We start from the raw sequence: 53,242 nt of genomic DNA, 5'->3' as shown, positions 1-53,242 counted from the left end.
TTCACTCACTCACTCACTGTCGTTTGATCCAATAGGGCTTGGCAGGACTTATCTTTTTCCCGGTGCTTACGCACATGACTTGCCAGGTGCGTACCTGTGCCACTTCCTAAAGCCCGGCGATGTTCTGCGAGGCGCGTGTTAATGCATCGACCAGTTTGGCCGATATACACAGCCCCACAGCTCTTTGTTTTTCGTCGTAGAATGCTTTGATCAGGAAGCATGTTGAACGTTAACGTTGATTGGCGCGATGCACACCGATCTCAGCTTAAGATTCTGATGCAATCACCACTTCGCGACGCACCGGCATCGACTTCGCGTTCGAGAACATATGCCATGCACAGTGCACGAAGTAAGGCACGTCGACATGCTACTACGATCACAAGGCCATGCTACTGTCGATCAACTTCAGGGATCTGCCGTCGCCGGAGCCCATGTTGGCCCATGGACGACGACGGCGACGAACAAGATGCCACGTGCTTCAGGTAGCCGTCGGACGACGACTACGCCATATCCCCAGACTATGAGGTGGAGTTCGCGCCTACGAATCCGATGGTGCCGCTCGGAAAAGTAATTGCTGGCAGCGAGAACACTCAACGCAATATGGGTGAAAACACTACTAATATGAGAACTGCGCAAATAAAACTCGGCTGTGAGATCGCAAGATGGCCGGTTCGTCGGCTTGCGTTGTCGCGACGCCATCAGCATGCAACATTACACTCCGAAACACAGAAGCACTAAACTCCAAAACATTTCTTCGTAGCGACAGGTAATGTACTTATACGCATTGCATACAGTGCCCCCGTAAGTATACACTCGCATCCCCATAACTGCTGTTCACACGGGGGTTCAGCTACACGGCCCCAGAAATTACTTCGCCAATTCGTATACATCGATGTTGTAGCAACATATAGATCACTGTTCCCTTTGATAGTAGGTAAAAGGTAATACGTGCTACGGTACAGAGCAGTTCCATAAAAATGACGGTCCTCAAACTATACTACATGTTTAGAAAGAAAATCATGTTTAGAAAGAAAATGGCACCACATTATAGTGACGAGGTCTACCACACGGAGCGAGTGTACACAGTTCTGTTTTTGGATTGAGCAAACATTTGGTGGGCAATTGAGCCCACATCTTCACATAATGCACATATTGTAACCGCCAAACGTGACAGTAACAAATGAGGCAAACATAATACACAGAGAGATCGTATCAAAACAGCTGCACCCAGACACCTGGCAGCAGCACACAGACAGCACTCCACCCACGACGACCACACTGAAGTAGCCAGTGCCGTTGAAATACGATTTCGTTTTTTTTTTTCGTATTGCATTCGGAGGATCACCAAAATTGCTAAGGCTTTTTTTGTGCCTTATAACACGTCGGATATTTATTTCACTTTGATAGCAGAGGCAATTGCAGCGGACAGCAGCGTTTGCGATGTCCACAGATTAACCGTTACCTGCAGCCACGTAGCCATGGAGGAAAGTTTCTCATATTACCTAGAGGGAGAGCAGGCGGCGCTGCGCTTTATTACTGACTCCATCCGCCGTGTCTCTATCCATTTGTCTATTCACCATAAAGAGTCGCGCAGGAACGCCGGGAAGAGGAGGTTGGCTCAAAGCCGGTCGTAGCTTGGCTAAGTATACATGCTGCTGGTCCGTCCTTGTCTGAATATTTTGGACAATCAACCTTGAAGCAACTTCCATCATTCCGTACGAAACTGGATTTCCACGTTCCATCCTACCGCATTCTTTATAGCTCTTCCTCTCAAGCGTTTCAATTTCGCGCTTTGAGCAACCAGGGAAGCCTAGGGAAATGGGAAAAGCAACGCTTTTGCAAAACTGGCTGCCAAACATAAGCTGCCAAACTAGCCAAACGGAGCGCCGGTCGTGGTTGGCTTTTCTTCGCTGCGTTAGCTGCGTGTTGACGCCAACGTTTTGTTGACACGGTAGTGACGCCTACATTGCCTGGCGGGTTGCTCCCATAGAGCTAATATACCAACTGTTGCTCCTTCTGGCCGTAAACAGTTCTCATAAGTTATCCCACGAAGCAGTAAGAACTATTTAATTCATTGCCAATTCAACGCCGCACAATGCCTGTTACTGTCGGGCAACAAACGACGACCGTTTCTTCATCCGGCGGGAATGACAGACTGGCATTATGCGCTTTCAAGTTCGGCTACCTGAAAACACCGGATGGCTGGGTCAAACTAGCTCAAGTGGTAAGTGAAAGTTGGTTAATAAAAACTTCTAGGGTGTTCATAAAAATATTGACAGCTGTAGTTACTGTGAAGTATGCGCTGTAGTGTTTGCGTGAGGCGCGGACAAACGTGTCCGTGCTTTGATAAGGACACAGCGAACTTGCCTGTAACTCGTGTAAAGAACCTCTTCCGAAGCCGCATATCTCTGCGCTGAAGTCGTTTTCTGCGTGTGTGTGTGTGTGTGTGTGTGCGCGCGCGTGTGTGTGCGTGCGTGTTTGCGTGCGTGTTTGCGTGCGTGAAGCTGCCTCTCACTGTTGCGTTGCTTACGTATGTAGTACGACACCTGTGGAGTTTTTTGCTCACAACTGCTTAGAATTGTTTATCCACGCGACACCTGAATTAAAAGGTACGCAGCCGTATGGCTGGTAAGTCAGATATGTAATGTGCGGTTTAGGTTGTACGGGAACAGATAAAGATCAGCCTTTTGGAGTAATAAAAACATTTCGCCTGCATCTGCAAAGATGGGCGGAGCTTTCCCACCGCCTCCGCTTGTGCACTGTAGGGTTCGGCACGCTGCCGCCTCTTTTTGTACATGTGTTACGAACATTCCGCGAGAGGAGAGTGGACTAGGCTGCGCGCCCCGTTTTGTTTCGTTTTGTTTGTTTTGTTTTAGTGCGTGCCGTTGGAAGGCGAGGAGCGGCTCGAACGCCCATGCACTTCGGTTGGTCTCCCCGTTCGTTCTTGCGTTTTCCCTTGCCACTCCAGATGGCGGGGCTCTCTGCCGACATCGACCTTGGGCTCCTGTCCCCCATCTTCCCGGAATCCTGCCTCCCGGGGGGGAGAAGCCGCCGGCCATAAACAAGCGAGAACGGTCTCGGTTTCGTCGCGTTACGCGACGGGCGGTATACTAGGCCAGCACGGTTAGGAGCTGAAAGTGTCCGTTGGCCCCACACATCTGGCGCGCCTCCGCTCCACTTGGCGGAGGATTGCGCAGCCACGTAGGGAGGAATTTCGGGGTGAGGGAAAAGGCGCTGACATCAGTTCTGAGCTTTCTTATTCGTTAAAACTGATGTCAGGCGGGAAGCTGTAGCACTGTTTCTTTTTGCGTGTGGAAAGGGGCGCGGGAAAATCGGAGTGGACTCTCGAGGAGACCCGCGCCCGAGGGCTTGGGGCTCTAGCTACTCGTAGCTGTCAGGCGCTCGGTCGGGCCGAGCGCGGAGTAGCGGCCGTTGAGAGCTGGTGCAAGGCGCGCCAGTTCGACTGTTGGGACGTGGTGTCCCTCGCCTCTGTGAAGGCGGTCGGTTAGGCCGGCCGCGGATAGTTCGACCGTACTGAATCTTGTACCCATCTGTAAATAGCCTGTATAAAAGTTCTTCGTTTCTCCGTGAATCGCTTCGCCTGGAAGTCACTTCATCGAGAAGCCCTTCAAGCGGTGCATCCAGTTGCTGGAAACCACCGGACCAACACCACCGGCAACAACTTTACTGGCGCAGTCGACAGTACTGGTGCACTGCAGCGGCCCCCAGGAGAGGACGAAGTTCGGTATCCAAGGCGAGATACCGAGTGGACGACAGGCTAAGGGTACGAAGGTGCGAGGAGCATCGGGCGTGAAACGCCGAAGACAAGGCCTTCTGCGGACAGAGGGTGGCATCCCTGAGCAACGGCGGCAATTGGGAAATTGAAGCGGACACGACCTTCAGCGGACGCCAAGTGGCATCCCCGAGCAACGGCAGCCGCTAGCGGCTTCAATCGGCACCTCAAGAGGTCGACTCCATTCTTGCCCGAAAAGAGGACACTGCGAGCAGCTCCGAGTGAGTTCCCTGGTTCCTTTTTCTTGGCGGTCACTGTTTGACTACGGCGGGCGTAGTTAATGATAACCCGATTTGGGCATCTTAACCCTGACAAGGCATCGACAATGAACAGCGATAGTGACAGTGGTGACAGTAGGGACGGTGGTGACAAGGGCATCAATGAGGTGTCGAGGCCACGGCGTAGCCAAAACATTGATAAAGAGCTGGAATTGTACGAAAAAAAGATAAAAGCCTTAGAGCTTGAAATGCAAATCATTCGTGCTCGAAGCCAGAATGCTGCGCCTTCCGAAGACGAACGGTTGAGACAGTACGCTAAGCTGCTCGCCGGCGCGTTTCCCAAATTGCCTGCAGACGGTGAAGTGCCCGTCTGGTTTGAATCAGTGGAATGCTCGCTCAGGGCTTACAACGTTCCGAAGGAACACTGGGCGCAGCTTGTGTTCCCAGTGCTGGCCGAGCGGGTGACTTACTTATCGACTTGGTTCACCGCAGAACAGCACAGAGACTACGATAAGTTGAAGACGGTGGTCCTAGACGAGTTAAAACTTTCAGCCGCAGAGTACCAAAGGCGGTTTTCAGGGGCCACCAAGAGGCGCGAAGAGACTTGGAAGGGTTTTGTCACACGCGTCCAGAGTTATTTAAATTTTTATTTAAAGTCTCGGGGCGTGTCGACTTTTGACGGACTTCTGAAGCTTCTGGTCGCCGACCAGCTCAAAGAGGGGCTATCAGAAGAAGCACGGAAATATGTCAAGCTGCGCGAGGGTGAGAAATGGCTGAACGCGGATGATATAGCCGCATTGCTGCAGACGTACGAGGAAGCCGCCGGGAAGGGAAGCGCACAGAGGAAAGCCGACAGCTTTAAGGGTTTTGATAACCGGCCAAAACCGAGGTCTGAGGCCCCACCTGCTCAGAAGCCTGGGGCAGAACGAGGAGACGTAAGGGCTGCAGTCAGGCCAGGAGGAGAAAAGAGAAAGGAATCGCGATCGGGTGGCTGTTTCCGATGCGGAAGCTGGCGGCACGTTGTTGCGAACTGCCCATTTGATCGTGAGAACCCAGCTGACAAACGAGAGCGCCCGCCGCGCGAGGATAGGTTAACGGCACGCGTGTCCACCCATGCCTCGGAGACCACGCGTTCAACTCTCAGGGACGTTAAAATCAGCTGTCGGGAGGCAATTTTCAGCGCCATTGTGGACACCGGCGCAGATATCACCGTAGTGCGCGAAAGCCTTGTACCTGAAGAGTTTGTATCCCCACATGGGACAATCGATCTCATCTCCGCCTTCGGAGAAAAAGTAGAGGCGAAACTGGCAGTTGTTCCTTTGAAGCTGTATCGTGGTGCTTCCTTAATTGAAAATGTGGATGATGCGACACCGGTGACGTGTGCGCTCACCGACAAGCTCACGCACGCCGATTGCCTGATCTCGGCAGACGCATGGGAACAGCTGCACGACACGCGCAAATCGGACAGCGAGGGTCTCGTGCAGGCGGTTGGAACTCTGTCGCCGCCGGGTGAAGACAGACCGGATGAATCAGGGCCAGACGCGGGTGCCGAGTCAGTTTTGACGTTCGAGGACGAAATCCTGCCCGAGCAGACCCTTGACAGAAATGAAGGAGAGCAATCACAGACGGGTAGCACGGCTGAGCTTGGCGGAGCACAGAAGTTTCGGGTTGAGCAGCGTGAGGACGAGACACTGCGTGAGGCCTGGCAGAACGCTAAGCAGGGAAAGGCGGGCATGTCAGTCGTAGACGGAGTTTTGTATCATAAAGACCAGGTGCTAGGCCAGGGGGTACAGCAGCTAGTGCTGCCAAGATTACGGCGCGAGGCCGCACTAAGCCTAGCACATGAGTCCTATTGGGGGGGACACCTGGGCTTTCGCAAGACTAAAGCTCGCCTCAAGTACAGTTTCTACTGGCCGGGCATGGAGTCAGATATTCGCAATCACTGTGACAGCTGCCATGGCTGTCAAGTGCGTTCAGACCGCCGGCGAACTGACAGGGTACCGATAACGCCTCTCACTCGCCCGAAGTTTCCTTTCCAGAAAGTGAACATAGATGTCATAGGTCCGATCGAGCCATCGTCTGGCCGAGGACATAGATACGCGCTTTGCATAATAGATCTGTGCACGCGTTGGCCAGAAGTAGTCTGCCTTAGGTCTTTGTCCGCCAGGGCAACCTGCGATGCACTGCTTTCGGTGTTTAGCCGGACGGGTGTTCCCGAGGTAGTGTGCTCAGACTGCGGCACCAATTTTACAGCCGCACTTACGAAGGAATTTCTTGGAAGGCTCGGCTGTACCCCACGCTTTTCCGCCCCAAATCATCCGGAAAGCAATGGGTCGGTGGAGAGGTGGAACAGAGTCTTTAAGACCATGCTCTCACACGTAATTGAAAAGGAACCGAAAAACTGGGACAAGTTCATCCCTTTTCTTCTTTGGGCCTATCGAGAGGTGCCGCACGACACCACTGGCGTGTCGCCCTTCCGAATGCTTTACGGCCGAGACCCAGTAGGACCACTAGGTATCCTAAAGCAAAGCTGGGCGGGAGATATTGAAGTACCCGGGGAACTGGCGAGCGCCCCGGCGGAGTACCTGAAGAAGCTGAAAGCACAGCTCGAGATCGCGGCCGACACCGCAGAGCTAACGACTAGAAAACAGCAGGAGGCGTACTCGTCACACTACAACAAGCATGCAATGGTGAAAATCTTTCGCGAAGGCGAGGCGGTCCTCGTCTTCGACGAAAAGAGGCCAGGGAAAATGTACCCGAAGTGGCTGGGGCCGGGGGTGGTGACAAAAAGGTACCGCGAGCACTCGTACTACGTACAGATGAGTGACGGTCGCCGCATGCTAGTACATGCAAATAAGCTACGCCCCTACGTCGGCAAGGTGGGTTCGGTGAGCGTCATATTTCATGACGATTGCGACTTCGGAGAAGTCGAATACACCCCGCGCGCACAGAACCTCCTGGAGGACTGTGTAGTTCTTAAGCCTGATAGAACAAGCCACTTAAACAGGGATGCCGCGGCGCTGGTGCACGCCACGTTCGAGCAGCACCAGGCATTGTTTCGCAATGAACCCTCTATCGCACGCGTGGGCGAGCACAGCATAAAACTCGCGGAGGGGGCAAATCCAAAGCGAGGGCACCCTTATAGGATCCCAGAGGCTTTAAAAGACGAAGTAACGAGGCAGATTGATGAACTCCTCGAACAAGGCCTCATCTACCCATGCAAAAGCCCTTTTGCACACCCGATCGTGTGTGTTCCAAAAAAGGGCGGGTCGGTACGTCTTTGCATAGACTATCGAGCGCTGAATGCGGTGACCGAGACGGACGCATTTCCTATGGGTTGCCCCCAGGAGCTGATCATGCGAGTCGGAGCCGCGAGGTTCATAACCCTTCTTGACCTCAGGCGCGGCTATTGGCAGGTGCCGCTCGCTGAGGATTCTCAGCTTCCGACCGCCTTCATCTCGCACCTAGGTCAATTTGCCTGGCGGGTGATGCCTTTCGGTCTTAAGAACGCGGCGGCTACCTTCCAAAGGAACATGAACCAGTTACTAGCCGGGCAGGAAGAATACGCTTGCGCCTATCTAGACGATATCGCCGTGTTCAGCCCATCGCTCGAATCGCACATCCGTCATCTGCACCGTGTGTTTTCCACTTTGGAGGAGGTGGGCCTGCATGCTAGTTGGGAAAAGTGCCAAATAGCGCTGCCCTCAATCCGCTACCTGGGGCATGTTGTCGGTTCAGGCCAGCATGGCCCAGCCAAGGAGAAAATTGAGGCTATTGAAGGCATTCAAGTCCCTAAGACCAAGAAAGAATTGAGGAGCTGCCTAGGGCTATGTGGCTACTACCGTAGCTATGTTCCGAATTTTGCAGAAATCGCTCTGCCACTAACACGCCTAACGGGCAAGGGCGTGCCGAATAAAATACCATGGCCAGATGACGCCGACAGAGCCTTCAAAGCCCTGAAAAAAGCTCTATGCGAGGCGGTTGCACTGACCACTCCGGACCCACGGAAGCCGTATCTGCTTTTCACAGACGCGTCGGCAGTAGCAGCTGGTGCCTGTTTGGCGCAGCTTTCTGACAACGGCACTGAGACGCCGATAGCCTTCGCCAGTCACAAATTTGCACCCTCGCAAATGCGATGGGCTGCAATCGAAAGGGAGGCATTCGGGGTAATCTGGGCACTAAAAAAGTTTGAGACGTGGGTATTTGCCGCCGCCGTGACTGTCATCACTGACCACAATCCGCTCTCGTTTCTTACGAGCAGCGTGCCCCAAAGTGCAAAGCTTACGCGCTGGGCTCTGGCGCTCCAACGTTACAATGTTAACATTGAGCATCGCAGGGGAGTCGACCACGGTAACGCGGATGCCTTGTCTAGGATCCCCAACGCTTGTTGGAATAGTACACTGGCTGACGTCCCGCAGTGACCGCTGGGAAACTGGACGAGGGAACAGTGCACACAGACTCGTTGGACTTAAGAGACACACCCTGATCCAACCCAGCGAAAGTGGTAGTGTTCTGTGTGTGTTTGTTTGGTGGACTCTCTAGCATGTATCTGTGAAGTGTGTGACGAAAGGCCGCGGCATGCTGGCCCACAGGCTCCTGCAGCTTACTCGTGCCGATGTACTGAACTGCTATACTTGCCGAACCCTTTTTGTTGTTTGTTGCCTCGGCTTATCTCTTAATAGATTAGCCGAGTCTTGGGGGGAAGGTGTAGGGTTCGGCACGCTGCCGCCTCTTTTTGTACATGTGTTACGAACATTCCGCGAGAGGAGAGTGGACTAGGCTGCGCGCCCCGTTTTGTTTCGTTTTGTTTGTTTTGTTTTAGTGCGTGCCGTTGGAAGGCGAGGAGCGGCTCGAACGCCCATGCACTTCGGTTGGTCTCCCCGTTCGTTCTTGCGTTTTCCCTTGCCACTCCAGATGGCGGGGCTCTCTGCCGACATCGACCTTGGGCTCCTGTCCCCCATCTTCCCGGAATCCTGCCTCCCGGGGGGGAGAAGCCGCCGGCCATAAACAAGCGAGAACGGTCTCGGTTTCGTCGCGTTACGCGACGGGCGGTATACTAGGCCAGCACGGTTAGGAGCTGAAAGTGTCCGTTGGCCCCACACATCTGGCGCGCCTCCGCTCCACTTGGCGGAGGATTGCGCAGCCACGTAGGGAGGAATTTCGGGGTGAGGGAAAAGGCGCTGACATCAGTTCTGAGCTTTCTTATTCGTTAAAACTGATGTCAGGCGGGAAGCTGTAGCACTGTTTCTTTTTGCGTGTGGAAAGGGGCGCGGGAAAATCGGAGTGGACTCTCGAGGAGACCCGCGCCCGAGGGCTTGGGGCTCTAGCTACTCGTAGCTGTCAGGCGCTCGGTCGGGCCGAGCGCGGAGTAGCGGCCGTTGAGAGCTGGTGCAAGGCGCGCCAGTTCGACTGTTGGGACGTGGTGTCCCTCGCCTCTGTGAAGGCGGTCGGTTAGGCCGGCCGCGGATAGTTCGACCGTACTGAATCTTGTACCCATCTGTAAATAGCCTGTATAAAAGTTCTTCGTTTCTCCGTGAATCGCTTCGCCTGGAAGTCACTTCATCGAGAAGCCCTTCAAGCGGTGCATCCAGTTGCTGGAAACCACCGGACCAACACCACCGGCAACAACTTTACTTGCACGTTCCGTCGTCACCAGGCTAACTTCTTTTCTTGTCTCAGTTCCGCTACCTGGCAGTGCTCTTAGATTATTTTAAAATATATTTATATAATTGTTCCCGCCTTTTAACTTACCTGGCGCGCGAAACACCTTCATTCAGTTGTTACGATATCTGCTACGATTGATAAGATATGTGTCCGATTATATAGCGATACCAATGACTAATGCTCAGCTGCCACGCAGAACGTACTACACTACAAAGGGGGAACAACGTATACGTACTTTGTCTTGTTTCATATTCACTTATATCCTGCATCATATTGAAATCTTACAACGTGGATGTTGCTTTAGGACGGCTTGGGTGTTTCCAGAACCTTTTATTTGCAAGGCATGGGTCGGCCTGAGCCAGTGATTTACCATTTACCTTGCATGCGGAAGAAAATTTTCTGGGGAAGAACCGGGGTGTCAAAAGTTGCACAGAAAGTTGATTGGTTAGGTGCAAGGTGGTGTGCATGTCTGGTGGAAGAATTAAAAAATAAGACCTAAAATTGAGTGCTGCTGTGAAAAGTGGTTCCGCTATGCCTGCGGCTGCAGAATTTATCCAAAATAAGGGGCAGTGGTGTCTTATGCTGTAAAGTGTGTGGCAAGAGAATCCTAGGCAGCAGCACATTGTTTAGAGTGTGGGTACTGTTTTCAGTTGTTGAGAATGTTGAATCGCGACAAGATGGGGTTTGAACTATGAATTGATCTCCATAAGACCTAGTGCGGACGTGGTAAAATGAGGCATAGACGTCGTCCCCATCAAACAACTGTGGGTCATGCAACAGAATACTTAAGCACAGCCTAAGCAGTACGAAATAGGGTTACATAATACATTAAATATGCAAGATGACCGTCTTGCAGTGGGCGTAGTCAGGCTGATGATGATGATGAATACATTAGAACATCAGTTTTGACAAAAATGACAGTGTAAGTAGGATGCATTAATACGAAGTAAAAAAAGGAGTATTCTAGTCATGTATACGTATAAATGGCAGCTCCGAAAAAATGGCACAAAAAGGAACTTATATGAAGGTAATGGCAATTTAAATTAGTGTTGGGGGAAAAAAAATCTAACAGTCACTGAGGGTAGTCGGATTATCAAAAAAATAAAGAATATATACCTTGACATACGTGCTCGCTATAGTCAGTCCTGTGTGAAAACTGAATTGATTGGAATAGCAAGATTTTTCAGAACTGTAGTGTGGTTTAAAAAGCCTTCCTTATAAAGGGGCACCAGGGTGTTTTCCTCAGTGCCAGATAATCTGATTAAATGGATTCCTTATGCGTTCCAGAGACCAGTGCAAAAAAAGAATTAATGAAATCACAGCATGCAAACGAAAGTTACTCCAATTAGAATAACTCTAAAAGATCAGATGAAAACGCGTTTCACTTACCCATTTCACTCACCCAGTGCTGGAATTGGCTGGTACCAATCAGAACCACGCTTAGCACAGAGGCAGCAGAGGCTTGCTTGCCTGCAACTGTTGCTTTCACAGCATTGTCTCCCCGTCCCCACCCCCTGTGTATACACTGTAGACAGGGCAAAGGTGACTAACACTACTAAGGAAGCTCCCTGATCTTTGTTCGCAGCCCCAACCTTCCCTCCTGTCTCCTGTCTGGCTTCTCTACATTTTTGGGCAAGGTGTTTCCACTGGCTTTTCTTTTCTTCCTCTCTCTCTCCCCCTACCTTTTTTTTTTTTACTGCCTACTTGCCGTGGTGTGAACAGTACTCGCCTCTACGAAAGTTTGAAGCGAAATTGAAAGTGTCGTTTCTAGCGTTATTCTTATTAGCTTTCGATTAGCTTTCCCTGCTTTATTTTTTTTAGTTTTTGTAGCATGCGAAAAGCTTACAGCACTCAGAGACATATTTTAGTTTCATTTTGGGAGTATAAAAAAACTAGGTTCAAACTGGACGCCCAACCAATCAGAAAGGCAGCGCCCTCTCATTCCTGCTGCCGAAAATGGCCGCAGTGTAGCGGCACCATTGGCTCGAAACAAGCATTTTTAGAGAAGATTACAATAGAATGAAAATGAAACTTGGTTTCTGAGGAAAGGAAATGGTGCAGTAATTGTCTGGCATCTTGGCGTACACTTGAACCGCACCGTAAGGGAAGGGAGGAAGGTGGGAGTGAAAGAAGAAAGCGAGAAAGAGGTGCCGTAGTGGAGGGCTCCGACCACCTGGGAATCCTTAAAATATTAAATATTACCATTCCGGCAATCTCTTTGGCCGTCCAGGCATCACAACGTTTCCTACTTTGCATACAAAGAATAAAGACCTCATGCTTGGTTTGCATCACAGGGCACCTTTAAGCCGTTTTAGACTCAGCCTGAAGCATCAGTGTTATTATTTAGGTTGGTGTTTAATAACTGAAGAATGTTGGAACGTAGAGTTTGCATCGCATAATTTGTGCGGTGAGGAAAAGTCTTCCAGTGTTCTGGATTTCATGTGTCATGACTTGAGTATTGTTCAGTGGGAAGTTCTGCTAGGCTCGTTAGCATAGTATTGTTTTCTTTTCATTCTGTTATCAGTGCTGAATACAAATATTAGGTGTAGATGTCTCCTGCCTATATTAATACTAACATTTGGAAATGTTAATCTCTGTTGCTATTATATGGCAAGTATGTTACAACTCAATAATTTTGCGTTGTAACGTGGCAAGGTTTTGTATGTTGTTTGTTGTAGTCGTTCCCCTAGACCATAGCACAGTAACTTGAGTGGGATAAGAACAGAGAATTGTGCAGCAGCAACAGTTTTTTTTGGAGAAAATCTCTGTTTGTATAGAGCGCCCATCACTGAGGCAAGTTTGGATGCTATATAATCTATGCACTTGTCCAAGTACATATTTTCAGTAAATACAGCTCCCAAAGTTCTAAGTTCAGGCACGGTTTCTATGTTATTGTTGTTCAAGATAAGTTTGAGAGCCGATGCAATATGCTTTTCTTTAGCACAAAAGATAATCTGTTTTGTTTTAGAGTAATTGGCTGGCCCACACACCTAGTTTTGACAACATTGAATTGGCTGTACTAAACTGTTTTTCACAGGTATCATAAACACAAAAAATACTTGTGTCGTTGGCATAGACCGTCATCTTCGCCCCAGTACCAATGGTAACAATAGCTTTCAAGTACATTCAAGTGCATTCAAGTACAATCAAGTACAGCTTTCAAGGTGTGTTTAACATGGGTCCACTAATTTAGTTTTTTATGTGGTGGTTATTCAGAGTAACTAAATGTTTCTATACTATAAGCTACCTGAAAAAGTTGATGTGATTTTGCTTGGTAGTTGTTCTAGAGTTCACTTGTAATCTCTGGTGGATAAGGGTACGTCTTGAAACTCGACGAATTTTTGGGGCAGTCTTCACTTTGAGCACTGGAATCGATTCAGGCAACTAAATGCTGATTTGTATAATATATCGCCTTTGATCCATCAACTGAATTATTGCTGCCGACCAGCGAGTAAGCACCGCATGCTATCGTCAGCCCTGATGTCGTCGGTTTAGATTGGCAAGCCCACTCTTGGTTGAACTTGTGGTATATATATGGCGGACTGATTTCACGCTTAACTAGCTGTGTGTTGCAAAAGAGGTATGATTTGACCTTTGAAAGCACCAGCAGCCAGCTGTAGTGAATGGCACTCTCACCTGCCACGAATTGTGCGAATTGAGGCGAACCAGTGAGCAGCGTTTGGCAGACCCTATTGTAAGCTGTTGTTGTAGGTCTGAAAACTTCTCAGAAAGTGATTGAATACTCAATTCGTATTCTCAGATTTCTTTCCTGAAGGCTCCGAAAGCACAAAAGTCTGAAGGAAAAAAAAAAAGATATTAAACCTCGTTTCTTGTAAGCATCCTTGTGAGAGTGAACCTTATTCTTTGAAAGAAGAGCCTGGCAGCTTATTTTGAAATTGCCAGTACCTTGTTATCAGTTCTAGGAGCCTAGGCGGCCTAGGAGTTCTAGGCAGCCATTTGTAACAGTCTTCAACCACTCGTAAAAACGTGTCTTGCAGTAGTGACCTTGTTTTAATGTGTATTTTTTTAGGCCCACCCTATGCACTAGCACAAAAGGAGGATGATGTTATAGCGCCCGGCGACGCTATAAAGCACAGGCGCAGAGATCGGCGTTCCCGCGATAGAGGAAAATAAAGATGGACGGCGCGTGCTCGGAGCGCACGCCCGGCACGGGCTGTTCGGAACTGGAAGGCTGCCACGCTGGTCGTCTTGCTCTGGTGCTCCGCTGCGACCCCGCAAATCCTCAAAAATGTTGTTGAAGATGCTGCACCAAGTGGCTCTGAGCAGCAAGAAGCAGCAGAGAGTGAACAGGTTAGTGGCACTGACTTTGTTTTGAGCTTGCCCTTTAATTAACCATATGTAGCAGTGCTCATATACCGCTTGTTAACTGTAATGGTGCCTGGAGTGCCATTGTGTGGTCTTTTATGTTTTTTTCACGCAGAATTCATCAGCTAACGCGTGTTCAAGCCTTGTGCAACTTCTCCCTCACAGTATTAGTGTCCAAGAACTGCTTACGGCATTTGCACATTTGTATAGTCGCTGTTTTTCTGTAAAAACGTTTAAAATATGGTAGCAATGACCGTACTGTCCTTTTGTGCTCTCATCTTTCAAATCAAATTTGTCTGTTTTTTTGTTTGGAACAAGGCCACTTGATATGGCAGCTTTTTGTAGCCAAGGCATTTTTTTGCTGACCATCATAAGGCTGCCACAGTTTCAGTGCATGTTAAACGAATGCGTCTTCACAAAAACTTTTCTGCAGCCGTTCATTGCAGTGTCCCTTATAGTGCAACTTTGGGACATAATTTCCTATTTTGTGTGCTCATAAAGTTTTGCGAGTGCTCGCATTGTGCTGCTGTCATCAGGTGGTTTGCATGAGGCCTCACATGCTCAACCAGTTGATGAAAATGCAACCTTTGCTGCTGCGTGTGCAAGTTCCCTGGACCTTTTCAAGCTGCACCGCCAGGAAACATACCAGTGTATTCTGGAATATAAACATAGATTACTTTTACAGCGTTGAAATAGTGCTTATGTTCACCATATGCCTTGAAGAGTTGATGCTGTAATGTACGAGTGATATTTTTCTACTGCAGGTTATGCAGAGGTGGCAGGAAAATATTTTAATGTAGTAGAGACTATTTAGTTCATACTTCAGTCATTCAGTGTACCTTCTACCCTTTTTCACCGTACTGTCAGCCACAAAAGTTTGTGGGATCTGCGATGCGTGGCGGTGCAAGACAAAACTGTATTGCTGCGCCATCTGCCGTCACAGAGCGTGGTGTCGAGGCCCACGGCGCTGTGGCCAACAGTACATCATTTGCAATTGCCTGCTTTAAACTGGCATCCACTCTTGCGCATGCATGTGCGGTGGTGGTAGGCTGACACTGTGGTCTACCTGTCATATGCAATTTAACTTAACACTGTTGAATATGGCAAACTGTAATTCTGAGGAGTACAGGGCCAGCCTCTAGCTCTTTTCTGATGGGTGTCCAGTGTAGAGGTTGTTGATTGGAGGCTCCTACAAGGCAACCCTGCCAGGTTAGAGGGTCGTCCCAGCTGCTTCCCAGAAGACGGGAACTAGAGGGTGCCAGCATAAACTTTCACCCTTCCCGGCATTGCTTGGAGTATTCCGGGCCACCAGATTAGCCCACTCATGTAGCCACGACGGATGTGACCACCTACGTATTCAACAGCAAAATCCACATCACATGAATAAGCTCTGTAGCCCCAGAGACGTGGGTATGAGTCGTGGGGCATGTTTCATGTATCCTTTCTTATAGTTTTGATTCTTTCAATGCAATTCTAAATGCATTTTCTCATGTCAGCATACATGAGCAACTGCTGTAGTATTAAGAGTTGATCTACTTTAAAACAGCTGTTACGGCTTGAGCAACCCAAGAAACTGCTTAGTTGCACAGTGCTACTGGAGCAACGAGTGGTCTTGGTATATACAACTTGAACTGTGTGGTGGTAGTTTGTTGCATGATACCATGCCATACCATGTCTTACCATAGAGGCAGACTACAGAGTGCACCCTCGGCAATGCAACTTGGTCCGAAAAACATAAATGCCGTAGTTGCATTTATTAAATTAGGTGGCATGTGTGTTTCACAAAAGTGAACAGAACGACTGAACCTTTATGGATGGTTCCGCGCAGTGTCTTTGCTTTGACCAGCTGCTCATTGGCTCTCCTAAAGGTATCTGACTGCAAGAAATCTCTGCATGAATATAGACAGTTGTTACAAAAGAAACTGGGTGATGTAACACGTCCCAAAGGGACATATGGGCTATGGGGTACGCCGTAGTGGAGGACTCCGCATTTCGACCGCCTGGGGTTCCTCACATTGCGGTGAGATTGCACTGCACACGGGTGCCTTTTGTGATTTGCCTCAATCAAAACTCGGCCAGCACGTGTTAAAACAATGTTGTATACAATCACTTTACCAGTTTGCATAAAGCTGGTTAGTCTGCCGAAGGCTGGTTAGTCTGCCGTGGCTTCATTTATAACTTCCTTTTTTTTTGTGCTTTTGGTCCAGAACCAAATGCAGGCGTTGCCTATCAGAACACATCTCACCCGCTCTTTTACTCCGAGTTATAGTGAGCAAGTACTGTTGTTCTTGCTTCTAAGTTAAAGGGGCTGTGAAAGGGGGTCTCAACAAAGATGCGAGACGCCTAGTATGCTAACGGACGCAGCGTCACGAGTATCCTCCAGCAAAAATTTTATTCATGCGTTTTGTGAACGCTGAGTTATTTGTAGTCAAAATTTGAATTTCCGTATCTTCGCGCTTTTGCCTCTCCTCTGGTCACTTTTTGCACGCGGAAATGCCAGTCCGCCGGCTCCACGCACTCGGCCCCTTCACCGACCGCCCACGCGTGTGGGAATTCCCCAGGGGGCGGAGCCAACGCCTCCTAATCTGGTTCGTCGTCGATGGTGCTGGCGCGGCAAACCAATGATGGCATTTCACTGCTGACGTAAACAGCACTACTTGACGCAATGCGCGTGGATTCGGGTGAAAGCTCGGCACCGCTGGTCGCCGCAAGGCGCGGAAGCGGGAGTTCTTAAAATTGTATTGTAGATTATCAGCTCGATTTTGAGGTCTGGTATGTGGCATGAACGCTCGGTGGCCTGTACTCTACGTAATGCTAGCATTCTATAGCCAACCTTTAACGCCCTCTTCAGGGACCCTTTAAGGGTCCTGTTAAGTGTATATTTCATCAGCTGGGTGCACATCTGTGGTATCTTATTGGAAGCTTTCTAATATTTAATTTGAGAGTGCCTTTGTCACCAGCGTGCAAGTTTCTATGTCTTGGACACTTTGGTGAAAATTGTGCAGGATGACGACGATGAAGGTGATGACAGCACATCAGGTGGACCACTGAAACCCTCCCCTCATGGCGATACTTACCTGCTGTTCACAAAGCCTCAGAACTTCCAGTCAAGTTAGTTGGTTTTGATCTTCCTTGTGCCTCTGAATTCTTGCTTTCCTGTGGAATGCTTTCAGGCAGAAGCTCAGTTTGTGAATAAGCACCAGGTATGGGGATCCTGGAGGTAAATTACTCTGTGCAGTGAATGGAGCAACACATCATTTTGCAGCTAAATGTTCTGCTGCAGATTTGCGTTGCACATAGGTAAATTCTATTTCAATAGTTGCTTGTGATTTTTCTTAATGTCAGTTTTCATTCCTTTTTTTTCTTTTTCCTTTCTTTCTTTCTTTTTGCCTCGCATAAGAAATGCGCATCTGACCTGGGCCTGTGTTCAGCATGTTTGCTTTATCTCGCCATGATTGGCCAGTGCCGTCGACTGTCACAAAGTATATCAAGTCACACAGTATATCGAACTCAAGTTTTGCTGGTCATTCCAATATTTATTGGTGCTGCGCACCTGCAAGTGGCGCTTTCCCTAACGACGCTCTTCGATTAGTTTTCACAGACCGAGGTTGGTGAGTGGCGCAAACGTGGGGTGTGCTTCAGGGTGGCATTGGTCTCCTGTGCTCTGTTTCTGCGCCACTTTCCTGTCATGGGGTGAAACCAACCTGCGTGCTTCGCTGCTGGAGGCGTTGCAGAAACCGACTGTACCATAATTTTAATGAGCGGTTATTGTATTCATAGTGTACTGGACTATCATAAGATAGTGTACTATCATAAGATTAGACATCTTATGATAGGCTGCTAGTTCCAAAGCACCCTCTACTGCAGCTTCCTTAGGAAGGAGGTTAGGCCTAGCAGTGCCCAGCAAGCGGTGTGCTGCCAACACGCCAGTCAGCGGCTCGTCTCTACATTAAGTGAGTCACTAGCGCGGGTGCAATATATTCTTGCTTCCAGGTTACAGATACGCTATGCAATTCTCATAAAGTAGAATCGCTATCGTACAAATCTCACGGGGTCGCAAAAATTATTCCTATCTTCCGAAACAAACTAAATTCAGATGCAGAATTTTCGCAAATGTGTTTTTGGCTGACGGGTTTTTGCATACACCACGCACCGCTGCTCAGTGCTAGCGGTGCGCTCCGCACAACTGGCGATCACGGCGTCACCAATGTGCGGGATGCGCTGCCACTCACTGTTTCAGTGCGCACCCTGCGACTGGTGGTCCCGGCATTCGGCAATGTACAGGCAGCTAGCAGTTCGTGCTTGGGGGGGGGGTCGCGGCCCATGCAGCTGTGTCATCCACAGTGGGGCGGGAGGTTGCTTATAACATCTGAATTGTACCCACTATGTGGCCAGGGAATTTTACGAATTCATGTCATCCTCAAATTCGTATCAACTGGGATTGTATTGCTGAGATTCGGCTGTGAATCGAACTATCAATACATTGAACTATTTTGGGATCTTCGAGTTCGATATGTGCAGGCTCAACTGCACATATAAAACTTCCTAAACCATGACAATCCACGTTTTCAGTAGAACGTGTGTGCACTTGCTGTGTTTTATTTTGTAATGTTTTGCAGATGTGCTTGCACATATGTAGAAATTAGGTGGCACGTTACTTTTCAAATTAACGAGTTTCCTCTTTTATGCAGAGTTGCCTGCTGGCAAGGAAGTACACTTTCCTGTGGGCTTTAGCAACAAGGGTGAAACGGACTTTGTGTTGGACACCATGGACACGTCCTTCTGTTACCCAATGGACTCCACTTTTTACAGCCAGAATGTGAGTATTCAATAAGTGGCTTTCTCCCTGGGCAAACCTGGAATATGTCAGCCTCGACAGGTGGTGACCATCGAAATTGAGTGTGCCACATCAGCATTTCGCTTTCAGATTTCATAATGGTCAGGATGTTGATGTCTACTCAGCAGTGTCTTGTTTCAAGTGAAGAGAAGTGAAGAGAGGCTGCTTTCAGGAATAACAAAACTTCGGAAAATTGATTAGCAGCTTGAGTACTCCTCAGACTGTCCCATTAGTATCCCTGGTATGTTGTTTTTCTACGCACATGAAAGTAGTTACTGAACGAGTGATCTAATAGAGCTGGGCATAAATTGTTTCAAACTTCTCCTATATCCAATGATTTTTCTTCTAGTTCGCACCACTTTTATCACAGTGACGGTAATTTGAGAGCGTATGTGTACTTTTGTGATCAAAATATTACAGGATGAGTGTTCTTGGAAAAAGAAAAAGTGATAGTGTTTTACTGTAGTTAAGCCAAGTAAACGTGCGAAAGCGTATGTTTAGCCTGGTTGACTCATTGCTTTGCTTCGCTTGGTCGTTGTCACATCTGGCTATGGTATTAGACTCGGGTTAAGCTCTTATCAAGGTTAAGCTGATCTGATCTGTTTGTGCTGCAGATGGAAGTTGATAAAGGCAAAGATGTGCAATGCAGAGCACGAGAGCAATTTAACACAAAGCATGATCGGCTGCGGTGATTGCATGGTGCTCTCGTGTGGTGGCTAGCGAAACTGATCTGTTCACGCTGCCGTGGGTTCAGAACCCAGTCGTGGCAACATTTATTTTACTTCTGCACCCTCGAGGTCAGCGACGCCTCAAGATTCTTGTTTGGGTTTCATTGTAGCTCTTCCTTGCACCACAGTCGCGTGGTAGTGTGGCCAGCGGAAGAGCATACTTGTCCCCTCACATCTTGACACAGTTCGGCCGACCGGATTAAGTGACTGCGCCAAAAATATTTTTTCCCACACACTCGCGTATCGTCAACTTTTGATCGCAACAGTGCATGCATGCTGCCGTGCCTTCTCTGTAGCAAATGAGGTTATGCTCAGCCGTGATGAAGTTTGGTGCCTCGGGGAATGCTAGGAAACATTTATGCATGTATATGTTTGTGTGGTGCATGCTCATAGGCTGTAAAAAAAGCTTTTCTTTCTGGGACTCAATTTTTAGAAATTTCAGGTTTGGCTGAAATTTCGCAATATGGTTAAGCCTGGATGCAACAAAGCTCCAGGTAATGAATTCGTCAATATTACGAAGTTCCCAATTCTCCAATGATGCACCCATTGGAGCGTTTGTATTTGTGAACTCCTTGTAACAGAGGTTTCTGGTGATTAATTTTATATATAATGAACTCGGTATGCCAACTATGTCTTAGCGGGTGCTGCGGTACTCGTAATTGGGCCGAACCACGCGAAAGTTTCTCAACAGTAAAAACAAGCACCACTCTAGGAAAGTCTATGATTTCAATGAGCGAATGCAGTTGACGCAATGCGCCATGCTGCAGTGTTGTCAACACCTCTCTGTGGCAAATGCAGCAGTCTCCAGAGCTGTCACTTTTGTAACGTTGCACCGAGTAGCATTGCAACAGTTCATGCCCAAAAGCAGCCCGAAACAACAGGACGTAGTAAAGAAGGCACGGTACGAGCAATGCGCACCCATCGCTGCCACTCAATTGCTCGCGGGATTCTGGCACTGACCGATGCTGTATGCCAGGAGTGGGTGGAGAGCGCTGGGGACTTGAGTAGTCGGTTGATCAGGGCAATGACAGCCGGCCAAGTTGAGAGAGGGCGCATGTGGGAAGAGGCCTCTGACTACGCTGCCTCCTCCACTCTCTCCGCCCCACGCATAGTGGTACCGTGCGAGCTGTGGCAGACAGAGATGGTGGCAGTGGCTGCCACAGTCTCGTTATCAGGGCGATGACTTAATGGCTTCTTCCTGTGTGACTTCGAGTAAGGGGGGTTTACTCTGAATATTTGAAGATGATTTCACATACTTATTTCCCTTTTTAGTTTTCATTTTGCACCGACCTTTTGAGTCTTCACATGAAAACTTCTTGTAGTGAAAAATTGCACTCTTCTCAGTTTCGCTATATCCACCTTGAATTGTATTCTGACACTAAATTTAGTTAGATGGCCAAATCTTCTGCAGGAGTGCGCCACCTACATAAATCATGTCTTTAGCATAACTAGCTGCGCAGCATTTGACAAGGGAAATGAGTTCAACATTGCCAGCATGCTCAGTACATCAACACTGAGCACAGATCAAAGTTGGCCTGTATCGATGGGTTGGTGCGTTTCTGTGACAAGGCGGTTACTTCCATGCAAATGGAGCTGTTGTAAGCTAGAAATGGCTAAAAGCCGAACTGTAGATATCGCCACCACCGGTCATTCTCACAGGGAAATTGCGGTGCAGTGAGACATTTTTTCTCAAACGGTCCCCTGAGGCCAGGCATACACTTAGAAATTGTTATCACTGAGACTTTTTCGCTCTGGATATCATGAGTTGAAATCAGTTTGTGGGGAATATTTTAAATCCAATTTCTCAGCAATAAATTCATTTCATGCAGCCGGACTCGCATCAACATAGCGAGAAAAAGCTGCAGCATCAATTTCTACGGAGAATGGACAAACAAAGCTGATGTCAGGATGACGTGCTAGTGCAATGAAGCCTGCACATGCAGGAAGGTATGTTTGTCTGATCTGTTAAGGGTTATTTCTGGAAGTGTGGAGTTGCCTGTTGAAATTCAGCCTAAGCACCTTATCATGAGTTGGGTGGATTAAGTAGGGAAAAAGAAAATGAAGAGAAATAAGGAGGTTTATAGACGGAGAAAGAAGACTGAGTGGAGCAGTAAGGACTCATGGAACATGGTCAGAAGAGGAATGTGAAGCCTGAACACGACTTTTTGCAGGACAGAAAAAGATTAAGTCAAATATTTGTGTCGAATAAGCAAAAGACAAAGCAAGGGCTGCAAAAAAATTAGCCGACAGTCACGGCTGTGTAGCGCGACATTCTGCAAAAGCAGTTTGTGGGACCTTCTCGTTGAGCCTCGGCTCTCACGGCATGGAAGCAGAGTTTTCTCGCTTTCACGTTTTTGCCGTAATGTTTCGTGTGCCACAATGCACCAAGGATACCACAGACCCAAGGAGCGGCAGTTTGCGCAAGTGCTGCTTTGTTCTGCTGCACACAGATACACTAGACTCCTGTTTAGACGAACTCGGTGAAGACAAATTCTCGGGTAAGAGGAGTAATGCGATACCATGTGGTTGGTTCCCATTAGGATTCAGTGTTTTTTTTTAAGAAAGTCTCCTAAAGACGAACTGTTTCGTGCGTGATTCAGTTAAGACGTGAACTTTCATAGCAACTGCGAACCCCAGCAACCCCATGCAACGATATTCGCGGAGTGTCTGTGCAACGCTGTCGAACAAAGGAAAAGTATATAAAAAGCTTCCCTGCAGTGAGCACACCCTGACAGGAAGACTTCTGCCCAACTTCACGGCGTTGTGCGGGGAACCTGTCTTGCAAGGCACCTTTGCTGTTGCATGGGTGGGGTGCAGATTCCAGATCTCTGCACCGTGCATGCGTCACCTGCGACACATTGGCACCGGCAGACTAAAAGGCGTGTGGGGGTGGAGTAGATCATTGGTTGACTTAGAGCTTAAACAGTTTGGAGCCGTACTTAACTGTGACTGAGGCACATGGTGCACCTGCCCGTAAAGTTGACAACGGCTACACTGCAGAAGGATCGAGATAAGAGAGAGATGCACGTCTACCCAGGTGGGCGGCACCTTGAGAGCAGTTGGAGCCTCAGAAATTGCCGGGAACAAAAAATAACAAATAGAAGTCTCTCTAAAAGAGAGCGAAAAAGATTGAAAAGAAGAAAATTAGCCCAGTGCGATTTTTAAGAAGGATAACGTGTTCCATGCCCTCAGTGTTTAGCCTACCTCATGCATAATGCCATTTATGTTCCGTGTGCAATTATCCTCCCACCGCAGGGCCGTTGTATTTATTTTTTACTGCGCTAGCACAAAGAACCGCACTCACCGATTTCACCACTGTCTGTCTGGCGACGTGGATTGCTCAGGGAGAGCAAGCTGGGTCACACAAGCCTCGCCAGTGGCAGCAGCTGCCATCACAGAGCCGTGGCGCATTGCGTAACCGCTGCACCACTGTGCCAGCAGTGGTATGAGGTCTCCCAGTGGTCAAGAGTGTAAAGTAGAATGACCAGTTCCGCATAAATGGGCATTAACCTATTAAAGCTATCAGGTGATACAGTTAAGGCGGAGCCCCCCTCACCATTTTTGGCAGTCTTTGTCTGAAGCCGTGGTTGACCTTGAAAACCGAGCCTCGAACCGAAGTGAAAACCGAAGTGCTCACCTAATTCACATTTGGCCTAACCACGCTAAGTGGTCAGCTATTTTTTTCATGTAACACACATTTCGACATGCATAGCATGCTCACATATCTCCTCTCTCTCTCTTTTTTGAGGCGCTTCTGATAAGGTGAACAGAATTTCGGATCCCTTGATGTTCAAGTCTACTGTATTGTGTTCAGCCAGCTCAGTAACAGGGCATCTCAGCCTGCCTCTTCTCATTCCCTCGCTGTCAGTCTTCTGTGTCATTGTCTCCAATGCCACAGAATCGGGAAACATGCCCTTAAGTAGTGTTGCACTGTGAGAGAAGAGGTGACTTGCCCTGGGGGCAGGCTGTTCCAAATGTCAATGGTGCTGCAAGGGAGCAAGCTGTCTTCGTCATGTCCCTAGGCCTAACAGCCGGGCGTGGATGCCACTCGCTTCTGTGCTGGTCCGTTGCACAGACTCGTGTCAACACAACATAGGCCCGAAGTGAGTGGCTCCAGTCATTGATGTGGTGAACTGCTGGCCGTGGACCTTTGTCGTTACTACTAGAAATCCGTTTCCAGTGCCGTGGTACTGCTGACTTGGTGCAGACTCGCTAGCACCACCTCTGCCGGAGCCTCGTCACTGGAGAAAGGTACCTGTACATCTTCAGCAGTGCAACGCAGCAAGTAGAGTCACGTGTCTTTTTCTGCCCACGCTAGTTTGTTAAACATTTGGTTTCAAGCATTTGGACTTCATTGGCTTATTGTCAGTAGCAGTTTTCTTCTTCGTTTGGTGTGGCATATATATGTGCTTTGTGAATTGTGTGTCATATAAAATGTTTCATTCCATATACAATCACTTGGCCGACTCTTCAGCTTATGGCTCACTCTCGTGCAGAAGGCTTCCCAACTTCGTGACTATTTTTGATGAGCCTCCCATCAAATGTCACAAAGTTGCTAAGCTTCATTCTTTGTGTGAGTGGATTATAATCTGAAGAGACAGATCAGGTGGTTGCACAGGGGACAAAACATTTCATACGACAGACAATTCGCAAAGTGCAGAGATGCATGTCAGCTGCCACCATGTGTCGCTTGCACCTGTCACCGGCATGAACTGCATATGTGCGCTAGAACTGGTAGTTTGTTTTCAACCGGTGGAGCCCAGGAGAGGGTGGAGGAGAGGTGTGCATGTGCTGAACAGCCGTATGAAAAAGGCAGATTAAAGTACTAATGCTTGAAACCAAAGACCTACAAACTGGCTCGCATGGAAAAAAGAACCTTGAGGCCTCAACATGCTATGCCATATCGGTGAACACATACAGGTACCTAGTTCTAGTGATAAGGTCCCCGCAGAGGTGGTGGTATGTGGGTCTGTGCCACATGAGCAGTAGCACGGCGCTAGACCCTTTGATTCCTCGTAGCAGCAACTAATGTCTGCAGCTGGCAGGTCATAACGTTCCGTTGACGGGGGTGTGCAGTGGGTGGGAAGGACTGGAATGAAAGCCAGTGACATCCATGCCTGGTCAGTGGGCCTCGGGACAATGCAAAGGCTTCTTGCTGCCTTGCAACACCACTGATATCTGGAACAGTTTGCCCAAGGCTTTGTCTTTCTCTTCTGACCATGATCCACGAGTCCTGTTATAATTATTATTCTTCGCCGTCTCTTTTGCCTTCTTCCTTCTTCTATAAACCTTCTTCTCTTCCTTATCTTCTTTCTCTCTCTCCCTACTTTATCCACCTTAATTCATGACACACCTCCACTGGGTCCTAAGAACTTGACTGAAATGAAGTGTCGGGGATGGGATTTATTACTAATATTTTATCCTACAGCCTGTGCATTATCCTATTTTGATACATGCAGTGGGCTGATTTTTCTCTTTTAAAAGGGACTTTAATTGATAACACATTTCTTTTTGCTTCTAGTTCACTGCCATTGGTTGCAACAGGGTGGTAAAGCCCAAGCAGCAGGCCACGCTGTCTTACAGCTTCTTCACCAGTGAGAGCTTGAGTGCTGGGCCCTTTGGTTTGGCTGTGGATCTTCGGTACAGAGGAGCTGTAAGTATCGCATCTTGCTGCATTATCTTTTCGCTTGTGAAGGTAATGCCTGATTAGTCAAAGGTGAAACACAGAAGATATGTATAGAAGCACCTCATTGATACTTATTGTTCTTTAATGCAGGAAAAACTTGTTTTCTGGGATAACGTATAATTGGAAGTGCCTAAGATTTTGAAAAATATAACTGTTGAGAGGTACAAGGGCGGCATTTATTTACAATTTCACTTCATAAGAATGTCGATTACCATTTCTTGGCACAAGGTCTGAAAAGACACTTTTCTAGTGTTAACGCAGTTCAGCCCATATTTACGTTGTCCTTAGGACGGAAGAAACTTTGCAACGCATCCGGTCCGTTGACAGCGGTGGTGTAAGTAACCGGGATATCTTCCTCGTTGCTTTCATACGCGTCAGTTCCTTGCACCAATGCACTGCAGGGAAGCTGCTGTGGTGACTGGATGTTGCAGTGTCCCTTCATGCTGCGTTCCCCAGACTGGGGCTGCTTGTGTGTAAGCGTATCTTGTAGTCTTGTGATGCTTTGCCCTCTTGCCCTTACGCACTGCAAAGAATCCGCTGTGTTTCTTCTCTTCATGTCTGATTCCCACTGAGACGGGCCCCTGTATGTTAAGGCACTGCGTTGTTTTTTTTTTTTTACTCTTCATCTTTTTATGCTTTGCCCTTTGCACCTAGGCACTGCAGGGAAGTCGCGGCGGCAGATGAATGCATTAGTGTCGCGTGTTCCCAAGTTCAGCCCGCTCCTGTGTTTGTGCACCTGCTGTTGATCACTAAACGTATTGTAAGACCAGTATTTGTTGAAATATTGAAAATAGTTGCTAGGAAACAATGTTATACGGGAACTTGGGTATTAACCTGAACAAAATCGCTGTAACTCTGTGGGAAATTTTTATTGCCTGCAATTTTGAGTGTGTGAACCAGGAACTTTTCAGCGAGGTTCTACTACTGTATTTGAGTATGCTTGCAGCAACTGTAGATTTAATGGGCAGCATCATTATTAATGAGGTGTCTGCTAAGTTGCAGGCTTCAGGGTCGATATGTGTCCTTGAAAACCTTTGAGTGTAAAAAAAGGTGTTTTCAAGGGCTCTTAAAAGTCCTAGTATTTCTGTTGGTCCTTGAAAAATCCTTGGTTTATGGCGTGCTAAAGGGTGTCACATTTTTAAATGGTAGCTGTAACCGTAAGGAGCAGGAAGAGATGAGAGCGGATCAGGGCACCAGTGTGATTTGGTGATATCCTAGCTGAAACAGAGGGGAGGCAGACTTTGGCAGGGAGTCAGGTGGGCACATGAGGTCGAGAAGTTTCCAGGGATAAGGTGGCCGCAGCTGGCAGAGGATGGGGTCACTTGGAAGGATATGCAAGTGGCCTTTGTCCTGCAGTGGCTGTAGTTAGGCTGATAATGATGAAAGGGGGCAGCTATAAAAGAACACTTGCACCCATTACATTTTGTTTCTTTTACAGAAAAATCATTATGTTGTGAACAATTCCACTTTTTGATTTGGAGCAGGGCATCAAACCTACGCCACAGTGACTGAATCCAGAACTGAGCGGCTCAACACTGGAAGTCAATGCATGCAGGCGTATACAGTGAAACCTCATTTTAGCAAACTGGTAAAATATTGTAATGTACTTCGATATAGCCGAGATTCATAATATAAAATGTCGCCAGAAGAACTCTTGATGGAGAAGCTAAATTTAGTCTGCAAAAGAAGGGCAACAGGTAGAGACCTTTTCTGTAGTTTTAGCACCATCTCAAGCCGCTCGTGTCGAATGCGGAGGCCGCAAAACAAAATAGCGGCAAGCACTAGATAAGTTGGCTGAGCCGCACTGCAGCGCAGCACGCAGCGGCAGAAATAATACCAGCTAGGTTGGCTTCCTCTCATTGCAGTGGTGTTGCGTAAAAAATTGGACACCGGGACGAACGTATCGCCGTTTTCACCACCTCTTCTCCGGCCGCTGGAAAGCTACAAGAACTGAGTGTGTTGCTGGTTCCGGGGCGTTATCGGCAGGTGCAAGAGGAGTGAACAGGTGCCGAATGCCTGGCTACCAGCTTTTCTTGCTGCTGTATCTTCTGTGTCGTTGTTGGCAAAGCGACGTAAAGCATGAACCGTGGCGCAAACACTTGCCACTCCACCACCAGTCACCCGTGTAGTGAGACATAGCCTTTGGCATGCCATCTTACCGGCCACTGATTGGCACTCGGCAGTTTGATATATCCGTTTTATGGGAGACCGCGTTTGATATGTAGGGTACGAAATGCATGTGTTTGTTGAAAATATTAAGGAACAGTTTGATGTAGCCAATAATTCATAATGCCCATGTTTGTTGTAATAAGGTTGCATTCATCTGCAGATCAGAATGGAATTTCAGACATCGGAGATTCAAAAGAGCTCATAGATAAAAAGCATTGTCTTCGTGGAGAAATTGAAGATTTGTGGAGAAAAAAAAAAGTTCAGTTTTTATCTAGTTGAATGCATCAACAGATGCTTATACTGAGAAATTAGAAACTACCACTGACCTGAGTTCGATAAATACCATAAAGCCCAAGAGTCTGAGGAAGACTGCAAAAGGAGAGGTGCAAGACGTCAGCTTCACTGTTGAGCTTAGGAGGGGAAAAATGGAAAGACAAGACTAAAAGCAATTTAGGTTGTGCATTTTGGTTAGGACGAGATTCTTGTGAAGTGAAAGTTAAATTTGCGACATGTAGAATATGTTGCTTTGGTAAAGCATTCTGTTCATTAGTCCTTGAAAAATTATTGATGAAGCCTTGAAAGTCCTTGAGAACCCTTGTATTTTGGACTTTGAAACCAGCAAGAACATAAATGGCCTACAATGTTTTTATCAGCATCTGGATAATTCTCATATGAAGTATATGAACCTTGTCTGCAGTGTTCAGTGTTCAAGGTTTATGCGTGTGGTTCATGCATGCATGTTTGGCTCGCAGAAAACTCCACCTAAACTTGCGAAGCCAGTCTCGATGCTAAATGAATGACATAATTTTTCGGTGGAGGCAAAACGCAAAAGCACCAGTGTGCCCTGCGATGTCACATTAAAGAACCACAGGTGGTCGAAATTAATCCAAAGCCCTTCACTCTGCTGTTCCCCCTTGTTCATGCACAGCTTCAGAACATTGAACCCTACGTACTGTACCATACCTTTTTCTGTTCGAAAAGAATTCATTTTGCTCACCTTTCAACTGAACAAAATACCATGGAAAGATAGAAATTTTGCTGCAGTTCTGGGCAAGTGAAGGCACTGACACAAGAAATCTTATTGAACTGGAGGAAAGGAATCTTTCGAGTCACATAAAAAGTAAATTGAACCATGATATTAGTGTGGGCACTAATAATTGGCGAGCATAATATCTTGATGCAAAAGTGCGGCACTGAAATGCTAATGCAGACATAGTATGCCTGTTAGATTCCACATGGTCGCATCCTGAAGCACTTTCATTTCGGAACCTGTGGGGATTCGCACTGTCTCTAGGGAAGCCTGTGCGGTCCCTTTTCGACTGCTGCGAAACCCCATTCGCTAATGGAGGCGTGGTGCAGCTCTGGACGCCACCCGACCACCTGCTAGGGCCGTCCAGTCGGACGGGGATCTCGGCTGCGCTCCATGGTGTCGTGCTATGTGATCCGCTGATTGGGCTGCGGGGGCATGACGTATGTGCAAAGTTGTGCTTGTCCGGGGCCAGTCGCGGGGCGTGGGAGAGTTCGAGACAGGTGTGCGACGAGGGCGGAACACGGGGAGGCGCAAGCGGAAAGCTATGTCAGCGACCGTTATTCGCTGTCCCCGAGGCCTTTGCCGACACATCGCAAGTCGAGAGCCTCGCACTCTGCCCTTGTGGAACCTGCAAGCGCCCGGCGAAACCCGCCGAGTAACCACCGCCGCTGACCAACCTAGTGTGGAATAGTTCATATTCAAAGTATGCACGGTGAAGTGATTAAAACAACCTTGCTTGCAGCATCTGCGTGCCTATTGCTACTTTGGATTCATGATGGGCAAGTGCTGCCGCTTTGTGAGGACCATGTTTGAGTGCATTATGGGAATAGGTCAGGATGCTCCCCTGCATACGTGGAGCAGAACATTGCTATAAGAAAGCAGTAGCGAGAATTTTTGAACAGGAGCCTCGTTATCCCGGGACTCTATAGTTGCCTAAGGGTCCTGAGTGTTTTTCGTCTGCACAATTTGTTGCTTGTTGCCTGATATGTGCTTTATTTTTACCTCCTTTCAAGGATGGTAATGCCTTCCAAGATGCTGTCTTCAACGAAACAATCGAAGTAGTGGAAATCGATGAAGAACTTGATGGAGAGACGTAAGTGATTAATTTTAGTGCGAATTCACTACTTCACTAGCAATTCTGTACAGGCAGTATTTGTCTGAAGCCTCTCAGATACCTTACGGAATAATATTGCCGCAACTGGGTTTTGAACCCACTTCAGCACAAGCAGATCAGCTTCGCTGGCCACTGCATGAGAGCACTGTGCTGTGGCCACAACCGATCAAGCCTCGTGTTTTACTGCCGCACTTTCGCGCTAGGCATTGCATGTGGTCCCCTTCATTAACTTCCATCTGTGTGCAAAAAACACTGTAAGCCTCCGATCCTACGAAATCTGCTGGTAGACACGAAGAATTTGAGACAGTCACGAAAGGAAAGGAAAGATGCATAATTGGTTCTCCCTGGCTCAGTGGAAATGTCATTCGTGCTTGGAGCTATGTGGCGGTAGTGAGTGAGGTGTGCGCTGCATGCTTTGGCAGAAACGCAGCAGTGGAGCAAAATGTGTGAAAGGAGGCAGAGAATTGGCATTGGCAGCGTTGCAGACTCCGATGATATTGAGGAAAGTAAAGGTGCATGACTGGCTCCCTGGGTGAGTGGGTACCTTAATCGCGCCTTTAGGTATGTGGCGGTGGTGTCCACTTCAAAAAAAAAAAAACTGCTTTTGCACAATATTCTGTGGTCAGCAATACTAAACTACCGACCAAAATTATTTCGTGAAGCCCGAGAAGAGGAAGCATAACCATAGTTATTGTTCTAGGTTGGTTCAGCAGCAGTGTGTTCAGGATGGCTTGGCTTAAATTTAAACGTCCCCTGAAGTTGAACCAACGTTTGGTTTAACCCCTTAAGGGCCAAATAAATAAAAAAAATATGTTCCCAAATTTTTTTATTACGTAAAATGCTTTAGTAACGTGTTTGAAACGCAAACAGAATCACAGAAACAATTTATGGCGGATAAATGCTATTTTATTAGTCGCTACCTGGACCCTTGTGCAATACTCCATACCTAACACCTTTGAGGAGCATTCAGAAGCAACAAAATAAATTCTTGAAAGTCCAGATAGTGCAAGCGGCTTAGAATTGGAGTGCAAAAGATGCACCACTGCTTCTAGGTGCATTCAAACTAGATGAGACTACTGTCCGTGTGGTAGCGTTGGAAGCATGGCACTGCGCAGAGGGCCTTCTCGCACCACCTGCACCAGACTCTTGTTCCCTTGCGATATGTCGGTTCTTTCTTCTTCTCAGTTGGTGGGATGTGCGACGGCAAGTGGCGCTCACCGAACCGCTTCATATCCAGGGAACGTCCTGGCCGCTTTCTTCTTGGTACCGTTGTCATTCGCGCCATTCTAGTGTTCCGCCATCTAGTGTTTCTCCATCCGCCATTCCGCCATCTAGTGTTCAAAATCGCATTCAAGAAAAGTGCCAGTGATGGGACCCGTGCTGCCACACATGTTTTATGTGGTAAAGTACCGTTTAAGAGCTGAGCTCGCCAAAAGCCTCTTGAAACATTGCGGAAAAGCTATGACGACCTCAGCTCGTCATAAGCAAAAAAAGTGCCGATCGCTTGTGACGAGCTGAGCTCGTCATAAACCCTTAAGGGGTTAGAAAGTGTCAAAATAGTAGCTATTTATTCACATAATGAATGCACCCCATTTTTTTTTGCATGCAGTCTGCTACTGATGGGAAATGTTAGCCGCTGCCTTTTCTTAAACACCAGCAAGTACGCATACAATATAAGGCGCCAGCCATTGATTGTAAAGACTACTATGTATGTCTCACCCTGCAGAACAACCGGTCTATAAGAATGATTTGCCGGGTGTCTAACAACCAGAACAATGCACACCTGGTCGCAAAGGATTTCTCTGTTCAGTGTGTCATACTGAGGATTGTTTGAACTTGTAGTAGTTTTGCTTCGCGCTGAGTGCTGAAAGCTGTGTTAAAGTGAACTAGAGTTGCTCTCTTTAGGCAGCATGATGGGCTCCTAAGTGTGTTGGAAACTGTGCTCTCCGGCATGAAAACTATGCTGAAGGGTGCGTTTGTTTTATTTTCAAAAAGAGCCGTGCCGGATGCAGTAGTTATTTATACCAGCCTACTTTTTCGTCCAGTTTTTACCGCCTCTTATTCTGAACATTTCACTTTGCGTAATGAACACACGTCCCAAATTTTTGTTTGTTTTTTAATTATTATTTTTTTCGGAAAAAAATGTGCATTCATCATGCGAGTAAATGTGGTAATATGGCTATAGGTAGGGATGCTCTTGTCCCTCTTCTGAGCATTTATACGTTAGAAATATTTACTCTACAAAGCTATTTGCGACATCCAGTTAAGCTGTTATTGATATGGCATGAGTGTTCAAGGAACATGTGCAACAATAATGAGCATATTCTGCTGCTGAATGGGACAAATGCCTTAATGCTATGAGTACAAAATGAACATTGGTGAAAGTGAAGCCTCAGTTCTCAAGCAAATATTTCAAGCAAGAGGACTTGTCTTCATCTCAGGATCTGGTTTTATGAGCGAGATATTATGAAGAACTGTTTGCTGTGAAACAACACACTCACCTGTGCCAGCAAATGTTCATACTGCCCAGAATTCATTTGCATGATCTTTTTTGATGCAGGCACAAAAGTGGCTGCTAGTTAAAAGCTAAGTGATCGACTTGAAAAGGCACCGAGGACCACTCCACGCTAATTTTGGTCACAATAAAAATTCTGTGGCACTGAGCTGTGGCCACAACCGATCAAGCCTCGTGTTTTACTGCCGCACTTTCGCGCTAGGCATTGCATGTGGTCCCCTTCATAAACTTCCTTCTGTGTGCAAAAAACACTAAGCCTCCGACCCTACGAAATCTGCTGGTCGACACGAAGAATTTGAGACAGTCACGAAAGGAAAGGAAAGATGCATAATTGGTTCTCCCTGGCTCAGTGGAAATGTCATTCGTGCTTGGAGCTATGTGGCAGGAGTGAGTGAGGTGTGCGCTGCATGCTTTGGCAGAAACGCAGCAGTGGAGCAAAATGTGTCAAAGGAGGCAGAGACTTGGCATTGGCAGCGTTGCAGACTCCGATGATATTGAGGAAAATAAAGGTGCATGACTGGCTCCCTGGGTCAGTGGGTACCTTAATCGCGCCTTTAGGTATGTGACGGTGGTGTCCACTTCAAAAAAAAAAAAAAACTGCTTTTGCACAATATACTGTGGTCAGCAATACTAAACTACCGACCAAACTTATTTCGTGAAGCCTGAGAAGAAAGGAAGCTTAACCATAGTTACTGTTCTAGGTTGGTTCAGCAGTAGTGTGTTCAGGATGGCTTGGCTTAATTCTAAATGTCCCCTGAAGTTGAACCAACGTTCGGTTTAAAAAGTGTCAAAATAGTAGCTATTTATTCGCATAATGAATGCACCCCATTTTTTTTTTGCATGCAGTCTGCTACTGATGGGAAGTGTTAGCCGCTGCCTTTTCTTAAACACCAGCAAGTACGCATATAATATAAGGCGCCAGCCATTGATTGTAAAGACTACTATGTCTCACCCTGCAGAACGACCGGTCTATAAGAATGTTTTCCCGGGTGTCTAACAACCAGAACAATGCACACCTGGTCGCAAAGAATTTCTCTGTTCAGTGTGCCATACTGAGGATTGTTTGAACTTGTAGTAGTTTTGCTTCGCGCTGAGTGCTGAAAGCTGTGTTAAAGTGAACTAGAGTTGCTCTCTTTAGGCAGCATGATGGGCTCCTAAGTGTGTTGGAAACTGTGCTCTCCGGCATGAAAACTATGCTGAAAGGTGCGTTTGTTTCATTTTCAAAAAGAGCTGTGCCGGATGCAATAGTTATTTATATCAGCCTACTTTTTCGTCCAGTTTTTACCGCCTCATATTCTGAATATTTCACTTTGCGTAATGAACACACATCCCGAATTTTTTTTTTTTTTTTCGGAAAAATTGTGCATTCATTATGCGAGTAAATGTGGTAATATGGCTATAGGTAGGGATGCTTTTGTCCCTCTTGTGAGCATTTACACGTTAGAAATATTTACTCTACAAAGCTATTTGCGACATCCAGAGAAGCTGTTATTGATATGACATGAGTGTTCAAGGAACATGTGCAACAATAATGAGCATATTCTGCTGCAGAATGGGACAAATGCCTTAATGTTATGAGTACAAAATGAACATGGTTGAAAGTGAAGCTTCAGTTCTCAAGCAAACGTTTCAAGCAAGAGGACTTGTCTTCATCTGGGCTTATGAGCGAGATATTATGATGAGCTATTTGCTGTGAAACAACACACTCACCTGTGCCAGCAAATGTTCATACTGCACACAATTCATTTGCATGATCTTTTTTGATACAGGCACAAAAGTGGCTGCTAGTTAAAAGCTAAGTGATCGACTTGAAAAGGCACCGAGGACCACTCCACACTAATTTTGGTCACAATAAAAATTCTGTACCTCTTTCTAGCCGTATTGATAATATGTAATAGCAAAAGACTTTTATTGCCGCAAAAATTGTATTTATAAAGGTTTTCCTGCCACTCGATTCAAGGTTGTGACGTCTGCACTGAAAAAGTCCCTTCTGATCACCATTTCCAAGTGAATGGAAGTATACTCTATAGCCTCCGAGATCCGCACATTCATGAGAACAAGGGTCTGCATTTAAAGAAACAAAAGGTGACTGCAGCAGGCATCGTGTAGGAGCCAGAATGCCTCACATCTGCAATGATGACAGCAGCGACAAGCGTTGCTGAACACCCGCAGGGGCGCCTGATTCATGCAGACATTGGTGAGTGGCGACACCACGGGTTCCTGAGCATCCGCAGGGACATCCCCGCAGGGGGATGACGGCGAGCAGTGCGCCACCACGGACCCGAGCACCCGCGCTTAGCCGTGCGTGGCATCGCCGTGTCCGGGGAAAAGGGGATCCTAGTGGTTGAGCCGATGCCAAGCGTTTGGACCTTTAAGGCCTCTCGGCGGAGGCAACACACCACTTTGGCGCCAGCTTCCTGTAGACGGCACCTCCTTCCTGACCCATCTGGGGGAAATCGGCAGTCTCCTTTTCCTGTCCTCCCCTCCATCTTTCACTTTCCTATCTCTTTCTTACAACACTTCTGTCTCCTGTTCACTTCTTAGATCTTCCTTTTTTCCTGGCCAACTACCCTGAGTTGTGTCATATTTGGTTATAGTTGCGGTGTACAGCTGGCGTGGGCAGGGCTTGCTTGCAGGTTCCTGTCCCGTCCCCTCGTTGGGGCTCCATGGTGGGTGGCTGACAGTGTGGCCGAATGACACATATTTTTCATGGTTCCCCCCATTTCCAAACCAGATCGTCCTCACAAAAGAGGGCGGAACGAGGCAACTGCAGAGCTTTTCCAGAAACCAAAATCATTTCCAAAGTTCCATGTTCTTCATGGTGAAGAAACAGAAAAAACCGCAAGAACCATGTCCCCTTTCTTAATCTCAAAAAGTCTAACTGATACCTTTGGTCCCGGGTACAAACTGTCTAAAATGCCTAGTCGTGACCTGCTCCTTGAACTCAGAGACAGTGCCCAATACTGGAGACTGGCGCAAGCGGTTCCAAAGGAATTCTGTCGACTGCTGCGTTGTGCGCCGAAAGTCCTGCCATCGCCTCCAACCAGACGATCCAAGACCAAAGCTTTCAGAGCACACATTTCGAAGCCAAGCGTTGAAGAATCTCACTTGCCTCCAGCATTCTGCTTTAAGGATTTTCAAAACCCTTTTCCAATGTCCTACAGATGGTCCAAGCGCCCCGAACATTGCCTGCGAAATAATACCTGCCCCCTTGACGTTTCATCAATGTTCGGGGCACTTGCACCATCTGTAGGACATTGGAAAAGGGTTTAGAAAATCCTTAAAGCAGAATGCTCGAGGCAAGTGGGATTCTTCAACGCTTGGCTTCGAAATGTGTGCTCTGAAAGCTTTGGTCTTGGATCGTCTGGTTGGAGGTGATGGCAGGACTTTCGACGCACAACGCAGCAGTCGACAGAATTCCTTTGGAACCGCTTGCGCCACCAGCTCCCAAGGAAAGGCAAAGGGAAAGAAATGGGCGTTGTTCCAGTTACCTTCCTCGGCAACGCAATGTTCCTGCAGAAGTTGAGGCCGTATTACAGCATGGCCCCAAGTACAGCTTGGAACCATCGGTGGACAAGTATGACCTTCTAGCGTCCGTGCACAGAGTGGCCAGCAAGGCCCCGGCTGAGGAGAGGACATCCTGCCTTTTAGAAAGCGTAGAAAGCTTGCGAAAGAGCTTCACCAAGAAGTCTGGTAGCTCAAAAGTACTACGTGAGGTTGCCAGCTACTTCCGGGAGAATGACCTCGCTCTTGTCCAGGCTGACAAGGAAGGTGGCTTCACCGTACTTCCGCAGAGCCTATTTCAAGAAAAAGCCATCAGTGCCGTGAGTAAGAACTTTAAGCCTGTATCTCAAAAACCTTCCAAAGTTAAGAGCAGGGCTGTAAGGTATCGGTAGCGTTCGCGGGGGTCATTGGAACGCGGCTGGGGGCACTCAAAGCGGAGCGTCTCCTTTCTTGGAACGCGGCCGCTCGCGAACGCGCCGGGAAGTACGGGTGTCCACCCGCCCCGCGGAACCGATTAGAGCACGTTCTGGCACGAATGTATATTTGTGTTTGTTTTTATTTTGTGGTGGAGAGAGTGCTCTACTTTACGGAAGCTGGAGGGCTGGCCATGCCTTGGATGAACCAACCATGTTAAGAGCGCAACATGATTGGAAGTTACCGAATGTGGGCTGGGCCTTTAGGGCTTTAAAACTGGGCCCCGGTGCCAGAAAAAGGGGTTCTGCGCTAAGGTGAGATGCAACGCATCTTCGGCAACGCCGAGTAGGGGCCTCCCCTAGTATTAGCCAGATCCACCTTTTTGGTTGTTTGTATTTTTGCCGTTGTGCCTGAACTTGTATATTCTGTGTATATTTGTATATAAATCTTCAGTTATTGCCTTTTTCATCCCTGTGTGTGAACTCATCTTGAGACCGTCTCTGACGGGCACCCCTGGTGCGAAGATCGAGCTTCAGTCTTCGAGTTGAAACCAACCCGTCTCTGGCGGGGCACCGCTGGTGCAATAAGGAAGACGAAAGAACCTGTGTGAAAATTTACTGGCGCAGTCGACAGGATCCTGCGGCCATCAGATGACGGCGCATGAAGAAGATTGAACGCAGGGAGAAAGGCGACGGTCAGGCAACAGCAGCGTTCGAGAACGGACCTGCAGGGAGAGACAGCGGCAAGGACCACGGCAGAAGTCCAGCGACGCGAGACTGCATCCGGTCAAGGAAGGCAGCGCGTCTAGAACTTGACGGTCACCGGCGGCGGACCAGCGGCGTGCGACAGCTCATCGCAGCGTCCGGGGAAAGTGGCGGTGGACTCCGACGCCAAGGAGCTGGCAATGCGGATCGACGCATCGAAACCGTGAGTTTCCTTGGTCGCATTGTTCACGTCCCTGTGTTCGAGCCGGTAGGGCAGTTGAGGGTTACAGACGGCGCTATGGAGGGTTATCCATGCCGGCCCTCACTCGATGTGAGGTACCAAGTGGAATTAGCAAAGGCGCGCTTAGCGTACTTTCAGGCTGAACTTGCGAAAGTGAATAGAGGAAAGGCGCCGCTGTGCGAGGAGAAACCTCAGGATGTTAAGTGCGTCTTGGATGAATTAGAAGCAAAGCGCCAGCAGCTAGCGCTGGAGCTCGCTGAGCTCAAGGCGTCTAGGAAAGCTAGTGAACTAACCAGGGAGAACTGCTCCGAGTCCCGAGAGGTGAGGCAGCCTGTGCTGGAAGACAAAGGATTATGCTTGTCATGCACAGGTCAGGGAAAAAGCAGTGAGGACGCTGAAAGCAATCAGCCGGTATGCGGGAACGCATCTTTCTTAGGAAACGCCGCGAAAGGTTCAGGAAGTGAAAACAGGATTCCTGAAGGACGCGGAAATACCACAGCTTTTCCGCCACCGCGGGCGACTAGCAAAGAACAGGAGCAGCCCAATTCTAGTGATCTAGGGCCAATCGTGACCAAGGTGTCCGAAAACAAACAGGACAGCGGTGGAATTCCTGTAGGCTCTATGACTACGATTGTGACCTCTGACGCGGAGCTAGTAACAGCCAGTGAAAATCTGGCATTGCCGCAACCGCACACTGTGTCGGGTATGGAGCATGAAGTGCCCCGTAGCGTTTCTGGTGGCAAGAGCCTTTCATCCGAGGCAGAGAGCGGAGGTGAGCCTGCTCGGCCGACCGGGCAAAGCGCCGCGCAGTTGTTGAACGCACCCGATGTGTGTCCGATCAGGTCATCTGAGGACAGGGAAATGCGTGGCGACTTGCCAGAAGGCAAGCTCGGGTCAATCGACTGCGAGGGAGCTCATGTAGCCTTGGAGTTAGACGATGCCAGGAAGCCGGCAAATGGCTATCAAGCAGGCAACGGCAACGTCAATGTTCGTCCGAGCAGGAACAGGGCAAATGGCTCACAGAGAGGCAAAGTAGAGAGAGGCAGGTGCATGGCTTTCACGCCGAAAGTCGGCGACGCCAGGAGCTATGCTCCTTACGCAGGACGCGGCTTGTACTGGCGCGCCGGAGAGAGCGTGCCCTCAAGGGCGTCGCGTGGTCAGGGATTTGGATCCATTGAGTACCACGACGTTTTTGATCCTGGAGGGCATCGGCTTTCGAGCTCTCGCCCCGCTGTGGCACCAGCCTAATGAGCCGAGTGGTGTTTAGGCGTTAATTGTGTTACTGACAACACGTGGTGGCTCGAATGTACACAGGGACGCTCGGTGCGACTAAGGAGGCTCACGTGGGCATTGGGCGAGTGCTGTGAACGCTCCAGTCGCGAGTGTCTGTGTCTGTGTGCTCATTCGCGAGCAGGACGACGGCGTGCATGCAGGCGAACTGGGTGCAACGCACCAACTTGGACGCTGTGTTACGGCGCACGGCAGGCATGCCACTGTGTGTATTTAAGTGTGCATTTTGCGTGATGTTGTGTTGGTGCCTGTGTGCATTTTGTTGTTTTTGGTTTTGTTCGTGCAACTGGTCGCAGCGCGACAGCTTGGACTTCGGTGAATGCGCTGGTTTTACAGGTGTGATACGCGCATTTGAATGTGTACGTTTTGTTTATGTTATGTGACCCGAAGGGTAGTTTCGTGTCAGACACCGATCCCTTTTGTTTGTAATTCTAAAAGTGGCATTTGAGCCCTTTGTAGAATCTTGGGAAGGGCGTGTAAGGTATCGGTAGCGTTCGCGGGGGTCATTGGAACGCGGCTGGGGGCACTCAAAGCGGAGCGTCTCCTTTCTTGGAACGTGGCCGCTCGCGAACGCGCCGGGAAGTACGGGTGTCCACCCGCCCCGCGGAACCGATTAGAGCACGTTCTGGCACGAATGTATATTTGTGTTTGTTTTTATTTTGTGGTGGAGAGAGTGCTCTACTTTACGGAAGCTGGAGGGCTGGCCATGCCTTGGATGAACCAACCATGTTAAGAGCGCAACATGATTGGAAGTTACCGAATGTGGGCTGGGCCTTTAGGGCTTTAAAACTGGGCCCCGGAGCCGGAAGCGGGGTTCTGCGCTAAGGTGAGATGCAACGCATCTTCGGCAACGCCGAGTAGGGGCCTCCCCTAGTATTAGCCAGATCCACCTTTTTGTTGTTTGGTTTGTTCTTTTTGCTGTTTAATTTGTCTCAAGTGCCTGAACTTGTATCTATTGTAAATTGCTGTACATAAACTGTACATAAGTTTTCCCTTTATCCCTGCGTCTCGAATCATCGAGAGACCGTCTCTGACGGGGCACCGCTGGTGCGAAGAGCTTCAGTCTTCCAGTTGAAACAAACCGTCTCTGGCGGTGCACCCCTGGTGCAAGGAGAGTGAAAGAACCTGTGAAACTTTACTAGGGCACTGGCTCTTTTAGATAAACTCAACCTACAGAAGCTATCAAAACAGGTGCTGGGATGTGATTTGAGCGTTCTGAGCATCTTATTTACAGCAAAGACGCATAATGGTCTGTGCCCATTCAGGGCTATTGTTACAGAAAGAGGACGCGGGCAGGCCCAAGTCAGCAAGTTCCTTAAAACACATTTGGGACAACTAAAGCCTGAGGATCCTTTCAAGATAGCTGGGTCTGACACCTTGGTTGCAGCATTGAATTCTGGTGTTCCAAGTGCCAACTGTGGGTTGTCCGTCGATGTGGAAGAGTTGTTTTACTCGATTCCGCACGATGAACTTTTCAGAAAAGTGCAGTAAGAGAACTGATTGACTTTGCCGGCGTGGTTGGTTTCCAGAATACCTGTGGTGTGTCGCCCGATTCTTTTATGGAGCTGCTCGGTTTTTATCTTGATTCTACTTTTGTTTCCTTTGGCTAGAAACTGTATGTGCAGAAAAAAGGAATTTGTATAGGTTCCAGTGTCGCGCCAGTGCTGTGTACCGCCCTGTGTCGTCTTCTTTCTCTGTCCCGTGTCCGCTGCGGTGTTTAGCTCCTTCATGTCTCACCAACTGGCCTACGCATCTACCCTCCTAAGTTCTGATTTAGTGCTTTGTTAATTCTGTCTTGTGACCATTCGTAACTCGTGCCCGATAGTCAGCAAGATGTGGTGTCATCTCAGCAGTACTGCACTTTTTTTTGGTTAAAACTGAATTTGAAAATTTTAATTTGGTATATGTTTATCTGGTTTTTCTTTTTTTTTTTTTCCCCCACGGTTTAGACCGAAAACTCCAAACCTTAATCACATCTTCACATCTCGCAATCGCATCTTGCAAGGTAGCATTTGAAGTACAAGCGGAAGGGAGAAAGCAAGGTGCCATGAGCCTAATTTTGTGCATGTATGTGAAAGCTCATTCATGCACCTGGACTTTGCTCACTTGTCGTGAGATGTGAGGTTTATGCATTGCAGGTTCTTCTTGTGCGTGTTCTTGGCTACATGTCTGGTCCTTCTGCTGGCAGCTGCACAGCAGTTCCTGGGAACTCTCAGTGTAAGTGCCTGTTTATTTGTTCACTGGCACCATTTCGATCTCTGTTAATAAAGTTTTTGCTCCTCTGTTGCAGATCAAGCGTTATGTCTTACACTGCAGGGCTAATGTCATTTCAAGTTCTAGTTGTTTGTTTGCATGAACTGCAATATTAAGGCGGAAGCCTTTAATGCCTCATCGTTGTAAGCAGGAGCTGTCGACAAGAAATGTCACGCTTTTCAGTTGGTCGAAACGGTCGTAACGTCACAGTGCGCGAATTTCAAACGGGGCCAATTGTACTTTGGCTACTAACCATGCAACCAATTAAAGGGATCGTATAGTGATGCTCCAAGTAAGTTTGAGTTTAGTTAATTGCTTACTTAACCAATTAGTCCAATTAACCTTTCTAGTCAGACCAGATAAATAAATAAAACCGAGTAAGAAATTGGCCGAGCTTGGGAATCGAACCCCGGTCTCCGGAGTGCGAGTCGAGCACGCTACCACTCCGCTATGCCAGCTCGATGGTTTGGAATGAACAAAGGTGCGTCTAGCGAATACGGTGTCTTCGTTCACTAACATCTTCCTCCCTTCCCGTTACGGTGAGGTGCAGGTGTGCACCGAGATATGCGAAACAGATACATTTCCTTTCCTCAAAAACCAATTTACCGACGAGCAAGGCGTATTTGTCCGCGTTTCAGATTGGTCCAGATTGTCGTGATGTCACCACGCGTGAAGTTTGACGGGTGTCCACCGAAATATGTGAGACAGTTACTGCGCAACTTTCTTTCGTCAAATACAATTTTCGACTAGTGTCTACTGAGATATGCGAGGCAGTTAATGAGTAATTTCTTTTCCTCCAATACAATTTTCATTTCCTTCATTACGGCCCCTTTTCTTTCACTCCACTTCCTCCCTTCCTGTACAGTGCGGCTCAGGTGTCCACCGAGACGACAGAGAATTACTGCGCCATTTACTTTCCTTAAAAAGCGTTGCGTTCAAAGGGCAAGGCATCGCGCTGAACGGGTGGTGGCGTTCAATGAACTCCGTGGCAGCGCTACAACACGCTGTCGCGTTCCACTCCTAAAGGCGAAGCTTAAGCATCATTAATTGGCAGTTAATTAATGCACCAACAAAATGTGAAGTGAACTATCGCGTAGCAGAATGCAGCACTCAGGCTTTCGCCTTTCAGCACTTTAGCCGCTAAAGTTCCTCGTAATCTTTCATTAATTCTGAGATCGTGTGATGAGCCTCAATGCAGTAGCAATGCCCTTACAGTATGCAGTAAAAGCTTGTTAATTCGAACTGCAAGGGACCAGGGAAAATGTTTGAATTATCTGAAAGTTTAATATAGAATGACCTGTTAAGAACTGCTGGCATCATGGTAAATTTATTTGGTGAAATACTTGACAATGGGGACCTGATTTTGTGATGAGAAAAGTGTGGCAGTGACTACTTTTGATGTTGCCACTAGCAGGGGCGTAACTATCATGGGGCTTCAGCCCCCCCCCCCCCCCCCCCCCTCCCCCATTGCGCAAGTGATTGCGCAAGATGCTTATTTGCCTTCTTTGACGCATTATATAGGGTGACTTTTGCTTAGATACGTAGATTTATTGGAGACATACCTGTATTTAAATATCTTGTTGTGAGGTTTTGTGTATATATACAGGTGACTTTGTTTCCAGTGACACTTTTTTGTTCTTTATCAACTTGTATCTTCGATTTATAATACGTACTCCATGTTAGCTTCGCACCTCTAATGTATTTTTGCAGAACTCCTCGTTTATACATGTGCTCGCTGTTGCGACTAAAATTTCGGTGCAATTTCTCGCAATACATGACCGGTGACAGCTGCTGCTGTGCACTGCACTGGAACTAGCACACTTGAGATTTTTCCCTGGCCGTTGCATATGTACAAAAATGTAAAGGTTCTTAAACGACAAAGATTCCATAAAATATTTGTCCTCTACTTGCTCATTTCCTGGCCTTTATGTTTTTCATATCAGCGGCTTGCACTGCTTTGCTGGTTTCGTATTGATACGAGTATAGTTCTAGACTTTCTGTGATATTTATTAAATACGCAAAAACATGGAAGCATTGCTATCAGTTATGTCTGCCACGATTTTTAAGACATACGAATACATTCTTTTATTTAAAAAAAAAATGCATATTTCACTGGTCTAGACAGTGCGTAGCGTTATCTAATACACAATGGCATTGTCAGTGGCAATGCAGTTATTATTCTTGCAGTTGATCCCTCCACAAATTCTATGAGGAGGCCACGCTGCAACATGAGCCCCCCCCTCCCCCCAAGACAAAATTTCTGGCCACGCCACTGGCCACTACTGCATTTTTCATCGGGAGCGTCGAAGCAGAACTGTTAAGATGAGTGTCTCCGCAACTTGGAGCTCAGGTTTTGAGTTGGGCTATTTCGATGATCTGTTCCCATGCCAGTCATACCGGAAGCCCGTTCAAATTAACCGGTGCGAGCCCCTTGGCGGCCAAATAGCAAGCGTCCGACAACATAGACTTACATGGGCATTGGCGGGGACTGAGCTGGCAGTTCAATTATTAGGATATCTGAATTAACGGGGGTCGAATTAAAGAGTTTTTACAGGCATATTAATCATTGAGGTTTTACTGTCTACTGTAGGGGCTTGCTATAGGGTCAGTTGGAATCAAACGCTAGCCACCAGGTCACATCCTTTCAGTGGTTGTTTCATTTGTGGCCACTATAAACCAAGGCACATCGTGAGCACATAGGACATTGCGTATATGGCAGCACTGTTTCATTGCATAGAGACCTCTAATGCAGCAAATGCTTGAGCAGCCTGAACACATTTTCCTTGGGATTCACCTGTCTGCCATGACTGACAGTGCGTTCTTTCACATAAGTTCATTTGCAAGAGCCAGTTTATGTGGCTATGACAGAAGGACTTGCAGGTTAATTATACCAGTGATCTCTATAATATGTGCTGTTGAAGACATTTTAGCCAACTCCGCTTATACTAGGCATACTGCAAATATACTAGGCATACTGCTGACAATTGTGCAAAGCCTTTGACATTTCTGTTATTTCAACTTTCTGACTCTTGCAAATTAGCTTGCATGCAGCTGCGAACCCTGTTGGTAGCACTAAGCTAGAATATGCACTCTTTTCTCTGCTGTTTGATTTTATTTGCAGAGGAAGAAGCCAGCCAGTAAGCAAAAGGTGGAAATGGGTACTACAAATGCGAGTGATGTGGACTGTGATTGGCTCCCCAAGGAAACTCGTGACCTGAGTGAGTGGAGGTTTTTTGTGCAGTTGTGTAGCCCTAAAATGGTTCACCCACTGCAGTAATATGAGGTTTTGCATGGTGGCACTGCTTTCACACCAAGTTTCGCTCTTGTTTCGTTATTGTAAAGGCAACATGCAGCGTGCCGCAGTTCAACTTTCTGTGTTGCGAATGCTGTCTCGCTAAGCTGAATGTTGTGTGCATATAGCGTCGCATCAGGTGGCTGTAGCTACTTCTTCGACAATGGCCTTAGTTTTGTTGTTTTTGTGCTACAGCTATTGGAACTGCTGTAGTTTACCCAACATGTAAGCGACAAGAAATACAGCATTGATTTGAGTGCTATGCCAGTTCCACCGAGAGGTCAACCCTGCAACTTGCAGCTGAATTTTGGCAAAATGTATTGAAGTTATTCCCACCTTCTTTGTGAGATTACCGTTCCTCCATGCTAAGCCCACAATCGCCACTCTCTAGCATCAACAAATGATGTGCATGCAAAGAAAGAAATTTTGTTCTCTCAGGCATTGGATGCAGTTCTCTTAAGGGGGGACGAAGGTCTTAAAACTGACCTTCTTGTTTATGGCTTGAATCTCATGAAATTTTGCACATAGATGCGGTTTTCTCTTCTGATTCCAAAAATGTAGTCATAATTGAGCTGGTGGTCTTTGATCAAAAGTTATCTTAAATTCTAGAGTGTAATTAGGTAATTTCTTGTGCAGCTTTAAAGAACTTTCTCACTGCATTTTGTTGATCTTAATTCGTCAATTGATAGCCAGTGAATTCCCATACCCGATGACATTCTTCCTTTTTTTTTAGGCCACATGTTAAGCTAATTGTAAATTGCTATTTATGAGTTGCAGCGTCAAATACTGCGACCTTTTACTCTCGACATAGTATATCACAATGACATCCCTTTAAAGATAAACGAAGAATGCCACCGGGTATGGGAACTCTCTGGTTATCAATTGATGTAAATAAACGGAACAAAAAGCAATGAGAAAGTTCATAAAAGCTGCTTAAGAAATTACCTAATTACATTCTAGACTTTGTAAGATTTAAGACCACCAGCTCAATTAAGATTACATATTTGGAATCAGAAGAGAAAAATGCATCTGTGTGCAAAATTTCATGAGGCTATATCCAGAAATAAAAAGTTAGTTAAGACCCTCGTCCCTCCTTAACCACAGAGCAAAGTGGAACTTATAATTCGGCACACAAAAATTGGCTCACACTAGCTGTTGTTCAAGCCGTATTTAGCTACCACTTTGAGGCGGTATCCTCGACTGTCACACAGTTACTGTCACACAGCAGGTCTTGCATAAATTTTTGATGCAATCAGTTGTGAAAATGTTGAAAAATCTGAGTTTTTAAACACTTATATGGTAGACACTCTTGATGTTAAAGCCGTTGGGGTTCCTTTGGGACTGCACTGCTGCCACACCGTACAGAGTGCCTGGGTGTTATCAGATGATGGTGTATTGAGGGCAGCTCATAATTCGTTGCATGTGCTTTCTCTCTCTTTTCACCATCCTCATCCCTCCCGCCCCCTTTATTTTTTCTTTTTAAAATCCTGGCTCTCAGGGTTTCGCATCTACTAAGATACAGTACAGCTTGGGTTTTGAGTAATGAAGTAAAATGAGTAACTTGTTACATTGCTTGCATGCATGCAGACCGGTCACCAAAGAGGTCACCACGTCAGTCACCAAGGCCACGACGACTCAAGAGGGGCACTGGATCAGGAGAGGAGTAGTGAGCCATCGAAGTTATGACTGTTGCCCGTGACACTTATGCTGAGCACCACATCGCATCACAGTCGCCTGTCATATCGTTGCATCTACTGCCACAGGCATCCTCTTTGAGTGCTGAAATTACGTCCAGTCATCGCTGTGGGAGTGGTTCTTCATAATTTTGTTGTATTAAATTTTGGTCCTGACATTGGCTGGACAGCAGCCTGGTTGGAGACAGGAGCTGCGGTGGGCTGTGATAGGCCACTATAATAAAGAACTTTGTTTTTACTTTTTTTGTGTAATCGCCTGTACTTGTCCTTTTTAGCATCAAGGTGCACCTGCATTGCATGTGTAGGATAGGGCTACTTATTCCATATCACTAGAATTTTGTGGGCCTTCATTTGTCATCCAGGTAGTTTTTCATAACATCCACTAATTTCAGTTACATTAAGTGTATTAAGTGCCCTTCATAGAAATGCATCATTACAGTGCTTAAGTAGAATCTTGATGATACGATTTTAGCGGGGGCCCTGGAGAAGATTCCTATCATCCTGAATTGGGTGATCAAAAGCAAGCCAAGTTGAACATGAGAATGAAACACAGTTTATTTGGCTCAATTATTCTCTGTCTAAAAAGGTGGTAATATTTGTTTGCACCTTCTTGGCTTTGATTTCCCTGATAAGCCCAGCCTGGAAAGCATAAAACCGTGCCACAGTTTCCTCTCTCGCACTGCCGGCTCTTGCGGTATGGCGCAGAACATCGAGGGTGTTGAGAGTTTCTGCCCCCAATGACAATGGGTCACGCTCTTCTTCATTGCTGTCCAGTGACGACAGTTCATTTGTTCCATCAATCATCTTCAATGTTCCTCAGCCCGCTGGTTGCAATGTTGTCCGAGGTGACGAAGTCGTGAGAAGCTTGAGTGTACAGCATCCCCCAGCTTTCAGTAGCCAAATCCTCGTCGGACTCTTTGTCAATCAGCAGTGCGACCGGTGCCGTTGTAAATCCACATTTGCTGTGGTAGTTTGCGATTGTATTTGTGCTCACAGTGTCCCAAGACATGGCCAGAAAATGACCATCAAAGAGACTAGTCTGTAGATTGTTGTCTCTGCGATTGATCTTTGCGGAACCAATCTCTCGGAGGCCAACCTGGCGGCCCCACGCGCGTTCCAGCTCGTGTGTGCGGGTGGCAGTTGTGCATTCGTATCATCTGTGCCAGCCTGAAAAACTTTCCGTACTATCCCGAATCGTATTGTATTCTGTACATACTAGACCATCCGAGACACTTTCTAAATTCAGATCAATCGTAATCGTATCATCTAGATTTTAATTATTTTGAACGTGTCTAGCTTTTATGCGACAATAAAGAAAATAATGCAAGCTTTGTGGATGCAAGGTAATTGATATGCACCTGGTGAAGTAGTGGTTTCTTTTGTAAGGTGCTGTACATCGTGTGTTGGTGCACCAGTGTACTATTTTTAATTTTACTGAGGACTAAAAAAAGGTTTTGCTTAGAGGCTTGTTTCACATGATGGTTTGTAACGTACTAGTTACAGACAACTTCACCTCATTCTGTGTGAACTGGTGTAAATACACAAATGTTTTGAGCACTTTTGCTAAGCTGTGGAACAAAGGATGATATGGAAAGGAGGTACAGTTCTTGAGAAGTTTAGCAGGCTCTCCAGAACAGACTGGGGCTTGTCACACTGCCCCCTTCTTTCATACTCTTCCTAACCCTTCCCTGATGGAGCATTACCTTTCGAAACAGACCTTTGAGGGTTACTGGAGCCTTGGTATTTGAAACAATGTGCACCATATGTGCATCAAAAGACTTCAGTGCTGGTAGGTTGTGAATGGCTGGCTAGAATCAATTGCCATACAATCTCGTGTGAAAGCTGCACTCAAGTATGGGCCGCACTCTGTGCTCTGGACCAGATAATTGGGAAAAGTATAGTTATATGTTTTTTTTATTTGTCTATGGGACACACCTTCAAAAGTTCACACCTGGATTTTTTAAAAATTGTGGCCATTAAAAGAGAGTATATGGTAGCTGAACTATAGGTTCAGTAATTTTTCTCTGTATACAGATGAGATGATTCTATGAATTGCACCCGTTGCTTTTGAGGCACGCATATTGGCAGTCACGTCGGCATTATACCAAGAAAAAACTACGACATTCAAATATCCTGCGACCACATGACCATATAGAAAGTGCGGCCGGAGGCTGCAGTTCACTGCCGACGATCGTACGAGACCAACGTTCGTGTACAGGAATCTGCCTTCGGCTCTACGCGGCGGCACGACCATGCTCGTCGTAGAATGCTTTGATCAGGAAGCATGTTGAACGTTAACGTTGATTTGCTGTGAAACAACACACTCACCTGTGCCAGCAAATGTTCATACTGCACACAATTCATTTGCATGATCTTTTTTGATACAGGCACAAAAGTGGCTGCTAGTTAAAAGCTAAGTGATCGACTTGAAAAGGCACCGAGGACCACTCCACACTAATTTTGGTCACAATAAAAATTCTGTACCTCTTTCTAGCCGTATTGATAATATGTAATAGCAAAAGACTTTTATTGCCGCAAAAATTGTATTTATAAAGGTTTTCCTGCCACTCGATTCAAGGTTGTGACGTCTGCACTGAAAAAGTCCCTTCTGATCACCATTTCCAAGTGAATGGAAGTATCTCTATAGCCTCCGAGATCCGCACATTCATGAGAACAAGGGTCTGCATTTAAAGAAACAAAAGGTGACTGCAGCAGGCATCGTGTAGGAGCCAGAATGCCTCACATCTGCAATGATGACAGCAGCCCCCATTGCAATATTGCACCCATTGCTTTTGAGGCACGCATATTGGCAGTCACGTAGGCATTATACCAAGAAAAACTATGACATTCAAATATTCTATGTCCTGCGACCAGATGACCATATAGAAAGTGCGGCCGGAGGCTGCAGTTCACTGCCGACGATCGTACGAGACCAACGTTCGTGTACAGGAATCTGCCTTCGGCTCTACGCGGCGGCACGACCATGCTCTTCGTAGAATGCTTTGATCAGGAAGCATGTTGAACGTTAACGTTGATTGGCGTGATGCATACCGATCTCAGCTTAAGATTCTGATGCAATCACCACTTCGCGAGGCATCGACTTCGCGTTCGGGAACATATGCCATGCACAGTGCATGAAGTAAGGCACGTCCATATGCTACTACGATCGCAAGGCGATGCTACTGTCGACCAACTGCAGGGATCTGCCGTCGCCGGAGCCCATGTTGGCCCATGGACGACGACGGCGACGAACAAGATGCAACGTGCTTCAGGTACCCATCGGACGACGACTACGCCATATCCCGGCTATGAGGTGGAGTTTCGCGCCTTCGAATCCGATGAAGAAATGTGGCAACATCATGGTGCTGCTCGGAAAAGTACTCTAATCGCTCGGTAACGTTGTGTCATCGAGAACACTACTCTAATGAGTCAAAAGAAAACATTCGACAGAAGAACTGCGCAAATAAAACTCGGCTGAGAGATAGCAAGATGGCCGGCTCGTCGTCTTGCGTTGTCGCGACGCCATCAGCAGCAACATTACACTCGAAAACACAGAAGCACTAAACTCCAAAACATTTCTTCGTAGCGACAGGTAATGTACTTAGACGCATTGCGTATACAGTGCCCCCGTAAGTATACACTCGCATCCCCATATTCCCGAGGACTGCAGTTCACACTCACAGGTGTTCAGCTACGCGGCGCCTGAAATTAGTTCGCCGAATCGTGCACCGATCTTCTTCGATTACGAGCAGCCTCAAAAAGAGCTTTTTTCGTTTCGATTGTAGGTAAAAGGTAATACGTGCTACGGTTACAAGCAGTACCGTAAAAACGGCGGTCTTCATTTGACACTCCAAGCCTTACAAAAACAACCCACGGTGTAATTGTGAATGATTCTTTTTTTGGATTGAGTATAAGGGCTCGTATGCCCACCACGTCACTTTTTGTATTGAATATAAGGGCACTTATGCCCACCATTTCACAAAAATTCTCACATAAGTACTCGTATGCCCACCATTTCTGCCTTATTAAGCAGCCTCAGGTCACTCACTGCAGCTAACCTCGAACCGCAAACTGCAACCTGTCAGCACCTCACCCACCACGACCACACTGAAGTAGCCAGTGTGGTTGAAATACGATTTCGTTTTTTATTTTGCATTGCATTCAATGAATCGCCAAAATTGATAATATGGATTTCGCGCCTTATGACACGTCGGATGTTTATTTCACTTTGATAGCAGAGGCAATTTCAGCGGACAGCGGCGTTCACACTGTCCACAGATTAACCGTTACCTGTAGCCCATGGAGGAAAGAAGGAAAAGGAAAGAAGGAAGGTTTCCTTCCTCCATGCTGTAGCCAAAACGTTGCTGTAGCCACACACCATGGTCGCCAGTGTCCGCCGCTGCCGCCGCCGTCAGAACAAAAATGCGTTCGAATGGCCAAAGCAAGCCAAGACAAGTCAGTGTAGTCAGGAAACATGTTTCGGTTTGGAGGAACGCGGTTTCGCCGCGACGCATGCTCTGCGTTGCGGATTTCTTGCCTAGTAGTGGAACGCAAAGGGCTGTTGCAACGAGGAGTACCGTCAACCTACCACGGCGTGTGCCCTGTTAGGTGCTTTTCACTACAGTCATGGGCGCAGACTTTGTCACAGTCGACGCCCGTAGCGTATGCTCAAGACTTGCTGGACGCAGCGCACTCGGCGAGCGGGTTGTCGTGGGGCCCGACCATCGTTGTCACGTCTCTGGCCCTCCGGGTGGCTGTCACGCTGCCGCTTGCCGTATACCAGCATCATGTGCTGGCCAGGTTCGCCAATCTGGACCGCGAAATGGCCGGCATTGCACAAGAGTTGAAGCGCGAGACAACGCAAGCTGTGCGCATGTTCAATCTCAACGAAAAGCAAGCGCGGTACCTTTACAGGAAAAACGTGCGTTTATCGGGCTGTTTCGAATGTGCACGTTCTGTGTTCGAACGCAGTGTTCAGTTGTCATAATGGCTTTAATTGTAGCATTATGCACGGTTTGTTGGTGCTGCAGCTAGGGCGTGGGTGGTGTGACGATTTCGTGAAAATTTGTTTCCGAAAACAAATTTTCACTAAATCGTTACGCCACGCGTACGTATGCCTGTAAAACGTCGCGGTCATATAAATTTTCTATCATTTGCGTTGTCACAGTGTTAAAAAAGAATCCAGTCATCTTTTTCGTTCTCCAATGAGTGCTTTTGATGCTTAATTAGCTCATCATCGATTTTCTTCAAATGCAGCCTTATGCATCAAGCTAGCTTACAGAACACTGTAAACGACTTAATTTTCGCGAGAACCTGATTTTCATGTTGTTCGCAACATGAGTTGCCTGCAACTCGCGTAAAAGTGGTCCCGCGCAAAATGCCTGCTTTAATTAGCACAAAAAATGTCTCTAGGATTAGCACTTCGTATCTGCAAGAAGAAATGGAAAATGCGGTGATAAGTCCCCGTGGGCAGGCTCTCTCCCTAAAGAAAACATGTCATTGTTTCTTGAAATGTTCTCTCCGCTCCTCAGGTTAACTTATTCAGTGGGTGCAGAAAGAGAAGCGTAGTCTTCTTATATCCCATCACCGAAATTTTTCTTTGTTTGTTTTCTCAATTTATTTCCTTCTTCAAGTCTAGCCCTTCTCTGTGTCAATTATCTGGGAACCAGCGGTGAGAACACGCTCTGTCATAGCTTTTGATGGCTTTTGTGAGGCATACGTTCTGTATTCACTGAGAAAAAAAATAATGTCAAGGCACTAGCTGAGGCTGTAGAATTGTTCAGGCATTTTAGTGCAAACTGCCTGGGTGCTCTACACAAGGGTGACACCAACTGTACATACTGAGGTCCTAATCTGAGTGGTTCTGGCAGTTTATTATTTGGCTCCATCAGTCTCATTTGAAAGAAGCTGCAGTGTAGCTACTCCTACCATAGTTGTGAGCCTTCTGAGCTCTGTATCTTTCTTCCGTGTACTTTTTTCTCATGTTCTCTCTTCAGTTGATAGCTGGCAGTAACGTAGGGGCAATCATTCAGTGCTCCCGGTCATGCTTTCTGAGCTGTGCTTACTAATCACTGACAGTGGTTATTAAGCTAGGCGTTTATTTCTATTTGTCCCTTACAATTTCTTGAGGGTTTCTGTTCCCTTTTCTCCCACCTTACTAACATTTATGGCTTTTCTTTGCTGTTAGCATGTTGGAAGGCTTCCTGGAGTGAGGAGCTTTGTAGTTTTTCCTCCAACGCTGCCCTTTCCTATTAGAGATTAGGGGCTTGCAGCTGTGATCATGCGACCAATGTGCCAATCAGCTTTCCACATTTGCGACCACCCTTAGCTAACTCCAAAATGCAAAATTTTTGGGTGTAAACCACATCTCTAATGCCATAACCATCTGGCATTAGCTGGAACTTATAAGTGAACACAAACTTTATGTGTCAAGCATTCATGAACAACTTTGGCTTTCAGTCTTGATGAACCAGGAATTTTGCATCCTTCCTGAGGAGTATGCTCAAAAAAGCACATTTGGCTCATGCAGTTCAAGCGACAGCTACAGCGGCTGGTGGTGCGGGACAACTGCCACCCAATGAAGGCAGCCTTGGTGGTGCTGTTCCAGCTGCCCCTTTGGGTCAGCCTCTCGGTCGCCCTCAGGAACATGGCCTTCATGATGCCATACCAGGATTTAGGCAAGTACGCTGTGCCATAAGTTTGCACCTAGCTTTTACCAATCTTTCAGCGGCATGTGGGGTTTTCCAAACCCAAGTTTTCTGGGTCCGATTAGACTACTTGATTGGTTGCAGCATGTACTATTTTCTCTCGCCACAGCTGTCTCAAAATCGTCGGATCACACCATGATAAGCATCTTTTGAAGCAAATGATGCTTAACTCTGGTGGTGCAGGGACACAACTTGTCAACCGCACACTTTTGTTCGATAGACAGATGGACAGACTCTTACAAAAAAAGTCTATTGAAACTTTTTTCCCTGCATAATGAACCCTCACCCCGAATTGATGTCTACTTTTCTTTAAAAAGAGTGGGCTCATTATGTGAGCAAATAGGGTATGCATATCTGTAGCCAGCACTTTGAGTATAAATAAAATAGTACTCAAAACATTACGCCAAATAGTGTTGTTTTTTTTTTGTTTTCTTTCAGCATAGTTTGCAACCTGGTCTCAAAACAAACTACACTACCATGCTGTGTGTCTTCACTGGAAAGGAACAGAAATCTCTCGGACTCTTTTCTGTGCCCTGCATTTCATGTGAACCATGATAGTTTTTTTTGGTCAGCACCAGATCCAGATAGTTTCGACCAGCACAAGCTCTCATTTCCTGTGTGATGTCACATTTTGCCTGCGACAGCATTGTTAATTCCATGGGACCGAAAATCTCTTCACACAAGAAGCAGTCCATCTGCTTTTGCCTCCACTGCATGTCTGCAAGCAGCCTGTCAGATTCTTGTTGCCGTTTTTTTGACAGACGGATACAGAGACATCACGACTTTTTTCAGCTTAGGTTGTTGCCACTCAGTGTTGATTTTTATGTGGATGGAAAAATCCCATCCGCTTACCAGCCAGTGCTGAAAACCAAATTAAGTGACATTCTACTCTGTTGTCATGATAGAAACTTGCTTGATGTCATCCCCATATGCTGATGAAACAAATTATGTATATCATTTCAGTTAACCAAGCCAGTTTCACCAATTTGCCGCAAGTTCAAGTGAAGTCACGTTTCATCAAAGTCTTCTGAGCTCACTCAGACAGCGCACTGCAGGCCTGGGA

At 47.2% G+C, this 53,242-nt stretch overlaps 3 protein-coding genes across 3 annotated transcripts in view; all 3 read left to right on the top strand.

The window, feature by feature from the left end:
- The first annotated feature begins 2,646 nt into the window (after positions 1–2,646).
- Positions 2,647–8,432, top strand: LOC149354142 (uncharacterized). Its single transcript, XM_089575938.1, has one exon. It carries the CDS (start codon positions 4,074–4,076, stop codon positions 8,430–8,432), a length of 4,359 nt encoding a protein of 1,452 aa, XP_089432064.1. The 5' UTR covers positions 2,647–4,073.
- A 2,157-nt stretch (positions 8,433–10,589) lies between these two features.
- On the top strand, positions 10,590–45,724 carry LOC149354141 (translocon-associated protein subunit alpha-like). Its single transcript, XM_089575937.1, has 9 exons — positions 10,590–10,597; positions 13,812–13,986; positions 17,007–17,112; positions 18,693–18,820; positions 25,088–25,219; positions 29,465–29,544; positions 40,372–40,450; positions 43,608–43,704; positions 45,366–45,724. Exons 1-9 carry the CDS (start codon positions 10,590–10,592, stop codon positions 45,443–45,445), a joined length of 885 nt encoding a protein of 294 aa, XP_089432063.1. The 3' UTR covers positions 45,446–45,724.
- A 4,222-nt stretch (positions 45,725–49,946) lies between these two features.
- LOC149354140 (cytochrome c oxidase assembly protein COX18, mitochondrial-like) overlaps positions 49,947–53,242 on the top strand; it is a 16,227-nt gene continuing 12,931 nt past the window's right edge. The window contains exons 1-2 of the mRNA XM_089583083.1: positions 49,947–50,393; positions 52,002–52,149. Coding sequence (XP_089439209.1) covers positions 49,947–50,393; positions 52,002–52,149 — 595 coding nt within the window. The remainder of the gene's footprint in view (positions 50,394–52,001; positions 52,150–53,242) is intronic.

The sequence above is a fragment of the Amblyomma mixtum genome, chromosome 3 (genome assembly GCF_055824585.1).
Source record: "Amblyomma mixtum isolate Tamu chromosome 3, ASM5582458v1, whole genome shotgun sequence".
NCBI classification, from domain to species: domain Eukaryota; kingdom Metazoa; phylum Arthropoda; class Arachnida; order Ixodida; family Ixodidae; genus Amblyomma; species Amblyomma mixtum.
The sequence above is the reverse complement of the archived record's forward strand: the minus strand, read 5'-3'. Positions and strand labels throughout refer to the sequence as shown.

Excerpts from the sequence above, each read along its gene's own strand:
- LOC149354142 (XM_089575938.1), top strand. The coding sequence starts at position 4,074 with ATGATAACCCGATTTGGGCATCTTAACCCTGACAAGGCATCGACAATG.
- LOC149354141 (XM_089575937.1), top strand. Across the intron at positions 13,987-17,006 it reads AAGCAGCAGAGAGTGAACAG|GATGACGACGATGAAGGTGA; the intron begins GTTAGTGGCACT and ends AAAATTGTGCAG. Across the intron at positions 29,545-40,371 it reads GAAGAACTTGATGGAGAGAC|GTTCTTCTTGTGCGTGTTCT; the intron begins GTAAGTGATTAA and ends TATGCATTGCAG.